This window comes from Lygodium microphyllum, chromosome 28 (genome assembly GCF_053477565.2).
Source record: "Lygodium microphyllum isolate KBCC chromosome 28, Lygodium_microphyllum_v1.1.10, whole genome shotgun sequence".
Classification (NCBI taxonomy): Eukaryota; Viridiplantae; Streptophyta; class Polypodiopsida; order Schizaeales; family Lygodiaceae; genus Lygodium; species Lygodium microphyllum.
Genome location: NC_141162.1, coordinates 22,551,345 through 22,623,433, shown reverse-complemented (window position 1 = coordinate 22,623,433; position 72,089 = coordinate 22,551,345). Strand labels below are relative to the sequence as shown.

Below are 72,089 nucleotides of genomic sequence, written 5' to 3'. Positions count from 1 at the left end.
CTATGGTCTCTATAATCGATCACTACAAGAACACTTGATTATACAACTATGATCATCAAAATCTATTGAAAATGATGGATATTGATTATTATAAAATATATAGTGTCATATAAATTTTGGCAACACATAAGAGGAAAATTTTACCTATAAGTTGTTTTGACATAGAAAAGAGATTCTTTGCTTTACCCTTCATTGATTACTATAATTACAATCAATTACAAATTTAGAACCAATATCAAATCTTTTTGTACAAATAGAAGAAAAGAGAAAACATAGAGTCACACACACACACACATACAAAATGAGCACCTATGAAAACTTTACCGAATTGATCTCTACAAGAAGCTAATACCTAGACTTAGAATTGACATAAATATCTACTGAAAAATAGTGATTGATAAAAAATACAATGGCATAGGGAGAGAGAGATAGTGTACTTATGGAATGCTGGCCAAAATTATCTTTCTAACAAGACAACAACATGAGTTAAAACTAACTTGAAGCTCTACAAAAAAAAGCAAGAAGAAAAATATAAGAGAGAGAGAGAGAGAGAGAGAGAGAGAGAGAGAGAGAGATGTGCACCTATGTCTCTTCTAAAAATGATCCCTATAAGAAGACAACAACAAGAGTTAGAACCAACATCAAGCAAACCCTAAAACACACAGACAGAATTATCTATGCAACCTCGTTTCCAAAATGATCTGTATAAGAAGAAAACATTTAGAGTCAAAATCCACTAGAAAACAACACAAAAGAGAAAATGTAGAGAGAGGCTACCACTTGTGTTTTGCCCAAAATATATAGTTGTATGGAGAAGAAATTGAAGATGTAATCAGAGAGATTAAAACTGTGATTATTCTCTCCATTAAGCTTCAATGGCAATGAAAATTTGAGGAAAGAGAAAAAGTGATCGCCTACTCAAATTTTTGGGTCAAATGATTTCATGAGAGTAAAAAAAGAAAAAAAAAACACCAAAATAGGGGGAATGTATGAGGCTAGAGAAACTCAAGATTTACGCACTATTCATTCTCTCATTTTTTAAATCCCCCACTACCACTTTTTTCAATTAAAACCCCAAGATTTGGGGAGAGAGGATTCGTGCTCCATTGATGTCAACATCTAGCCTTCCTATTGCACAATCCGAAAGACACATCTCTTAAAGTATATTATTTTTAAGGGCTCATTTTTAATCTAGTTTTTCCCTAATGCATTATAATAGCTTTTTGCAAGATTGACATAGTTTAAAAGCTAAACATATCATATTCTAAAATATTAAAATACTATGACTAATTAACATGAACAATTGATCAAACATCCACAAGGCATATGATATATACCTCAGCATTCTCCATACCTAGGAAAGTCATACATGGTCCATATTAGGATCCCTCAAATCAACATATTTCTCTTATCGATTAGTATGGATTCTTTTATTATTTACTAGAACACCTATCCATAGTAGTTGAGGCTCCTCAATGAGATGCTGGAGATAGATGTCCATATTGTTTACCTTATATCAATCGAAAATCAATAGGCTAAGAGTGAGATGGCTCTTATTGATTGTGAGCCATGGAGGGTTATTATAGTTGACAAAGATCACCTTTCAAACATTATATATGGTCACACATTGGCTAAAAGGGTTCATCCCATCCATCACAAGGCCCAGTATCACATGTGGTGGCTCCTTCTCAAAGCCAAGCCATTGCTCCTCAATGTGTCTCCAAGATTTGCAATCTGTAGGGAAACACAACACACCATTTGAGGACTAATTTTTTAGTACAAGTCATCAAGGTTATCAAATTCTTTAACCTAAATACATGCTAGATCCAATATGGCAAAAGAAGATAATGATGCACTTTGATAGGCACTATCTCATTCTATAAGTTAATGCGATATCACCATGTTTTAGGCATGTAATCAACTCTACATATTAATTTCTAAAGAGGATGTATTTATTAGGATGGGCATGGATGCTATTGTAATCAACACCCAATTATTGTATAATCTTTTTGCCTCATCATGAGTGTCAAGCATTTCATTTCTTGTTATAATCAACGCCCTAACATTATGAGATCTCTTTTTCCGTCATGATGATTGTCAAGCATTACATTTGTTGCTATGGTAAAATATGAATTTTGTATTAGCGTGCAGCAAAATAAATGAACAAACTTTCAATGAAATATTTGAACAAGGTGGTCATACTCACATTGTTCCATCCATAAGACTCTACAACTTTAACAATGACAAAGATGCCTTTAGCTTGGATATTCTTGATCCCTTATATGGTGATGTATTTTCTCCTTTTTTAAGGTATGCATGGAAGAGTCATCATCATCAAGAAGATCATCTATCATTTCATCCATCTCTGCTATGACTAGGGTTGTGGTGTATTTTCTCCTTTTTTAAGGTAGATTGGATATTCTTGATCCCTTATATTGTGGTGTATTTTCTCCTTTTTTAAGGTATGCATGGAAGAGTCATCATCATCAAGAAGATCATCTATCATTTCATCCATCTCTGCTATGACTAGGGTTGTGGTTGTCTTTGCCTCAAGAGCCTTTTTCTCAGGCTCTCCACTAGATGTCTCCTCTAGTGGATGTTCTCCTCAGTCATTTTTAAAAGACACATTACCTCCACTTGTAGCATCTACTCGCTACCTTCAAATGCATCTTGCTACTTGATAGACATTGTCTCTTCCTGACAACTCTTCATCCTATGGCTCATGACCATTTCAGTTACAATCCTTAGTATCCATGAATGCTTGTCCATGCGATGGATAGAATTGTGAGTTACACCAAAGATGAGTTTACTTCTCACATGAGAATTCATAAAACATTCCATAAAGCTCTATGGGTTGGAGGATACTGCAATGTTGTCTAATAGCTATCTTGAACTTGGTGTGCAGGCAATATATTCTCCTATTCATCCATCTCTCCTTCATAAAATTGTGTCAAGACTCATCTAAAATCAATAAAGACATTGATATTGTTGGGGGTAAAGGCACGTGTGCCTAGCCACTCGTGTATTACTACATTGATAGTACCCGCACCTGCACACTACAGGCGATGGGCACCCATCATTGTCACTTCATTATTTATTCTTTTAGTGACATCTTGAGTCTCCCTCTCTTGCTCTCTTACTCCATCCATCATAGCTCACACCTCTCTTGCTTCCACTTGGGATTGTCCCTTCAATTGGTATCAGAGTCACATTCTCCATGAGCTTGAGCTCAATTTCGCATTGCTTAAACTCTCATTCGTGTTACCTACAGCTAGGTTTCACCATTGGTAGCCATAGCTCCACCTCTTGAGGTTCATATTGAGCTCTCATTGCTTTAGGACGTCTCAAGACCTATCGAGGCTATCTCAAGGCAATCTTGAGCCTACATTGAGCTTATTTCAAGGAGTATTTAGCTCAATATTTAGTGTTGGAAATACAAACACGTTTTTTCAAATGTGGCCACTTTCAAGCACTTGTGCTTGCTCAATCACTCCTCGGCATTGGACAAAGGCTTTGGCATTCTTTACCACTCCTCCCAGCATTAATCATTAACATTGAGCATTGGTTTTAAGTCATTGAGCTTCAGCTATTAATTATGTAAAGAAGGCAGCATGTGGTCATAAAATAGGGACAATCATATCTTCAATGTTTGGAGCTCATATATGCTTCTTCGAATACCCGTATATCTATTTTTTGTTTCCAAAAACTTGGGGGATCATATATCATTGGATTGAGATGCTATTGGACTGATTTGAGCACTCTTTTAGCTCAGCTTTCTCATAAATATCATTGATGTCATAACATGACTGAATGTTATTTATCTAGAAAGTGTCATGCTCTTGGTATGTGATGCTCACTACAAGATATAGACCTTATAGCGACGTTTAAAGCGACGAAAATACAAACAACAAAATTTTCCCCCGTCGTCGCAAAAAGCATCGTTATTGACGACGCCATAGAATCATCGCTATATGCGTCGCTATTTGCGTCGCTATCTGCATCGCAATCTGTATCGCATTTGCGACGTATATAGCGACACATATAGCGACGGTTACAGAGAATTTGCGACGCCAATAGCGACGCGAGCAGTAAATTTGCGACGCAAATAGCGACGGTAACAGAGAAAAAAAAAATTGTGGCAGGACAGCAAGCTGCCCTGCCACATATAGCACTGTGTGCTGTATGAGAGCCATACAAAATAGTTTTTGCACTGCTGCATACAAAGCGCTTGCAAACAAAAAGAATGTACTGAAATCATAAAACTGATACATGAAATAAATACATGATCGCATAAAATGCGATTGGTACAATCATGAAACGATATCACTAATACATAGAAAATGTCTACATAGATCAGGCGACTAAAAACTAAAGGTGTGTGAGCTCTAAGGATCCAAGGGCGAGCTACAAATCCTCGTCCCCCAAAAGCTCGTCCCACCACAAAGGAGCATCAAACGGATTCTGCAGAAAAAGAAACAACATATCAATCCACCATACAATAATGCATTCAAATATCTCATGGTAACTACGGACAAGAAAGATGAGTGACTTACAGGGCCGCCGCGTCTATACAATCAGTCGATCAATGCCCTGAGACCGTGCCTCTCTGCATATCGAGTCTCAAGGCCTTGCGGATCGCGATTTGTAATGGAGTGCTGCAAAGAAAACAAAATGCTAACTGTTAGAAACATGATTGTCAGTACAAAGAATATCTCAAAAAAACAAATAAGCAAAACAAAAGAGAAACTTACAAAGTCCTCCAAATATGTCCTGTGGCCGCCACTCCCAAGATGATGCACCGATCCGGCCTCGATTCACGCTGCTGACTCCAACGTCCTGGCGAATCTGTAGCCTCCTCCCTCAGTCGGCGCCAGTCGTCTGCATCTAACCACTCGGGCTTTGGAGCCCCACTCTTGATTGCCTTGCGTGCGTCGGATCGTCTATGTGACATGTATACATGCGTGCAGTCCATCATCCAGCCCGTAGAGAATCTATCTACTGCGGCTGGCACCGAGAACTCCTTGTGCAAGGATGCTACTATGTAGTCCTTGCTCCCCTCCAATATGTTCCTCCAATGATCCAGGACGTTGTGCCGAAAAACTTGTTGGCACAACTCCCTCATGCGAGCCATCACCCTCCTCCCCTCATCATTCATGATGATGGCTCCTGACCTACTATCCACTAGGTATCCATAACCCCTAGAAGTCTGCCTAAGATGGGCCCTCTCCCATCTCCGTCCATGATCTTGGGCATATCCAGGAGACCCCTGTACATCCGTTGTACCGATGGGGGTACCCTCTCCCGGAGTGCCACTCAAAGGGGTGCCACCAAAGGGGGTGCCACCAAAACGAGTGCCACCAAAAGGCGTGCCATCTACTGACGGCTGCGCAAAAGCCGGAGTAACTGGAGTGGACGTCCCCACAGGTGTCACAAATCCTGGAGGTGACGCAGCTCCAGCTGAATGACGAGACGGAGACACCACGTCCGTGTCTCCACAGCAACACCCCTGTGATCCTCCTGCAGTCGCAGTCCCTCCCTCTGCCCCAAGTTGTGAGCGTCGAGATCGTCTGCTCGAAGCTGAAGCATCTGATCGCGCTGAAGCAGATCTAGCAGAGCGCCCTGATGAAGAACGAGACAGCTCCTGGTCTGCCATCTCTGAATCTCGCGAGCTGATCTGGAGACATGCGTGCCATCATGTCCTGAAACTCCTCATCGCTCATCCCTCGACTCATCCTGAAAATGTTGATACCTGCACATATAAAAAATGATGTTAGAATAATCAATTTAAACTATACAAAGCACATTAATATAAATCATTTTTGAAAAATCCCTCTTAAAATGCATATCTTATCTACCTTTATGGAAGATCTAAACAACGAATTGAGTAATACAATTCTCCAAGAATGAAGTATTCCATGGTCCCATGTTAATCTCCTGACACAACTCTGCATACACTGGAAGGTCAATAGACATGTCACCACAAAAGAACGAGTCTTCCTTGTTCTCAAAAAATTCTGCGACTTCTGTATTTCCATCATTGTTAGCCAATGCGGGCTCCAAGCTTGCGGTGGCCTCCACCCCTTGTAATATCGACCCCTCTATTTGCATATTTTCTTCATCTATGCCTGGAACATCGCTTTGATCATATACTCTCGCACCTCGAGGAGTTGAAGGTATAACATACCACCATCGAGGTTGTCGGGGGTTTGGATAGAAGATTACCTGTTCACAAACACTTACAAAGCGAGTTCAAACCATTGTGACATAAACCATGTCATATTACAATTAGCAAGCAAATTACTATTTGCACCTATTCACAATGGGCCGGCAACACAAAGGTGTCACACAAATCCATCCATTTTTTTTCGGAATCTATTTCGAGAAATCCAGATGGACCTCGTCAAACTGTTGCTCCAGCTCCTCCAAGTACCACTTTGAACCACTGCACATCGAATAGTATCATGGAGAAGCTAGGGTAATCCACCGTAATAATACTTTGCAAGTTCCCAAAATACTCCATCTCATCCACAACTGTGTTCGGATCCGTTGCTCGTCGCCGGCTCTCTTGCTCAAACCTTGCCATGACACCATAGTCTATTGTGGAGCGCATTTTTTCAATACGCTCCACCCGAAAATGCCGTCCGCGTGACCACGCTGCACTATATATTTTGTACTGCACATTGAAACACTCAAATTAGATGTAGCAAGCAAATTTAGATAAGACACATTCTAAACCCCTCATTACCTTTGGACTACATCCCCTCGAGAACTCCCACTGCTCCATTGAGACCTCTGTCCCTTCGCTAGATGCTGCGGTCAAGGCTCCATGCAACCATCGTGTTGACATAAACCGCAGCATCTCCTCCATGCCTTCGGGATATCGAATCGGTCGGTGACGCATACTGCGTCGGAATTCAGCTCGCGCTTCCTCTCGATCTTGCCTTGCAATCTGGTACTTGGCGAGCCACGTCTCCATGGAGGCATGGTGCAACATATAAAAGCGATTCACCTTCTCTTCCATTGAGGCATCCATTCTTTTTTCTACCCCATTTCCAACCACCACATCTCCAGTTAGCCTATCATTGTCCTTCAGCGTCCATAGCATTCCATTGTCTGGTTCCACAGTTGGTAGCCATTGTGAGATATGCACTAACGCCTCTGACACCAACCAACCTTCCGCCATGCTACCTTCTGGACGAGCTCGTTGTCACACAAAGCCTTTCAAGGTTTTCATGAAGCGCTCCAGGAAGAACATCCATTGCGTACGGACAGGTCCAGCAATCTCCACTTCGTCCACAAGATGCACAAGAAGGTGAACTTGTATCATGAGCATGCTAGTGGGCAGGTATTTCTCAAAGAGACAGACCGTCTCAATTGCTCCCCGCCTTGCAGATTCAATAGAGGACGTCTTAATCTCTTTCTGTGAGATCCATTGCACCAAAGTCGACAACTTGTAAATGGCCCCGCGAATTTCTGGAGTAAGGCATCCCGCGATCGCGATCGGTAGGACAAACTGCCACAAATGAGAAAGCATTATGAATAATGGTCACTTTTCAAATTTCAAAATGTCCACGCTAATTAAAATCCATTCTGTTCACAAACTTGACATATCTTATGCCAATCATGGGATTTTAGCCCAGACATTTGGTCATCTTTAGAAAATGCGCACCTGAGAGAACGCATCATACCCGTCGGAGTGTGGATAGACTTGATTACTTACTTCACAATGCACTCTTCTTTGGTAGACAAAACCCAGGGAGCGTGAGGAAGCTTCACTCCCCCTTCAGCACTCGACTGCGGCCAAAGCGCCTCCATCTTACCTACCTCCTTTAAATCCATTCGTGACCCTATAGTGTCTCTCTTTCCTGTGATGTGGTCCCGTAGCAAGCTGCCCACATTCTTGAAAATATGCATGGGATCCAACGAGTGGTTGACCTGTAAGTGGTCCAATATGGCAACTCGTAGAAAATTGAGAGCCGTCGCATTCCATTTGGATGTGATTCCGGGTTTACCATTTTCAGCTCATACCAGCTTGCAGCGTTCATACGTGCTGGAGGTCGTCCAAGAAAACCTTCCCTGAGTTCATGATCCTCCGGCAAGAAAGCAGGTGTCCTTGATATACCATCTTCTTCATGGTTCGTGACCTTCGGGAGTCTAACTCTGACCCACACAATGGACATGCATGATAACCTGAGGTAACCAGACCTGTAAGGCGAGCCATGACCTAGTGAATACTTGATTGAATGAAATAAGGCTCATATCTTGTATTGTGACCCCCTCCTCCTACAAAATCTTAAGCTCATCGACTAATGGACGAAGATACACGTCCATATTTTTTACTTTGTACCGGCCCGGGACGAGCAAGCTAAGGATGAGATGTCCTTTCTTCGTAGAAAGCCATGGAGGGATGTTGTAGTTGACAAGGACTATAGGCCACACACTGTAAGAAGTCGAGCGCAGACCGAATGGGTTCACACCATCCATGGCGAGACCGAGCCGAAGATTCCTTGGCTCTCGCGCAAAGCCTGGGAAGGTAGAGTCAATGTGGCTCCATGCACGCGAATCCGCTGATATTCGTTGAACTCCATCCGTGGACCTATTCTGCACATGCCACGTTATCAAGCTTGCCATGGGAGACGTGCGAAAAATGTGGTTTATGCGGGGGATGAGCGGAAAGTGTCTGAGAACTTTTTGAGGGATGGTTTGCCCTTGCAAGTCCTGTCGATACCTGTGAGCACCACACTTTAGACATGTCTCCATAGTCTCGTATTCATCTCGAAACAATATGCAGTCGTTGATACATGCATGGATATTATTGTAGTCCGTGCAAAGCTTCCCTAAAACATGTCGTGCATCATCACAAGACTCGAGCATGGTATTTGCAGGTGGCAATATATGATATTTCAATAACCTGAAAAAAATCATAAAACACCTTGAAAAAAAAAAATGTTTGCAATAATACTGTTTGAAAAAAAATCAATGAAGCCTGTGTGCAAGGTACCTGAATAACTCAGTCACATTCGTATCGCTCCAACCGTATTTTGCTTGCACACTTAAGAGTGTAAGCAATGTCTTCAACCGAGATACTCGGCATCTATCATATAATGGTATGGATGCTTCCTCTCTAAGCGGGTCAGATGTCTCAACATCCATGGGAATCAATGCATCGATCATTGCCTCCATCTCAGGCTCCAAGATTGTAGGCAGGTCGGGAAGGTTGTCTGTCTCCTCTGGCATTGACGGTATAGATGGGCCTTGCGAGTGGTTGATTGGCTCCTGCAATCCATCCATCACACGTCCACGAACTCTTCTAATTGGCCGCAAAGGGTGCACTCCCCCTTGGGTCGAGACATCACCCCCCTGGATAGAAAATTTACCAACAAGACCCAATCTTATTGTGTATGGTTTTCAATTAGCTTGAGAGTACAATGCATGATTAATATTAACTTCAAATTACCGTTTGCTGAAAATCCGCAATCGCCTGATCAATGATCTCAGATTGGAACTCGCCAAATCGTCGTACGTATTCTATAGACAATCGGCGTTTTCGTCTAATTGCCAACTTGCATTGAGAGCAAGGACATGGGACACGCTGATTAAGATACGTCTCGCGGTCTTGAACAATAAGACCTTCTTCGTTTTCTATCTTATCTACATTACAGCAAACGAGGCTTAAATGGATAGCTTTATGGAGATGTACGTCAAGTTGCAAGTTGACCATAAATCTTGCATTGTATATAGTAGTTGAGAGATTTTCCGATGTTATATCTCGGCCTTGTATCATGCTCAAGGATTTGTTTGTCCGGTAGATAATTATTTGTTATATCTCGGCTTTGAGTATAAGTAATCCATTTTAAAATTAATGCGCGCCATCTATGAAATTTAATAACTATAGTAATAAAATTTATTTCAATCAATTCTACTCATAGTCATAAGACTTGAGAGAAATTATCCTATACTCAATTTAAGGGTTTGTTCTTCTATATCAATACTTTTGGGTTCATTTTGATGAAGTACCGTAATGACCATTAGCTAGGGTATCATTTTCTTTTAGTCCTTCCGTTGACTAGTTGGCATGATTTCTAATTTGGCATGCCTATAAAGTTAATATAAAAACAATGAATTATGCATATCACAATTAGATCCCCTACTTGGACATTAGGAATTGACCATTTTTAAGCCATCTTAAAGAGTCACCAATGTACGTGGCCCATGGCAAAGCACATTGCATACCATTATCAATAAGTCTATTATCTTAAATTTCCTTCCCCTCCCTCTCCCTCTCTTTCTCTCCCTCTCTCTTCCTCTCTCTCCCTCTCCCTCTCTTTCTCTCTCATTTCCTCTCCTAAACAAGCAAAAAAGAAAGTGATTCAAACAACAAACAACCAAACCCGTCATGAGAGAGAGAATGCACTCTCTCTCTCTCACCCTCTCCCTCTCCCTCTCGTTCTCTTTCTCTCCCTCTCTCATTTCCTTCCCCTCCCTCTCCCTCTCCCTCTCTTTCTCTTTTTCTCCCTCTCCCTCTCTATCTCTCTTTCTCTCTCATTTCCTAAACAAGCAAAAAATAAAGTGATTTAAACATCCTCCAAGCAAAAGGGAGAGGGAGAGAGACAATGCACTCTCCCTCTCTTTCTCTTTCTATCCTTCTCTCATTTCCTTCCCCTCCCTCTCCCTCCCGAACTCTTTCTCTCTCATTTCCTCTCCTAAACAAGCAAAAAATAAAGTGATTTAAACATTAAACAAGCAAAAGGGAGAGGGAGAGAGAGAATGCACTCTCCCTCCTTCTCCCTCTTTCTCTTTCTCTCCCTCTCTCATTTCCTCCCCCTCCCTCTCCCTCTCCCTCTCTTTCTCTTTCTCTTTCTCTTTCTTTTTCTCTTTCTCTCCCTCTCCCTCTCTTTCTCTCTAAATCTCTCGTTTCCTCTCCTAAACAAGCAAAAAAGAAAGTGATTTAAAATTAAACAAGCAAAAGGGAGAGGGAGAGAGAGAATGCACTCTCCCTCTCTTTCTCTCCCTCTCCCTCTCCCTCTCCCTCTCTTTCTCTCTTACTCTCTCGTTTCCTCTCCTAAACAAGCAAAAAATAAAGTGATTTAAACATTAAACAAGCAAAAGGGAGAGAGAGAGATAGAATGCACTCTCCCTCTCTTTCTCTCCCTCTCCCTCTCCCTCTCCCTCTCCCTCTCCTTCTCTTTCATTTCCTCTCCTAAACAAGCAAAAGAGAATGGTTTAAACCTTGAACAAGTAAAAGAAAGAGAGAGGGAGACTCACCAATGAGATATGGCGAGCGTGGGGCGGCTTCTCTTTGCAATGAGGGCTCCTCCTCTCCTTCGCGAACAACGGCGGTGGTGGCGGCGACGGCGGCGGTGGCAGCAAGTCTTCTTCCTCTTCTTCTCTCACAAAGCCTTCGCTCTCTCCCTCACTCTCGCTCTCAAAAGTCGAAGCAAAAGAAATGAAAACCGCGCTCGGGTTTCGGCCACGTTTTTTTCCCTGCGGCGTCACTATTGGCGTCGACGCAAATAGCGACGCCAATAGCGACGCCGATATCCGCCGTCGCTAATCGGCGTCGCTAATTGCCCAATTCCTTGTAGTGGCTCCTGAGATGCTCATTTGATGTTGGACACTCGGGTAAGTTACTCATGAATATATGTATGCACCACGTGGGTTCAAAATAAGGTATTTTTAAAATATCATTTCTATATGTTTTTTACATACAAAAGGGTGTAATATAAAGGTATTATTTACAGATTGAATAGAAAAGGGTTATATTTTATTCAAGAAAAATTCACAGGCAAGGATATTTCTAAATAGGCCTTGAATGCATGTGATGTAGAGGATATACATATAGTAACTTTCCCGAGGCTGGGAACACTTAGGGAATATTTGGTAAATGTATTGGAAAGCTTTTGGATTGATTTGAGCCCATATTTGGCTCAAGTTTATTGTTATTTTTATTGCTATAATAAGTAGGGCTGCAGGTAGTTTTATTAGTGAAAGCATATGTCTATTGCTTATTGATGCTTCCCAACTACTTAGGATGATACATTGATGTCTATGGTTGATGCCACATGTTTGGCCATGCTCCCGAATGCTTTTGGTCTTGGATTGAGCTCACTTTTTCTTAGTCATTTTACTATTGTACAAACAGTGGAGAGCAAGCTTTTAACATGGATAGTCTATGCCTAATGCTCTTTCATGATATTTCGACATTCTCTCTTATGCTCTCGGCTATGTATTTGATGTATCTTGGATGCTTGGATGCCACTCACATGAGGATTTAAGCTTTGTTTGCTTATTTGGCATCTGACTTTCGTTGTAGTGGAAGTCACCTACTTGACACTTGGATGTTACATTGAGCTTTGCATTTTATTTGTAGTGAGCTTAAGTATAATGTAACTCATTTTTAAGCATGCTATAATTGCAGACTCTTGTATTATTTGTGAGATAAGTCTCCTTCATTTGATGCTATTTTGGTCATAGTTTGTGGATAGCTCATTATTAGATCCATACCTCTTGTTTTCAGCTTGTTTTGGTAGTGGTTTTGGGGTTGTTTATAGGTATTACAATAGCCTATTTGGTCTATATTTTGCCTCTTTTTTATTACAATATGGTTGGTCATTCAAATGATAGTGCCATCTTCAACATTGAACGGTTGGATGCCAACAATCATGGCTATTGGAAGACCCAAATTTGGCAAGTTTTGGTGCAAAAATCTCAGATTAGACCGATAAAAGCATGACGTTTGAAGGTCATGATCAGGATGTATGGGATGACTTCGATGAGCTTTGCAGGTCCACAATTATCATGTCCCTCAACAAGCAAGTTTATTATAATGTTGTCAGAGATCAGCAGTCTACATGGGATCTTTGGAAGTAAATCCATAAAGTCTATGATAAACAGAGCCTTGCTTCTCAGACGCATTGGCTAAAGCATCTTATGGATCTTCATATGAAGCAAGATATCAATTGTTCTCAGCATTTGAGCAAGTTTCATGCTATTATTGGCTAACTGTCATTGTAGAGTTTTGATTTTAAGGACAATCTTCCACCTTTGTTCCTATTGATCACACTGCTTGAGTCTTGGGACACATTCCAATTGCTATGTGTGCAAATATGCCCAAGAATGGACTGAAATTATCTAATGTAGAGGGCACTCCTGACAAAGAAGATTAATAGGAAAAATGTGGATGCTTCTTGTACTTCTCATGCTCTTTGACTATTCATGGTCACCATGATGGCAATAGGGGAAATGACCACTCTGATAGAGACTCGCAGAAGTCCCATGGACAATCTCGCAGTAAGTCATGTGGACGTAAGTTTGATTTGACATGCCATTATTGTGGGAAAGTAGAACATATCAGGCCGTTGTGCCATAAAATGTGCAATGACAAGCATAAGGAAAAGGGCAAAGGAAAAGCGTAGGACAAGTCTCATGATCGTAGCATTGTCCTTGCTAAGTCTAGTGTTAAGATCGAAGAGATCGATGTAGTGCAGCAACATGACTCTGATGATGATTAGGTACTTACTCAGTGTTGATTGATGGATTTGGGGGCTTCCTTTCATGTGACCCCTCATAGTGAGTGGTTCCACTCCTATCACAGTATGATTGGATCTCTCCGTTTGGGGAATGGCTTCGCATTGCAAATAGTTGGTATTGGTGATATTCGGTCGGAGTTTGGTTTAGGTAGCATGTTTACTTTGCATAATGTTCAACATGTGTTGACTCTCACAAAGAGTCTTATCTCTACTGGCACACTAGATAATTAGGGTTACTTTGTTTCCTTTGGGGATTCTTGTTGGAAGATCATGTGTAGGAACCTTGTTCTGGTACATGGTGCCAAGTATAGCACTTTATATCCCTTGGTTGTATCTGGATCCATAGATCATGCTTTATCTATGGTTGCAGTTCCACATATATCTCTTTAGCATCATCGCCTTGGACTCATTTGCCGCTATCTTCCACCCCTTGACTATAAGTGTTTTGAGTCATGTGATCACTGTTTGTATGGTAGGCAGATACATAGTACACATAAGAAGTATGGCACTCTATGCATGGATGAGCCTTTGGCTCTTGTTCATATTCGGATGTCTATGGACCTATGTCCTATCAATCATTAAGGAGGTGTGAAGTATTTTGTCACATTCATTGATGATTACTCACATAAGATCTATGCATATTCCATAAAGTTGAAATCTGATGTTTTGACTACCTTTCGGTGTTGGCTTGCATTGGTTGAGAACTAGTTTGGGTATAGGCTGATAATGGGGGTGAGTATGTCTCTAAAGCCTTTGAGAAGTTTTGCAATGAGAGGGGTATTAAGCATCAATTGACCACCCCAACCCAAAATGGTACATCTAAGCACATGAATAGGACAATATAGGAAAGGGTCCATAGTATGCTTAGTGAGGCAAGCTTACCACATCAATTTTGGGCTGATTACTGCCATACACTTGATCAACCAATCTCCTTGCAGTTCTATTAACTTTCAGGTTGCAAAGGAGGTGTGGTCTGGAAAAACTCTCTCGTATGATCATTTGTGAGTCTTTGGTTATGAGGCTTTCTGCCATATACTACCCAAGGACAAGTGCACAAAGCTCGATCCTAAGTCCGTGAAATACATCTTTCTTGGTTATGGGGATACATGTGAGATGGCCTATCGGCTATGGGATCTACAAGCTTGGAAAGTCATCCATAGCCATGATGTAGTTTTCCATGAGGAAAATATGTATAAGCAACATGAGCAAATAGACAAGATACGTAGGGTTATCTTTCAGGAGGAGCGTATTGCTCCCATACAACCAGCTACACAACCTACAATAGTAGCTAATGCTCCAGTAGTCCATGACCATGATGTCAAATACAATGTGTAGGCTCCTCAACTTGCCTTGAGATGCTCTCTTATAGCCAAACGTCCTCTTGAGCGGTTTGAGCCCTCCGTTGATTATGTGATGGTGATAGATGCAGGTGAGTCTCTCACTTATGATGAGGCCATGCGCCATGGTGATAGTTACTCTTGGAAGAGGGCCATGAAATCAAAGTTTGACTCTTTATAGAAAAATCATACGTGGGAGTTGGTTCCTTTGCCTAGTGGAAAGCATGCATTGCCATGCAAGTGGATGTATAATTTGAAGAGCACACCTAGATGCCCCAATCCTACCTATAAGGCCAGATTGGTTGCTTAGGGTTTTCAATAGGATCATGGTGTTGACTTCAAGAAAGTCTTTTCTCCTATAGTCAAGATGACTACCCTATGTCTAGTACTCGCATTAGTTGCTCAATTAGATCTAGAACTTTATCAAATGGATGTTAAGATAGCTTCCTTACATGGGGACTTGCATGAGGAGATATATATGTAGCAGCCTAAGGGCTTTGAGGAAAAAGATAGGGAACACCTAGTGTGTAGATTGAGAAAGAGCCTTTATGACCTTAAGCAAGCACCTAGGGAATGGTACCACAAGTTTGATGATTTTATGCATCCACAGGGCTATACATGCAATGGTATGGATCCATGTTTATACATGATGAATGCTCATGATGGTAGCCTTTTGATTTTGGCACTCTATGTGGATGACATGTTGATTGCAGGGAGAGCTCCTGATGATCTAGGCACTTTGAAAAGTCAGCTCAAGAAGAGTTTTGAGATGAAAGACATGGGACAAGCCTACATGTTCTTGGGATGCGCATTATGCATGATTGCTCTTAAGGGCTTCTTTACTTCTCACAAAAGGAGTATATTCAAAAGGTCCTTGAGCACTTTCATATACAGGATGTTAAGCCTATTGGATGTCCTTTGCCTTCTCATGTGAAGGTGAGCCAAACTAATTGTCCATGTAGGTCTGATGAGCAGAAGGATGAGATGGCCAAGATCCCTTATGATTCTGCAATGGGCAGTTTGATGTATGCCATGATAGCCACTCACCCTGACATAGCTTTTGCAATGGGAGTTGTGGCATGCTATATGACTACATCTAGTAGGCAGCATTGTGATGTCATCAAGGGTATATCATGAGGTACTTGAAGGGCATAGCAGATATGTGCATGTGTTATGGTGGCCACGATAGAGGAGTCATGGATTATACTAACTCTGATTATGCAGGACATGCAAACACTAGAAAATCCACCTTTGGCTACGTGTTTACTTTCGCTAGGGGTGTTGTTTCTTGGATGTCCAAGGTGCAGAAATGCATGGCAATCTCTACTACATAGAGGCCGATTATGTTGCATCCACTAAGGCTTGCAAGGAGGCTCTCTAGTTAGGCCGTCTGGTGGTAGACCTTGGTATGATTGATGCTATTTTTACACTGCATTCGAATTCTATGAGTGCTATCCAATTAGCCAAGAATCCAGTCTTCCATGCAAAGGCGAAGCACATTGAGGTGCGATACCACTTTATTAGAGAGGTCACTGAAGACAAGTCTGTTGATCTTGTCAAGATCTCAACTAACCAAAATCTTGCAAAATTTTTCACGAAAAGTCTCTCAACAGAGTGTTTTTCCTTCCTTCGGAAGTTGATGAGCATTGAATGAGATGACCTCTTTTTCTCATCCTATTGTACTCTATGTACACATTGTACTTTGTCTTTTTTTTTTTCTTATTCCCTCACTTGAGGCACATTTTCCTTTAGATGGGAGGTTATTGGGGTAAAGGCGCCTGTGCCTAGCCACCTGTGTATTACTACACTGACAATGCCCACATCTACACACTACAAGCGATGGGCACCCATCACTATCACTTTATTCTTTATTCTTTCAGTGACATTTGTATAAAGGGAAGACCGGTCATACATTGTGACTGTTACAGTTTCCACATCTTGAGTCTCTCTCTTGCTCTCTTACTCCATCCGTCATAGCTCACACCTCTCTTGCTTTCGCTTGCTCATGCTTCCACTTGGGCTTCTCTCTTCAGGTATATCTAAGTTGGAGTATGAAATCTTAGTGTAAAATAAGCCTATTACCCCTAGCCTTTAAGTTTATGACATCGTTAAATTTAAGATCCTTACAACTCTAAGTTATGTTGCCCCCAAAACTTATGGTTGCATATGTGTAGCTTGAAGAATCCATCACATTTATTTGGCATGGCTTTAGTACGAATCTACTATAAGCATAAACAATGATTATACTTTTATGTGTCTATTCTAGCCTAACTTGCATATACATAGCCTAGCTACATATCCTCCCTAACCTTGGCCTCATTATACTACTCCCAATCATTATTTCCATTTCAATCATAATACTAGTTAAGAACTTTTTAAATGGTTTCTATATCTTTATTCAACTAAAACTTCTAAAAGAGTTTTTAATCATATTCCTGATCTTAATCATGTGTAGGAGTCTCTCTCAAAAATATAAAATAAATCACAATTCTTATAATACCATTAATCTTTATCTTTTCTCTATTACCAAAAACTTTTAAACCCATTATCATTCAAATTGATAGTAATTACTCATATTATTAAACTACTAAATAATACTATCTTTTAATTTTATTTTATAAATACATTCATATATTTTTATTGTAATTTTACTTAATAACTAATCACGTGTATCTAAAAGAAGTAGTCATGTGGCATACCTCACATTGTACGCTCGATGAAGATGTTGACATTAAAGATGTCTCCTTTTGATCTATTCACACCCCAGGTCTCTCTTCACTAGAATATGACCTACAAGTAAGTTTATAGTTAAACCTAAATTGCACATCCTTTCAACTTGATCTCTCATTTCTCCCCCTCAATCGCTCACTCAATTTCACTCTATCTCACCATCATTCACTCATTCTCTCATACACTTAATTTTCTCTTCTCCAAATATTTCCCCCCCTCAATCTCTCACTCAAGTTCACTCTATCTCACTCTCATTCTCTCATACACTTTATTTTCTCTTCTCCAAATATTTCTCATATCCCCTTCTAACCTCTGATGTGGTGCATCAAACTTTTTCAAAATTGGACTTTTAAAAGACATTTTCAATGCAGTGCATCAAGTTCAAGCAAACTCAGTACAAAATTTTTCATTTCCTTAGAGGATATATAAGAAGTCTACAAGTTTTTTCTACATGTTGATGCAATGCATGGAGTCCATGTGATTCTGTTTGAAAATTACATATTTGATTTCTTTCTATGTTGGTTTTGCAAGAATAATAAAAAAAATTGTATCTTTAGCTTTTATCTTATGTGCAACCTAAACAAGGCATTAGGATTCAACATTCTTTACCACCACTAGTATATATATGTTTTGCATTTCTATTAGTACTTAATGAAAATGTGCACAACTAGCCTTATGCTATCACTTTGTCCAATAGAGATCTAACACACACACACACACACACACACACACGCGCGCGCGCGCATGCACGCACGCACACGTGCACGCACACGCACATGCACATGCACACACAGCTATGCATTGAAATACATTTCCTATTGAGAAGAGCAATCTACTTGTATTTTTCTGGACTTATGAATCTAAAGACCTTAAATGTAATTATTGTACTAACAATAACAGATTTCTCTAAAGGAGGTGCATATAAGAAGTTCTATCTTGAATTTGAATTGCACTACATCCTATTTTTATTGTTGAAGAGCATGGATAATGTGACCTACAATTACACATAAACACGCACACAATGCATGTGTCTGTGTGTGCATGCATGTATGTGTGTATATATATACATACATATATGCATTGCTCTTTATACTCAATGATAGTTCATATGCCCATTCAAAAAAATGGCATGGCTAAGATGGACTGTATTGAAGTTTCTTGTGATTTACAAAAGAATATGACCCATGTTTTGTGATGACTTCTCAATAATTTACCATTTATAAGAACTTTCAAGACCCAACACATTCAAGATAAAAATGTAGAAAGTTATCAATTTTTCATTTCAAGTAAATATACAAATGATGAAAATGGACTTGGCAATTGATGAAAATGTCAAATACCTTGGATTAGCTACAAAGTGACTATTTTTGCTATATCTTTTGTAGAAGAGTTCTAATAATTTACAAGATGTGTGTATGAAGGTTCTTCAAAAAAATCCTCAAGGTAACTTATAACCAAAAAAATCCTCAAACTTAATTATATTTTATGAAAAAATAATTTTATTTATTATTTGACATACTTGAATTTATAAACACACAATTCACACTTTTTAGAAAAAAGATTGAATTTGTAAAAAAATTCAGGGGAATCCCAAAGAACCTTCTTAGGAGAAACATGCAAGTTACTCAAATAGTTTGCAACATTATTTGTCGTAGTATATCTACTTGGTTAATATATTGAGCTCAAACCATACAACTTAAATAATTAATGTTTCACACAAATATAAAAATTAGTAAGCATTCATTAAATGATTTTCCACTAATGGACACCATGCCACCATGTTTGCTCGTATTGTCATATTTTGGAGTGCCACCATGACTTGCTTGTGTTGCCTTGTTCTAGCACACTGACATCCACTGACATGCATTGACATGTGTGATTGAGATGTGTGAGGTAATTTAAGTAGTCATGTGATAGCCACGGTAATAGGGTAGACTATTAGGAGGTAGCTTAGGTGCCCCTAAGACCTAGACACGGGTTCCATGTACTACCTTTTTTCAATGGCAATACCCTAGGCCACCATTATGTTTAGTGCTATAAACCATTATGCATAGATATAATTAATTTTTTCTTATATGATTAGATAGTATCATCAATCATTGTATACTACACACACACACACAAAGCACATGCATACATACTTTGGTATAAATATAGAGTGTTATCTATTATAATCATAATTTAGTAATCCTCATATATTTCAAAGTTAATATCAGATAATATTTGAGGATGTGTTTGTTGCTCGAGAATAACATTGATGCCTAGTAAGGTGTAGTGTATGTAGACTAAAGTCAATGCCTATAATTAAACTATAAACTATACTTAACTAATAAATGTATAGCTAAGATGGTAGCTATTTAACTTCTACTTAAATTAGTTGATTGACTAAATAGTTAAGCGAAATATAGTTTCATTATAATTATCAATGTAGGATTTAATTAAGTTATGAGACATTAGTTAACTCAATTTAACTAACATATTGTTAAGTTATATTTTAATGCTTATTAGTATATTGTTAATTTAAAATATAACATAGTTTTTGGATAAATTTGTCTTACATTAATTAATTAAATTTATGTAAGTTAAATATATTTTAGTTGTAGATATTAGGGTAGTGTTGTTCAATGAACATGGAACATACTACTTAAATTAGTTAAGTTATAGTAGTTATTAAGTTATAGTGATACTTTGAGGCATATGAATATAATAACTTGAGATGCTTTTGTAATGAGTTTGATATGTAGTTGCCTCATCCTATTCATTCATAATTGCAAACTTGAATACATCAAAAGGAACTGCAATCTTCACTTTTGTCAAGGTTAGAATCTACTTTTAAAAGTATGTTTACATTGAACCCTTCTTTGCAAGATTGAATAGTATAGAAAAGTAACAAAAACTAATGGGGGAATGACATCTTTCCCCATATGCTTTTGGAAGGATGCCAGCTCACACTTCAAAGTGGTGAAAACACCAATGAGATAAATTACTAGCTTACTGCCTTCAAGATAAGTGGTATAAGCTAGAAGCTACTCTTCAAATGGAGTATCTTTCTTTGCATCCATAAACATTTGCTGATAATTGTAAGGTATTCATATGATATCCTTCCTCATGCTTATCAAGGGCACACTTAGAGACTTGGGCTATTGAGAGTCTACATTATTATTGGTGACTGAGAGCATCATGCATCTCATTGAGTGAACTCCTCAAACTTGGTTAGCAATATCAAGCATCCCTTTCCCAAGTATCTCGAATGCGCTTTGGTTTATGATATATATTACTAACAAGTCCAAGTACTGTGTAAAACTTATAGCATGATAGTGATGACCTGAGCAAGTATTTTGAAGAAACTTGCAACTACTTCAAAGAAAGCACATGACAAATTTAGGTATAGAATGAATGTCATTAACTAAACCTAATTGCACTTGTCTCACTAGTGTTTGTTATGGGAAAGGCCCCTAATCTTGAAGCAAATTGATGCCTTAAGGCTTGGATGGTTGAACAAAGTAACCTATAAAAGAGACAATAACTCTCTCTCTCTCTCTCTCTCTCTCTCTCTCTCTCTCTCTCTCTCTCTCTCTTTGTGGAGGGTAGCTTACATTCCCCTTGATTTGAATGCTTGGGACTATTGGTGCATCAATGATGCAATGATTTAGATTTCCTACTAATTGACTCTCCTATATATTATTTGCACATGAGCCATGACAACCACCTTAAGGGAAGGAGATTAGGGTATACCAATGCTCCCGATATATGCAGCAAGATCCCAAAAATGTGCACATTGTAGCTCAAGAAATAAAGGGGACTTTAAGGTTGGGATGCCTAGATAAAGTAAAAGATGTTTTCTATGACTAAGCTCCACGTAGCCATTAGATATAAAGAAGAGCTTCTATTTTTGAGGGTGAACATGATCATCAATTATGTTGATCCAATTAACTTAGTGGGCATGGTGATCTCGAGCAAAATGAAAATACAACCATGGGTGCAAGAAATCAAGATTTTTCTCCTCCTACCATATTTCCTCTTGCTCAAAACCAATACATGTTTAGAGAATTTAATCATACCTATCACAGGAACTTACTAGCAACTAAAACTTCGACCTATATGTGAATTTTTATTGTGATATATAGTTTTCTCAAGTAAATAACAATTTTCACATTATATATTATATTATGTGCACTCCACAAGCTTCATAATGAGATATGAGGAACATATGACACACACACACATACATAGAGAATTACTATTCACACACAGGTCTAAGTATATATGTTAACCATGATCTAAGGCAATCCCTTCACATTTTGCCATTGAAGGAAAGAGTACTTGCCATTTTACACATTAGGTAGCGGCTCGCAAATTGTGGGTGCGAAGCATAAAAGTTTTGCCTTTGTGAGCCTTGTGAGCAAAGGGAAGGGTCCGTGTGATACTTTTGTGAGCAAAGGGAACAGCCGCGCTTAAGCGCAAAGTGAATGAAGCGAAGCCTCATGAGCTTGAAAAAGTTTCGAAACTGTGCAACCCACAGTTAGCGGATCTGGGCCAGAGACCAGCTAGTTAAAGGTTATTATACAATTTGTAAGGTCTCGAAAAATACATATACATGAGCTCTAAAGCCGGTGACATACTGCAGCAGCCTTTGGGAAGGTGGCAGCTCGTGCTTCACCAGTGACGAAAGCTACTCTGGCAGGGAACGTATGGGCTTTATTGGATTGGGGCGGCATGGCGGTCTTCTGCTTCTTCTTCGTATCTGCAGACGCGCGCTTCCTTGTAGACGAGGCCAGGCCGGCAGAAGAAGCCCTTGGCAGGAAGGCAGTGGAAGTCGTCCCTGCACACGCACAGCCCGTCGAGGGCGCAGCCATCGCGCAGGATCTGCACAGGTCGACGAGACGACGACGACGAAGAAGATGCTGATGAAGTAGTCGAGATGCCCAGCACGGCATCGGACCACTCGTTAGAGAACAGGCCTAGAGGATCCAACCTCTCCCGCGCCGCCACGAAGCGGTCCATGTCCCGCGTCTTGCTCGCCATGCCCTCGAATGCCAGGTGCCTATTCTTGCCCCAGTGCGGTTTCCCCCCATATCTCCCCACCAGCATCTGCTCCACCTCCTGCATTGCCCCTGTGTACGGCAGCGGCTCCCTGCACCTCCCGAGCATCATCTCCCACGTCACCGCGTCCTCGCGCTCCCCCAGATACGCCTCCGACGCCCCCATGAAGCGCATCCAGATGCCCCCAAACTGTGCCAGCCCACACAGTCCCTGCGGGTCCACTTCCCGGAGCTTCTTCACCTCGGCAATCGCCTCGCCGATCCTCGATGCAGGTACTGCGATGGATATGTAGTGGAAAGTCAGGCCCTTTATCAGAGGATTCCACACACACGTGGAGAGGTTCCTGCTCCTATCTGCCATGCTGTACACGTTATAGTGCAAACCATACATAGCATGAGCCCCTGCAACAACGTCGTCACTGATTAATTCCACCATGTCCGACGACATTGCGATCCAGACTTTTGGGCCGGCCTCCCGACCACAGCCGCCACTGGTCTGCATCAGGTTATTGTAGCCAATGACTGGGTAACCTGTGAAGATGTTATCCCTGGAGTTGACATAGCCATCCCCTGTCTGAAAGCGGTGATTCAATGTCGCATCCTCCCGCATGCAGACATCGCCAATCTTGTCCCTTGTGTTCGATGCTTTCCCTGGCAGAAAGGTATGGAACAAGACAATATGGTCAGTAGTGGTGATGCACATCGAATTTATCAATTTGGGAGGAACCTAGTTACACATGTAGAGTACATGCCCGCCTTAATTAGAGCACAAACAAAATGAATATGAGTGGTACATTGGTTCTGCAGGATCAGTTCAAAACCTGTCAATGTATATTCAGTCTCAAAGCATGCAGAGAATCAGCAGGTGCAGTAGCAGCTGCCTACACCATATGATCACATACTCTACACACACTCCACTCTGCTGCAGTTGTAGACGGTTTAAAATTAAACTATTAAATCCTAAAAGAAAACAATAAAACTAAAATTAAGTCGAACAGACAGAAAACCACCTTGTAAATACGCATTCTGATCAATATGATTGTAACAGTGTATTCAGAAATCTCTCTCTCTCTCTCTCTCTCTCTCTCTCTCTCTCTCTCTGTGTACAGCATTACGTTTCTGATGAATAAAACTAGAAAAAACGCGCATGGTATTAGTAGAGGCGTTGTAAGAAACTACTCTCAGCATTTTTTTGACAGTCTGATTCTCTGAAGCACCTGCTGCAGCCATATCCTCCTGATTGATCCGGACCTTCTTTAGGAGCCACGGCAGCCGCAGCATCAGCAAGTTCATCTCTGCCAAAATTTTACCATATTGAAAAACTCAGTGGACCCAACTATCTGCCCTGGAGCTTGCGCCTCAAGATGGTACTTGAAAAAGCCAGGAATTGGGGTGGTGTTGATGGAACCAAACCAGATCCAGCTCAACGTGCAGCAGGACAAGCTGCTCCTACAGCTGATGAATTAGCTGCATGGAAGAAAAAAGATTTGGAGGCATGAACTGAGATTGTCCTTCACCTTGGTGATCGTCAGCTACAGTTGGTTCGCCAACTCACTACGGCCAAATCAATGTGGGAGTTTCTGCAACAGATCCAGCCACTGTTCAACATGCAGCAGGACAAGCTGCTCCTACAGCCAATGAATTAGCTGCATGGAAGGAAAAAGATTTGGAGGCATGAACTGAGATTGTCCTTCACCTTGGTGATCGTCAGCTGCAGTTGGTTCTCGAAATCACTACGGCCAAATCAATGTGGGAATTTCTGCAACAGCAGTACCAATGGGCAAATGTTGTCTCTCGTGTTCTTCTGCATAAACAACTCAATGAAGTTATTATGAAAAACTATCCAACAACAAAGGCATTCCTGGAAGCCTGGCAGCAAGCTAATGACAATGTTTCCTTAGCAGGGTTAATCTTACCATCAGAAATTCAAGTGACTACCCTTCTTGCTGCATTGCCTGAAACCTGGCAATCTTTTATTAGTACTTATTCTACCAATCCCTCATTGACAAATCAACAAGCTTTTTGCCTTGATTTGCCAAGAAGATCAATTGAGCGGTAAGGCCAACTCTTTGAATCCAGGACATGCCATGCTTGCAAGTGGACCCCGATTTCCTCCTCGGGGTAAGCGGCCATCTTCTTTCCGCCCACCCATCCACAAACTCAAGGCCTTCAAATAATTCAGTAAATCAGTGGCATAAATTGTTAAGATAGAGAGCGCAAGGATCAAGACATGCAATGCTTTCTCATAGCAGAGAGATAAAGAGAGAGTGTGCAGAGTAAAGAGGAGAGTGAACACGGTGTTCTTGGGTACACGAGTGTATCTCTTAAGGTTTTTAGATAGATATATATATATATATATATATATATATATATATATGTGAAAGTACAAATGTGCTAAGTGTGTATTCACACCCATGCACATATAAAAGGCACTATGGCCCTTTATTCCCAACAACCTCCCACCTATAGGCAATGTGCCTTAAGAGGAGAAAAGAATCAGCTAAGTCTAGGTATGTACAAAGCTGAAATACATATATCTATCCAACTCCCATCATCTGTCAGCGATGAGCAAACCGCTCTGTTGGAAGACCCGTCATGAGAAGTTTTGCATGATTATCATATGTATGCACTTTGACAAGCTCAATGCTCTTGCTGTCAAGTATATCTCTAATGACGTGATACTTCACTTGTATGTGCTTCATCTTTGCATGAAAGACGGGATTCTGTGCTAGCAGGATAGCACTCTGACTATCACAATGGAGAATATGTAACTCTGTAATACCAAGCTCTCCCACCAAACGTGAAAGCCGTAGAGCATCCTTGCATGCCTCAGTGGTAGCCACATACTCTGTCTCTGTAGTAGACAATGCAACACACTTTTGTATCCTGGAGATCCAAGAGACTACTCCTCTTATGAAGGTAAACGCATACCCAGAAGTAGACTTTTTGCAATCCGCATGACCAGCATAGTCTTGCACCCATAAAGCCAATAACATATGCCTTCTGCTTTCCAAAGCAGATGCACAAATCCTTTGTGCCTTTGAGGTATCTCACAATACCTTTCATTGCTTCCCAATGTTTTTTACCAGGGTTTACCATGTATCTGCTAACTACTCCCAATGCAAAGGGAGTAGTTAGCAACCATAGCATATATTAAGCTGCCAGCAGCTAAAGCATATGGTATCTTGGTCATTTCAGACTTCTCATCATCCGATGTAGGGTTATTCTCTACACTGAGATTCACATATGGAGGCAATGGAACCTCAATTTTTTTCCCTCCCTCCATATTGAAACACTGCAAAACTTTGAATATATACTCCTGCTGAGATAGATAGAGTAATCCTTTTGACTTATCTCTGAGTATTCTCACGCCAAGAATGTGATTTGCATCACCAAGATCCTTTATGTGAAAGTTGCCATGAAGACTTTTCTTTAGTGAGTCCAAGACATGAGTATCCCTGCCAGCAATTAGCATGTCATCAACATACAAAACCAAGATAATCAGGCTGGCATATGCGATCTTCTTAGTGTACAAGCAGTGATCCACTTGACTTCTATGAAACTGCATAAATGTAAAACTTATGATACCATTCTCTTGGTGCTTGTTTCAGCCCATACAAACTCCTTTTGAGTATACATACCATCTTCTCTTTCCCTTTTGCCACAAAACCTTCACACTATTGCATATATATGTCTTCATGCATATCACAATGTAAGAATACAATATTTACATCCATCTGTATGAGCTCCATATCATCAGCTGCAACCAAGCCCAAAATGGTTCTCAATGTAGTCATCTTGACTATAGGAGAGAACATCTCATCAAAGTCAACTCCATGTTCTTGCTTATGCCCCTTTGCAACCAATCTTGCTTTATACTTTGGCGAGGAACCAGAAGTGGCCTTCATCTTGTAAACCCATTTGCATGGAAGGGTTTTTTGCCCTTTACGCAATTGCACTAAGTCCCAAGTGTCATTTTTCTCAAGAGAGTCCATCTCTATGACAACCTGGCTTTATACCATTTCTTGTTGTCCTGTCTGTCCATTGCTTTAATGAAGCAAGACGGTTCACCCCAGTCTATCAACATGACATAATCAACCACATTGTTTACACCAGGAACGAATCTATCAGCCCTAGGTGATCTCCTAACCCAATGATCATTGTTTACTAGCTATTGAGCTTGCAAATTTCCATTTTCAGCTTACGATCCTGGCATTTTAGCCTACGAATTAGCATTAATAGCTTGTTGTCTTGGCTATTGCTGTACATCCAGTGGCTCATCATTATGGGCAATAGCTGGCTGATCATTTCTAGCATTATTTTTTGCATTTGCAGGCTCATTTACAGCAAGTATTTGTTGATGTCCAAAAGGTATTTCTTCTCGAAATAGAACCCTATGGACCTCCTCAGCCTTTTTGGGTTGTTTATTCATGCGATCTTCCCAAAAGATAACATCATTGTTGCATATTAATTTCCTTTTCTCGTGATCCCATAATCTTCTATACCCCATTTCACTTTCATCACCATATCCTAGGAAAATACATTTACAAGACTTTGGCTCAAGTTTGCTACATTTTTCTTTACATATGTTTACAAATGCTTCGTAATCAAATACTTTCAAGTGTGCATACGAAGGTAGCTTGCCCGACCATGCTTTTTGAGAAACTCTGATCCTCCCAAAGACCTGTTTGGTGACTGATTAATCAAGTGTATGGTTGTCATAATAGCCTCTGCCCAAAAACCATGAGGCAAAGCAACATGAGACAGCATTGTACAGACCTTATTATATATGGTCCGATTCATACGCTCTGCAACTCCATTTTGGGGTGGATTATGAGGGGCAATGAGCTCTCTCTTTATCCCTTTGCTGTCACAAAATGCTTGAAAGGCCTTGGACACATATTCCCCATCATTGTTAGAGCGAAGACACTTAAGTGTCTTATCAGTCTAATTCTCAACCAATGCCAAGAATTTTTTAAACTTGTCAAGTATTTCATCCTTGCTACGAATAGGGTAAACCTATACCTTCCATGTAGCATCATCGACAAAGGTGAGAAAGTATTTATTTTCCCCTAAAGATAACCCTGGCATCTGACATACATCGGAATGCACTAACTCTAGAGGAGAAGATTTCAATGAAAGAGACTTCTTATGGGACGTTTGTGCATGTTTACCATAAATACAATGATCACAATGCTCAAAATCAGCATAACCAAAACAAGGCAAATAACCCAAATGAGAAAGCACTTTAATTCTAGTTTGACTCATGTGTCCCAACCAATTATGCTACAAAGAAATACTTGGCTACTCGGTCACGACAGCAACATGATCACTCACACTAGATACATGAAGAGAATACAAGATATCACTTTTACAACCTCTCACAATCACTCTAGATCCCTTACAGATCTTTCATTTCCTATCACCAAAGGTGATATGAAATCCATTGTCATGTAGTTGCCCTGTGCTAATCAAGCTTTTCTTGAGCTGAGGTACATGCCGTACATGCTGAAGTGTGAAGACAGAACCATCCTAAAACTGCAACTGCACATTGCCAATACTTGGAATGTCATATGCATAGTTGTCCCCAAGATGTACAACACCATGTTGGACCCCTCTATAGTCAAAAAACCACTCACGATGAGGGGTGACATGAAAGGAAGCACCTGAATCTAGAATCCAAGTATGCATGTCATCATCTGTATCTGCCATGTGTACTAAAGTGTTCCTTGCTATAATCTATCTTCTTGCCCTTTCTTTTCTCTTTCTTTCATTTGTAGGAGTCACATTTAAAGTGACCCTTCTTGCCACAATGATGGCATTCAACATCCTTACCACGTGATTTACTACGTCCCTTGCCATCAAATTTTCCTTTCTATTGTCATCTGCCCCTAATATGTAAAGCACTAGAAGACTTACTAGATGCATTATTCTGCCGATTCATTTCTTCCATGAGTGGAGCACTCTCTACATCAACATACAAAAGAATCGCATTAAAATTACTTATAGCAGTTCTGAATGTATCCCAACTCTATGGCAGAGTGCAAAGCAAGAACATAGTCTTAAATTCTTCATCAATCATGAACTTCAAGGCAACTAGCTAGGTGAAAATGGAGTTAAACTCACTCAAGTGAATAGACATTGTTGTACCCTCTTTTATATCCAAATCCATAAGATTTTTCAATCAATAAACTTTGCTTCCGGCACTCTTCTATGCATACAGTTCTTCCAGTCGAGTCTAAATAGCATAGACAGAATCCAAACCTTCAATGTTAAACAGCAAGGCATAAGAAATAGATAGCTTGATGGTTGAGCGAGCAAGCTCATTTAACTCATTCCAGTCTTCCTATTCCATATCTGCAGGCTTTGCCCCTTTGGTCTTAATCGGCTTTGCTTGCTTCTTCTACAACAGGATATTGTAGCATTGTTTTTACCAAACTTCAAAGTTATGTTGATGCCAAGAGGTATATCACACGGTGGATTCCGTGCCACGGTGGATTCCATGAGGTTTTACGGTGGATTTCGTAATCTTTGATTACCGGGGCTCATACACAAAGTGGATTCTTTGTGCAAGAAGTTGATGGGGACGCCTATCCTTTTCGGACGTTTCATTAATTTAGTGTGTACGTGGGTGATTCCATAGCGGGTGATTGCGCAAAATACATATTAAATTAATAAACGTTTATGAGTTTAGAGTGCGCACTCATGATAAATTAGGGTTAGGATTAATTTCTAACCAATTCATTTATTTATGTAGCTGAAGACTGCTAGATATTCACTTTTGTCGATTTAATTGTATTATTTTACTAACGATTGTGAATGCTTCAGTTGATGTGTAGAGATAGCAGCAGTGGCGGTGGAAAGCATTGAAGGATAGCGTGTATTCGAGTTATCATCTATATTTTGATGGACGTATACCTTAGGCATGGCGCCTATATTTTGTCATGCATATTTATCAAGGCGTTAGATATTTATTTATTATTTTATATGCGCATGGGCGCACGCTTATGATATTTGTATTTGGACATTGTATTAGGTATGCCCGACTCCTTGGACGCCTGTCCATTAGCTTTATTTCTATTTGACTCTAAGGCAAACTCAAAAGCCAAAAGCATGCTATTTTGTAATTTGGGCTATTATTTGAGCTTGAAGATGATTAATACATAAAATACATGCTTTGTGGAGCCCTCACAAAAGGCATGGGGGGAGATTGCACCCAATTGGTCTCTTGTTCATGTCGTGCATGCTTTCTATATTGAGTTTTGTGCAAAAAGTAGAGCTCTTTTGTTCTTGGGGACCTTCTGACGCTCACTACGCACGCTTACGACATCCGATCTGTGCACCATATATACTCCTTTAAGCTTCTTAATGTGCATGAAATGACTGTTGTCATTACTGTCAACCATGATTTTCAACCCAAATGTGATAAAAAATTTCAGAAAATGCAAGCCTAAACTACACACAAGTGACCAAGATACAAACAAGTATCAACCAGCAATAAATAACCACATAGAAGCAGAAATTTCAGATTTGTAGATAAATTTTTAGAAGCACTAAACCTTGTGCTACAACACTCCACAACTGATTACAGCTATTTCAAGGGCAAATATATCACATTACATGAGAAGTCCCAAATTTAGCTGCAATTTCTATAGTACATGCACCCATGGACACAAAATTTAGCACGCATGGTTAAAAGCCCCAAAATTTTGTGATCAAAGCATCAATCATACATTTGACACTGTCTCTGACATGCATAGAATAGGACAGCTTTGCCAAAATAGAGTAATTTCAGCAAAACCCCCAAATTTCCAAGTACTAGATGTCCGAATTGCATGGAATTAAACCCACATGTACATAAAATGACCAAATGGCGCACAAATTTTGCCCAAACTGCACGGGGTCCAATGTGCATCAATGTCGAGAAATTGGGTAAATTTCAGTCCAATTCTTGCATGTACATGAAAAGCCCCAAATGTCAAAGGTAAAATGCCACAAATTCCTGTAATTTTTGAGACAAATATCACTGTTGTGTCTTGCTCGCATCAAATTGGACAAATCCCCAAATTTCTCGGGTTCGGTGTGCACAAATTTCAATGAAATTGAAAAATTTTCATTAAAATGTGAAAATGCTCAAAATTCTCGGGCAAATGTGCACTAATTTTGCAATTGCTGAGTCAGATTGTCCAATTCTACATTAAGATCCCCAAATCCAAGAAAAGCCCCAATTTTTCCAAGTCAAAATTGCACATTGTGCTTGTGCATATAGACGCCCGATAAAAGGGGAGAATGAAAAATTTCAAGAATCTGACAAAAAAATGACGAAAAAGTAGTCTTTCTATCGAGTCTCGGACTTGATGCGTTGACCTATCAACGTGTGTCTTCAACTCGCTTCGTTCGGTCGCAGCGCCGCCCATCCCGTTTGGTGCCTGCAACCTCTCGACTGGTCATCACGTAGTCAATAGCTGCCTGTCGACTGTCCACACCTGCGATTGGTTGCTGCCTAGTCAGCTACCCTGTCGCACCCCCATCACGCAGCTACAAGGCACCTATCGCCTGCCTTGTCTCCCTGTGCCACAACTGTTGCCATGTCGACCTGCAGCAACTGTCGCCTACTCTCCAACAGCCCAACTTCTGCAGCCCATGACCTCACGACCTACCTACTAACCTTTGACTGTTTCTTGCAGCGTGTGGCTTGAGCCTGTTGGTCTCCTCAACCACGTCTCCTACTGTAGCATGCGACCTGTTTCGTCTCGAGAAGCGTGCACTCCTTGCTTGCTTTGATACCAGTTTGTTAAGACAGAGAGCGCAAGGATCTAGACACACAATGCTTTCTCACAGTAGAGAGAGAGAGAGAGAGTGTGTGTGTGTGTAGAGTAGAGAGGAGAGTGAGCACGAGGTTCTTGAATACAATGAATGTACATGCACACAATGCTTTCTCACAGTAGAGAGAGAGAGAGAGAGAGTGTGTGTGTAGAGTAGAGAGGAGAGTGAGCACGAGGTTCTTGAATACAATGATGAGTGTACATCTTTAGGTTTTTAGATAGATATATACATGAAAGTCAAATGTGCTAAGGGTGTGTTCACACCCGTGAACATATAAAAGGTACGATGGCCTTTTATTCCCAACATAAATCACCTATGAATGGTGCTCCATCCTGGCCTTACCAGTCTTCTTCGCGTTTTGGGAATGGAAGTCATAATTCCCAACCACCGTCCTTTTGTACTTACTACAAACGATGTGGACATATAATAAGGAACTATCGTACTCATCGCTGAGCACAAGGAGGCTCCTTTCAGCCTCACAATCAAGTAAATATTGTAGCCACTGAAATATCTCAGCATGAATTCGGAGAAGGGAGGAACAAACACTTCAACTTTTAACTACTTCGGCTTATTCCACTGAAGACTTTGTCATATGGTACCTTGACATTGGCGCTACTCATAACATGATAGGAACCCTTGACTGGTTCATGAATTACAGGACTCTACCATTGCGGATGAATGTACGCCTCGGAGATAATGGGCTCTATCATGCTGAAGGAGTTGGGGAGGTGCACTTGAAGCTTGCCACGGGTGAAATAATACCCATTCAGCATGCCTATTACATCCCCGGCCTTGCAAAGAATTTATCTCACACAAAATGGCTAATCTATTGAGTTCTTCTCCAATCACTCTGTCATTAAGGCACTTACACAAGGAACTTTAGACACTAAACTAGATAGTAAAAAGACTCGCATCTAGTAAATGTGTAAATTTTTTTAGTTAGCAAGTAGGAAATTTTAGATCTCAACTAGGTTTTTAGTTTTACTGTATAAAAATGAAGTTAGAACTAGTAAATAGGCTAGTATCTAGCAGTCATTATCATAATAAGCTAAGTAACACTTCTTAAAACCATCTTATGCTAATGTGTTTGACCCGAACCTATGTTACTAAGTCTTGGACAACTATTAATGTAACTTACATCTCAATCTCCTCTTGCATGCTTTGCATTTCAAAGACACTTTTCATGTGTAGGCAATGATAGAAAAACCATCTCATATAGCTATTTTTTACACCCAACATAGTTTTATGTACTAATTGCATGATGTGTAGAACTTTTAATGTGATGTAGTATTGCAAAGATTCTATTATGGGAACATAGGAAACTTGCAAATTTATCAAGGTGTAAACTTGCGAATGTAATTTTTTCATATCCCAAATATTTTTTCATATTCTCATGCATGGTTTATATATCTAATGTCTAGATAATCGTGCATTTGCATATATACTTATTTATTAAAATCACACATACACAAGATATATATTGTGTCGCAAGGATAGTTGGGACCACCTTAAACCTTCTGTTCAACCCTAGTGCAGCACAAGAAGGTGGAAGATGTGTTTACTTGGCACAATAGACACCACGGAACCACATGGTGCACTACCCGCTTGTATAGGTGATATGCTAATATGCATGCATGGTGGATCTCCAATGGTCTTCGGGTCCTTTCCATCCTCTCAAAGATGGTGTCCAACCATATCCCCTTGTTGGTCTCCCTTAGGGTGATCCTCTTAGGTAAGACATCTAATGGTCCCTCCCCATTTAAAATAGAGGGCTCATTACATTAGTGCCCAAGTCCTTTGAGAGAAGCAAGCCAACTCACGAGAGGCCTGTTAATAATGCTCCCCTTTGCATACAAGGTTCTAGCCAAAACTTTGGCTTTGAGAATTAGGTTATTGTTGTCCAAAGTGGTCTACCAGAGAAAATATGGTTGCATCCATGGGTGCTCTATATAGAATGTGGTTATGAACCTCGTGCTTGCTATAGATGAGGCTCTGATTTACCAAATCAACTTTGTCTTGGTCAATATGGACCTCGATAAAGCTTATGATAGAGTCAACTGGAGATTTATCACTGCTACGCTTGATGCCTTTGGATTTAGAATAATTTTCATTAAGATAGTCTCAGCACCTTGGGATATCCCTTAGGTGTTTGGTGTAGGACATTAGTAGTGGCTGGAAGCATATGGTTTTAGGCTAATAGGTACTAGGTAGATTGTTAGGTACTTAGGATATCCCTTAGGTGTTGGGGTCAACATCAAACAACAATTCTAGTGTCATAAAGATAAAGTGGAGGTGAAGGTAGCTAAGTGGAGAGAGAACCAACTGATTCTCACAGGTAGGTTGATGGTGGTCAAGTCAATCCTTACATCGAACACTATATATATGGGCTCTCCTTCCAATCAGCACAACATTATGGAGTAGGTAGAAACAATGTTCAAATAATTTATATGGAAGAGACATGATGGAAGTGGTCTGGCCCAAATCTCCTGGGATACCGTGACAATTGATAAGGAGGATGGGGGCTTTGGATTAGAGTCCCTCCCAAACAAGGCCAATAGATTGCTCTTTGGTCTACTTAAGAAGGTTCTTTCTAATCAATTGTGGGTACACCTTTTAAGGGATTGGATTGAGTCCTCTCTGACTGCGAGGGGAAATTGGCCGGAATCCAAGTGGTTTGATATTATTGGCTAGAATCTCCCAATTAAAATCACACAATTCACAACAACCCAAGAATGTGATCCTGCAAGAGGGGAGCTTCCCCCCAATCGCAAAAAACCTGAGGCTATCCATATCAAGGGCTTGAAGACTTAGATGGATCTTAGGGATGGAGGAACCTAGAAAGAACTACATCTGATCAATTTCTCATCAATTGGCCTTACAGAGAGAGAAAGTCATTGGCTCTATAAGGTCACATCCGGACACAAAACCCAGTGGTCAACTTCACCAACCCCCAAATTGGTGCACCTAACTAAGCTTATAACATCCCCCCATAGGCAACCCACTTTAGGTGTGCAAGAAAGAAAGGTATATTAAATGCCCGTCCACCCAATTGGCTATGAAGACCTAGGTAGAAGGGAGGAAGGAATTCCCACATAGTAGACCATCAACATGGATAAAGAGAGCTCAAAAGGTGCGGTGGGCTATGAAGTCAAAAAAATCAAATGCACCGATACAGTGGCACATAACAATCAGCAAGCTACCTATTAGAGCTAGGATCTCCAAGATTGTTAAGGTACCCTCATGGTGTGTATCATGTAGGAATAACAAGGAATGTACCAAGCACTTGTTAAGGGATTGCCCCTAGTCCCAAGTAGTTTGGAATGAACATAGAGTGCCAATGACATGGTAAGAGTGCACATGGAAGTTTGTCTTATAAAGAAATAAAAATGGGACTCGTAGATTGAAAAATGGTTATATAAAATGCATTGCTGTCTATACCCATAGCCCATCTAGTTGTCCTTCATATTCTATAGCACACACAATTTACTTGAGATATTTTGCAAGTAGCAACCAATCATGTGACAATAGCTATATGTTTCAAGGATAGAATCCATCATGATCCTAAAAAGGTCAAAGTTTGAACTTGTTAGTGCAAAAAAAGTGGATTTAAGCAAGTTAGAACTCATTCTATTAGACAGTGTGGAAGGAAAATGGAACTAATATAGGTAATGCTTCTTCTAAGGGAAATATTTTTTGTGAGATTTCTTAGATGGCTTTCACTCCTCTTCTTGGCTCTTCATCATTTGTTTGTGGTGCTCTAACTTAGGTTCTTGACATGAAACATGTCAGAGTGCAGCGGTGCGGAAGTGTAGGACTGAGAGAGAGAGAATGCAGAGAGAGAAAAGAGAGAGAAAGAGACAGTGGAAGATGAAGATATGCTCTATAAAGTGTGTTGTATACAAAGATATGCAGATATGTACACGGGCGCAATGCGCTGGACTGCGTGTCTCCACCTCGACGATGCAACCTGCTATTCACCTCGAAGTCCGCTGCAGTCTGCACTGTCTCCTGTCAGAAATCTGCGAACAGAGACGGAATCTGCGCGTGCCACCAGTCTGTAATCTGCGAGCAGAAAAGTGTGTGTAGATTGCAAAAATCTCGGCTATAAATAGCCAAAAAGCAGGCGCCAGAAATAGGCCTGTCGGTTGCATTAAATCCAGCCGACTGTACTGCAGTCAGTCGGACTGCCACGTGGCAGTCCGACTGGACTGTGCAGTCCGACCAGGGCGATGATCTCTAACACCCCCTCTCAGAGCCTGGGCGGGGCAGAAGCCTGAGGGATCTAGAATGTCTCCGAAGTAGAGCCTGGGGAAGTGCCTTCATAAACAAATCTGCAACATTGTCCTCCGTCTTGCAGTACTCTACGGTAATGGTCTCATCCAGAAGCTTCTCTCTGATGAAGTGGTACTGGATCTCTATGTGCTTCGTCCGAGCATGAAAAACAAGATTCCGTGCTAAGGCAATGCAACTCTCATTGTTACATTGCAGCAAAGTAGGACGAGTCTAGGGGCAGCCAAGCTCCTCCAACAATCTCCGAAGCCACACAGCCTCACATGTGGTGGAAGACGCGGCCCGATACTCCGCCTCAGTAGATGAAAGGGCTACCGTGGGCTACTTCTTGCTACTCCAGGAGATAACACCTGCACCCAAGGTAAAACAGTAACTTGTAGTAGACCGCCTGTGGTCCACATCCTAAATCAGACGTCCCCCTCAAATATCGAAGTATCCTTTGAGCAACCTGCCAATGCACCGTTTAAGGTTCACTCATAAACCCTGCCAAGAGCCCAACAGCAAAACAAAGATCAACACGAGTGTTGAGGAGCCAAATCAATGATCCAATCAACTAACGATAGCGGGAAGCATCCGCCATGGGAGAAGCTGAATGGGAAGTGGCCTTCCAGTTCGGATCCATAGGAGTAGAAAGGGTCTGACAATCCTCCATCGCAAAAGAAACCAAGAGCTCCTGTACATATCTCTGCTAAGAGATGAAGATCCCCCTCTGAGACTGATAAATCTCATGGCCCAAAAAGAAATAAAGTAGACCCAAGTCCGTCATCTCGAACGTCTGATGTAAAGCTGCCTTCGTCTCTTGGACCTTCTATGCATGATGACCTGTGACAATCAAATCATCAACATACAACACAAAAAGCACACAACCATCCTCGGAAGTGTGTACATAAAGCTACGGATCGGCCTTAGAACGTTGATATCCCAATTGTGACTGAAGAAACGAATCAATCTTTTCGTTCCATGCACGCGGAGCCTGCTTGAGGCCATACAAGGCCTTCTTTAACCTGTAGACTTTCCCATCTGAAGATCCAAAGCCAGGAGGCTGCTCGACATAGATCTCCTCCTTCAAATCACCATTGAGGAAGGCCGACTTCACATCCAACTGGTAGACAGGCCATCTCCTATGGCCAAAGCCAGGAGGCTGCTTGACATAGATCTCCTCCTTCAAATCACCATTGAGGAAGGCCGACTTCACATCCAACTGGTAGACAGGCCATCTCCTATGGCCAGCCAAGGCAAGAACAGCTCGAATAGTCGCCATACGAGCAGTGGGGGCAAAAGTATCATGACAATCAAGCAAAACCTTTAGCAACAAGGCGAGCTTTGTGCTTGTCCAAAGAACCATCGCTAAGGTACTTGGTCTTGAAGACCCATTTGATGCCAATCACCTTCTTATTCGTGGGGCGTGGCACGAGTGACCAAGTGCCATTCCTCTCAATAGCCTCCAACTTGGCTTCCGTAGCTTTCTTCCATGGTGCGGACTGTAAAGCCTCCTTCATGGAGGTGGGCTCTCGATCCTGCATAACACGGGTCATCAAACAATAGTTAGAGCAAACAAGCTCTGTAGAATGTGCCTGGTGCCTCCGTGACCACCGCGGACCATCCTGCGGTCCCCACTCCTCAAGAACCCCCTCGATCCCTGAATCACAGAGTGTGTCATGGGCCCACCGAGGAGGAGGCTGGACCTCTCCTCGTCTCTCTCCATCAGCTGAAGACTCTGGGATATCCACCAGTGGTAACTCCTCGGGGAAGACCGGTGGAACAGTAGACTCTGTGTCAGAAACAGAATCGGAATCAAAAGGTACGGGCTCCAAAGGAACTGTAGCAGGAGCCCAACTCTCCCCTGGATCTCCAAGAACGGGATGCTCCTCACCCGCTGATATGGCCGGTACCTCCACAAACCGCACATCTCGACTAGTGTACACATCCCGATTAACGGGATCATACAAACAATAGCCTTGGGACGAGGAGCTGTAGCCAACAAATACCTGTCTTCGGGAAGTTGCTTCAAATTTATCACGATGAGCCTTGGGAATGTGAACATAGGCATCACACCCAAAGACCCTAAAATAAGAAACATCGGGCTTAGTTCCAAAGTAAGCCTCAAACGGTGTCATCCCATCAACGGCCGAAGTGGGGGATCGATTAAGGATGTGGACAGCAGTAGCCACAGCCTCGGCCCACAGAAACTGAGGTGTCTGTCGGTGCTCCATCATGGTGCGCGCCATCTCGATCACACTGCGGTTTTTCCATTCAAGAATGCTATTTTCTTGAGGAGTGTTGGTATTAGCAAACTCCTGGTGAATACCTTTATCTGCACAAAAACGAGCAAACTCATTAGAAACAAATTCACCACCCTTGTCGGATCGTAAGGTCTTCAATCTCCGGCCTGATCGGTTCTCCTCAAAGAGAAGCCAATCCTTGAAGTGGGAGAAAGCTTCTGACTTCAATGCCAAGAAATAGGCCCATGTCATCCTGTTGTAGTCATCTACGATCAACATGAAGTACGAGCTCCCTCGCAAGGACTCGTTCCTCATAGGGCCACAAAGATCCGTAGATACAAGCTCCATCGATGAAGTAGACCGCCGCGAAGCTTTGTGGGGAATGGCATCCCTATGCTGCTTCCCACGAATGCAGAAGACGCATGGCTGTTGGCTCACCACTATATCCGGCAACCCTCGAACAAGCTGTCCACGTGACGCCCTCCGAAGATATCCATAGTTGAGGTGACCAAACCGAGCATGTCATAGCTCTGACTGTGTCTGAGAGGTAAGAAGAAGAGTAGAGAGGGCGGTGGAAGACTTCAATTTATAGATGCCGTTCTCCTCATATCTGGATGAGAGAACCTTCCTGGACCCACGATCAAGGACTCGCACCGAATCACTGTCAAACTCCACCAAAAGTCCAAGGGAGCAAATTTTATGAACTGACAGTAGATGATACCCTAAACCTGGTACATGCAAGACCTCTGAGGTATGGGTACCACCACGTCCATTTGGAATAAGCTGCATCTCACCCCGTCCTGCAATAGACACTGAAGAGCTATCTCCAATGAGAATCTGCCTACGCGAGGGTCGCAACTGGGCAACACCATCTGATGAAGGAGTTGTGTGCCGGGATGATAAGAAACTAAATGAGACCGCCACTAAGCCTAGGGCAATGCAAGATTAGTGCAATGCTATGGAGGATCAAAATACACAAGGAAATCCATAATGGAGAGACAACGATGTAGGCAACACTCAACAATATATTCCAATGCTTAATGATCATACAATGGCAGGTCTCTTATATAGAGAACCTCAAGACAATAGCCTGCTATGTGGCATCCTCTGATCCACATTCAACTTGTGGTGACCCTTGTCCCACATCTATCCATGAAGTCCACATCCTCCTATGTGGCTACCATAAATCACACAATGATACCCCTCTAGGGTACCAATAACAATATTCCAATAATTGGACATTGCACATTTCAACACCCCTCCTCAATGTACAATCAGTGTGACCATCTCACCTCTCACCCCCAATGATTTGGCATTGCCAAACTCACTCTCTCAACACTCCCCCTCAATGACAAATTGGAGTGTTCAACAAATGTGTGTGCATGTGTCTAGCAACCTAGACACCTCAAGTCCATTTCGAGCACCATGCTGCTCGGGAGGAACCACCCAAGTGCTTTTTAGACACCCCATGTGTCAGGGAGAAGGAACCAACCCATGTAGTGCATCATCAACGTACACTACTCCTGCACACCACAATCAAATATCCTTTTTGAGCACCCGTGGGCTCGGGCAGAGGACCCTCATAAACATGGGTGAGAGAATTACATCCATTTTATGTCCATGCAAGGGCAAGGCACCCGCAAATAAAGGTGTAATAAAAAATACATCCATAGGTATAGATTGTGAATGAGCACATCATTGTTCACAATCTTTCATTACATGTGTCACTAGATTTGACACAAAAATATCTATGCCATATATGCCATTGACTAAATATGTGACTCTTGCCACAACCAAGATTGACATATATTTTGATTCCCAAAGATATTCCATATGGAGATTCATCTTAGGGAGTGGTATGGAAAGGATAAGAGGCTAAGGGGCTAAGGCTTGTTTCAAACCACACAAGATAAGATCATTTATGTAGCCATACGTTCCCAACAGTCTCTGCACCTCGAAATCATCTGGGCTGCAGATTTCGATGCTGTTGATGACGGTCGGGTGGCGAGAAGGAAGTGACTGAGTCTTCTGAGTGGCCTTGAAAGAGCTCCATTTGAAGTCACAACAAATCGGAAGCCTGGTGGAGTTACAGGTCCTGTGAGAATGACAGCAGAGCCACCTTCTTTCACAACCTTCACTGCTCTTTCGCATTGTCCCACTGCATCAAACACCACATCGTACTTCTCAGGATAATCCTCGTACTGCTCCTCAGTATAATCAATGACTTTATCAACCCCAAGATTTTTAATAAACTGCAACTTGAAGGTGCTTGTTGTAGCTGCGACTAATGAAGCTCCAAACACATGCTTTGCCAGCTGGATAGCTAAGCTCCCCACTCCTCCAGCTCCACCAAGCACCAGCACACTTTGGCCTTGTTTGAGCCCGGCCTTCTCTAGTCCTTCCAAGGCTGTCTCAATTGCAAGAGGCAAGCTTGCCGCTTCAGCAAATGACAAGTTCTCAGAGTTTCTTAGCCAGGAGCTTCTCTTCAACTGCAGTATGTTGGGCAAGAGAGCCCCACTGTTTCGGATTGTTGAGGGCCTGTTCATTTATGTTGCCATAGACCTCATCTCCTTCCTTGAAAGCTGTAACGTTGCTTCCCACTTTCACTACGACACCTGCGACGTCATAGCCAGGGACAGTCGGCAGGGGCGAGTCGGTGGCTTGGAACTTGCCGAGGCGGCGCTTGAAATCAACAGGGTTGAGAGCGGCGGCAGCTACCTTGACAAGAACCTGGTCGGGGGTGATCTCTGGGAGTGGCATACCGCCGAACTTAAGGACAGAGTGCGCCTGGCCGTACTCCTCGTAGAACCATGCGCGACGCATGGGCCGGCCAGGGGCCCAGGTCTGCTGCTGCTGCTGCTGCTGCACATCCAAGCCCCCAGTTGCACGCGGCAGAACGACCGACGACGAAGAAGAATGAGAAGCCATCTGCCTCTTCTGGTTCTTCCCTGAAGGAAATTGCAGGCTGCTGCCTCCTGTGAGGAACCGGCTGGTGCTAGCTGAAGGGGGGGCGGCAGGCCTTACATTCTCAGCAGTGCTGCTGCAAGCTACACACACCAGACCCTTCTGGGGGACGCACCAGGCTGCGGCGGCTATCCTTTCCATCAGACTGTAATCCCTCTCTGTCTGTGGCTACACTAATCTACCTAAGCTTAGCGGATGACCAGCTCTGATACCATGATAAGAAACTAAATGAGACCGCCACTAAGCCTAGGGCAATGCAAGATTAGTGCAATGCTATGGAGGATCAAAATACACAAGGAAATCCATAATGGAGAGACAACGATGTAGGCAACACTCAACAATATATTCCAATGCTTAATGATCATACAATGGCAGGTCTCTTATATAGAGAACCTCAAGACAATAGCCTGCTATGTGGCATCCTCTGATCCACATTCAACTTGTGGTGACCCTTGTCCCACATCTATCCATGAAGTCCACATCCTCCTATGTGGCTACCATAAATCACACAATGATACCCCTCTAGGGTACCAATAACAATATTCCAATAATTGGACATTGCACATTTCAACACGGGAGGCACCACTGTCAACGATCCACTCTCGAGCCTGAGGAGCTGTCATCGCAGCATCAGAAGCATTCAGTGTGAAGTCCTCAATGACAGCTAGATGAAGAAATGTAGCTGATGAGGGTGCAGCCACCGCTCCAGAATCCTTCGTGTCCTTGTTGGTGTCCTTCTTGTCTTTGTCAGGGCAATCCTTCTTCCAATGGCCAGTCTTTCCACAAATATGGCATGTGGATTCTTTGTCCTTGTCCTTGTCCTTCTTTGACTTGTTATCCCCCTTCTTCTTCTTTTGGTCCTTCCCCTTCTTCTGAGAGGCTTGACCTGTCAGTGCCTCCGACTTAGAAGCATTCTGTCCCTTTAGTTGTTCCTCCTGGTCCAAGACCATAGGAACCAACTCCTCCCACCGAAGACTGGACTCCCGCCCCGAAGCAATAAGGGCGGAGTAGAAAGCACCGAATCGTAGCAGCAACTGGGACAAGAGTGTGATCGCCATGTCTTCAGAGGAAATCGGCTTCCCCGCATTCTGAACCTGCATCTGAAGCTGTCTAAGCTTGTTGATGTGCTCCCGCAACGAAGAAGACTTGTTCACGGACAAGGTCCGCATTTGAACCTCCAAAGAAACTCGCTTCATAAGGATCATCCGGTTATACATCTGATCAAGCTCCAGCCATATCTCCCGAGCCACCGTCAAGTGCTCGATGTGAGCTATCACGGCTGTAGTACAAGACAGAAAAAGAAAGGAACGAATCCTGGCATTCAGTTTGTCCCAGTGAGACTGTGCCTTGGCCAACTCCGCACGAGTATCGGAAGAGAGTTTGGACTCATCTCTCACCGAGGGCCGGTCGATCTCCTCCTGTACAAGCTCCGCCAAATCATAGGACTCAAGGATGGCCAACATCATTACGCGCCAGATGCGATAGTTGTCGCCATCGAGCTTCTGATCTGCGGAAAGAGCCAGTAAGACAGGCACCTTCCGGTCCATAATTGTCTGGAACTCCAAGTCAATCTCTGTAGACATCTTCACCTGTAATGCCTTTACAAATGCAAAAGCAGCCCCCTTTGACTGTTAAAACTCAACCTGCTAGGGCTCTTCCGCATCCCAAAACTTCTTCACCCGCTGGAGGCGATGAAAAAGCAAAACCTGCACTTTGAAAGCTGAAAACTCAAACTTCCTCCTCGTCAAACAGCAGTAAACAGCAACAAATCCACCACCTGGACTCCTTTCTCGTGCGCCCACGCTTGCTTCAGCCTTGTTCCGAGGCGCAGCCCTCCTGCCTGCCCTCAAACGCTGAAAACGCAACCTTGTGTGGCGATAGAAACTCCTCTTCAGGTTGGTTCTACACTCAGTCAGCCCTTTAACACTGCTCTGATACCATGTCAGAGTGCAGCGGTGCGGAAGCATAGGACTGAGAGAGAGAGAATACAGAGAGAGAAAAGAGAGAGAAAGAGACAGTGGAAGATGAAGATCTGCTGTATAAAGTGTGTTGTATACAAAGATATGCAGATATGTACACGGGCGCAGTGCGCTGGACTGCGTGTCTCCACCTCAACGATGCAACCTGCTGTTCACCTCGAAGTCCGCTGCAGTCTACACTGTCTCCTGTCAGAAATCTGCGAACAGAGACCGAATCTGCGCGTGCCACCAGTCTGTACTCTGCGAGCAGAAAAGTGTGTGTAGACTGCAGAAATCTCAGCTATAAATAGCCAGAAAACAGGCGCCAGAAATAGGCCTGTCGGCTGCATTAAATGCAGCCGACTGTACTGCAGTCAGTCGGACTGCCACGTGGCCATCCAACTGTACAGTCTGACTGGACTGTGCAGTCCGACCAGGGCGATGATCTCTAACAAAACAATGCTTCCACAATTTATTAAACAGAATCCATGACTTTTAGTACGGCCAAACATATATTTTGGATTTTGATACAAAGGAGTTACGATGGACATGCAATAACCAATCACTTAAAAGAAAGTCAGCATTCAACCTCACAAAATAATGGCCCCAAAACTCATAAGAAAGGAAAACTCAAAACTCAATGCAATGCATGAACAATCTCAAATCACTAACATTTAATTTTCACTATGCATTTAATCTAATATAACAAATCTTAGACTTCAATAAATATATTATTAAATACTTACTACCCAAGTCCTCCAAATACAATTTATCCAACCACTTTGAGAGGATGCCACCTAAGTGCTTGTACCCCAATAAGATCCAATGAGCCATCATGTATATGCAAACACCTAAGTGCTTGTACCCTGATAAGAGATTGGGAACCTACATGTAGAACTAGAGGAGCTTATTGACTAACGAATTGTAATGTTCAATGCCTTGTGAAATGACTTGATGAGATCCTTGCAAGACTATGAGACTCCTCCAAACTTCCTTAAAAAGCATCTATTTATGTAGCCAACTTTGAGGGAGGAGGTCTAGATAAAGTTTCTTGAGAAATTTGATTGGTTTTGTCTTTGTTATACCATAATTGGTTTGTCTCTACCCTTAAAAAGGCTTCGACTTTGGCAAGAACAAGTTATCTTATCATTAACTTTAGATGGCTCCAATATATTGAAGAAATTGTGTGAGTGTCCAAAAACCATGGTAGAGTTGGGTTCTCAAGACAACTGTTTCTTGCAAGTTTTGGATTCTCTTCTCTCTTGCATTCTCATACTTGTTCCAAGTGAAGAAAGTATCATTCCTAACTCCAAATGTAGCTATCCACCCTTTCAAAACACTCACGACGATAACAATTGTATTGAGGAGGAGGAGGAACAAGAGAGCCGCCTAGGGTACCGCCGTGGTTCTAGCCATGATACCGGTACCATACATGACAGATATACTTTTTTTTATAAATCCATCTTCTTCCTTGTATTTGTATGACCTGTTAAATTATTTCAAGAGAATGTTGGGGCTATCAAAGAGATAGAAGTAGTTAGATTGTTGTTTTGAAAAGGGTCTCCATCTTGTACTTACCCAACTATTGAGAAGTAGAAGTTGCAGATGTGAAAGGAAAATGTATTCAAAGTGTAGAGATGGGCTAGAATGATTGAGAGAGGGGATACGTTTAGATATTTCATCCTGTCTCATGGAGAAGATGTATTGGTATATGACTGACAAAAGCTTTAAATTGGTCCTAGCTTTCAGTAATTACAAGTGAGAGTTGGAGATGACATGTTTGCCATGATTGGGATATTTCATTTCATCTCAGAGCTTGAGTATCTCAATCTATAGTTGCAAGGATAAATATATGTGCTTATAGTTTGTCTACTAGGTTGAGCTCTCTTGATCCATGGCATGGAGTTGCTATGATTTACAGTGATAAAACTGAGGATTACTAGTGTTGTTGCTACTAATTTAAAAAATGGTTATTGGTTATAGAGGTGACATTGGTTATCAAGGATGTTCTCATCTAACGTTCACTATGTGTACTGATATTTCAAGGACTAGGATGGTGTGAGGTTTTCTCATCTAACATTCACTATGTGTACTGATATTTGCTGCATGAAGGGGGAACTCCCAATGCCATTTCATTTATAAGTATTCTCAAAGCTTGCTCAAAAAGTACAGCTTTGTATGAGGCTAAACTGATTCATGGGGACATTGTGGAGTCTGGGTTGGACACTGATGTGTGTGTTACCAACACTCTAATTGACTTGTACGCAAAATGTCACAATCTTGAAGATGCAGCATCTCTGTTTCATAAGCTACAAAAGTGTGATATTGTAGCTTGGAATGCCTTTATTGCTGGCCATGCTCAATAGGAGAATGGCCATAAAGTTGTGGTACTACTTCAATGCTAGAAGAAAATGTGGAACCAAACAGGATCACATTTATAAGTACTTTGAAAGCTATCTGCACTGTTAAGTCCCTTTTCTAGGGCAGGGTGTGCAGAGCATGGTCTTGGCCAGAGGGCTGTTGAACTTTTGCAGGAGATGCAACATGGAGGAGTTGAACCTGATGAAATCACGTACAACTGCCTTTTGACAGCCAACACAGAATCCTTGCTACAAGGTCAGATAATTCATGGTCACATAGTTGAACGTGGGTTTGAATCTAGTGTAATGATTTGCAATAGCCTTATAAGCAGTACAACTCCTGCACTCAAGTTCAGTGTGTCTCGGTTTCCACATTGGGCACAGGCGAAGGTTGCAGAGACCATTCTCGAAAATGATGAGGGTGAATCAGAAGATTTAAGTTTTTGTTCTTTTAAATCAAGACGGGTGAAGATTTAAGTTTTCCTTCTTTTGAATCAAGATGGGTGCAACTATTCATCCCAGGAAGTTTTGAGCAAGGAGCGAAGATTCACAATTGAGACTGGTGGGACATCAGTCAAGGATCATCATACACCGCAGAGCTCTCTAAACTCCCAGCCTAGTGGAACTTCTTGTTCAAGTCCAAAAGCTTCGGAGAGGTATGCTATTTCATTGGGCCTTTTTGTTTTCCTTTCCATTTAAGTTTAAATACTATTTAAAAACAAGTTAAGATGTTTGGTTATTGTCACCCTATTCATTGCCATGAGAACCTGCTACTATTTGAGCTATTGCTGGTCATGACACTTCTGTTGAAGGTTGTTGAGTACTGCTTCTTACAGCCAAGGACCTGTTGCTATCAGCAATTGATGTGCTGCTGTTGCTGCCCCTTTGAAGGCTTTCCATACCTGTACTTTATAGCCAAATGAATCCAAGATTTATTGGTGTCAAAATTTGGAGATGAGAGCTAGGGAACAATTGGTTGCACAAGCAATAATGGAAAGGAAAACTGGTTTGCCCAAAATCAATTCTTCTCAAAGGTTATAATGCTTTCCTTTTTGTGTCAAGATAGTGGTTTAAATGCCACGCTGTGCTGCTCCATAGCTGCATGGGTCCTAAGTATGGACTAACAGCATGGCAGGTTGCATGAGTTCACATTCCTGATATTTAGCAAGCTTTTGTCTAGTTATGCTAATTAAGGGGTTGAGATTCCCATGACTCTAGCTCTTTTTTAAGTCTAGTAAAAGTTGTACAAATTAATGTTGCTTTTCTAGCCAGCCATCTGGATGTAGTCCACATGAATTACAATCAGTAAAAAGGGCATAACTTTTTGTAGGGAACTTCGATTGATGAGATTTTTGGCTTAGGTCGGAGGGGACAAAGTCCTCTTCAAGATGAGCTATTAACCTTTGTGACAAGAAATTATCAGAATTTTCTGCAATGGAATTACTGTGTCTGTCCTAGAGTAGTCTGCACCCTGTCCACAGTGACCCTAGTTCACAAAAATGGGCATAACTTTCAAACCGTAGATCCGATTGGGGAGGTTTTTTATTCAAATCGGAGGGGACAAAGCCCTCTTCAAGGTGAGCTATAGGGTTCACTCCCATATTCAAAATTGAAATTTTTGCAATAGGATATTCTTGACTGTCATGCAGGACCGTGACCAAAAACACTACCTGGCTCTTATTGCAAAAGCCTTATATGGATGGAGCATAGTTAGAGAGGCTTGATTAGCAACATAAATAGAATTTTGAGCACATTGAGCCTTTTCATGAGATGAAAGGAATGGAGAAGGGTTGGGAAAGGGATTACCTTGGCAGTCTAGTGACTCACTGACTACTACTTACCCAATTTACAATGGCTATTATTCACTTTGAGGCTTATCACGGGTACAAGACAAAATGGGGGGTTAATGTCAATCAATACAATGAATTTTCAGGATTAGATATGATGCATGCATACAGAGACAATTGACCTAATGAGCCTGTGCAATCTTGCATCTCTCCAATAAGAAATGAAGCTCAGCAAGTGGCTAAATTTGAGAGATTAAGATCAGATTGACATACCTCTTCAATGCTTGGGGAGACCGTTCAATCATACCTCATCATGATGCTCATTTGCTCCATTAATCAAGCCCGATTGGTTGAGGCATTCCCATGGGAGAAGACTTCAGCATTTGGAATACTCCTAATGATGATGATGGCTCCCATGCTTATTCTCGGGCTTGAGCTTTAGAGAGGGAAAGCTTCAAGTGAAGCTTTCATGGCTGCCCACAAGGCTTCCATGCAAGCTAAGCTCCATGTCTTCAATCCAGGTAGCGAAGGGCAAAAGGGGTTGAGAGATCTCCTAATGGTTGAGCTCCAAAGGTTGTGGGCTGGATCAAGAGCTTGGATTGAGCAGTAATGGTTGCCCACAAAGAGTGTTCAGTAGGAGATTCAATTAGGGTTTCAATGTCGGAGGGGAAGGGGTCAAATCTTGTTGAAGAGGGTTCAGCCCTTGTCCTAGGAGGCCAAGAGTGCCAGGGGGAAGGCCAGCAGGGGGCAGAAAGAAGCCAGGGGCAATAGCACAATTTGCACCGCAAATTGCGGGCTGTTGCCTACTGCCTTTGGCAGGGATTACCTGGCCACCAAGGTGTTCAAACTGTAGCTCGAGATGGTGGGGATAAGCTTCTGAGGTTGGTTGATGGTTTGGAGCTGGCTGGAGCAAGGTTGGAGGGTTTGTGTTGGTTTTTGGCAATGCCAACAAGGTGCTTGGAGGAGGGGAAGCATATCAAACCTTGGAAAGCCATCACAAGGTATATGTCCTTATGAAGGAAATCTATAGAAGGTACAAATCTTGCTACTTTAGTACTCTTACATTAGATGCACCTCTTTCTACTTTGGTTATAGCAAGCCCAATAAAAGGTTATATTGGTTGAAGTTTGAGCTTGATGGATTTGTATGTTTCATCCACCTATCTAAACAGCTTGCTAAAATATTGAAAATGAAGAATGTAAGTTGAGGGTTTTGATATCCTATTTGGATGTAGTGGTAAGCTAAATCAATTTAACTTGGTATGATACTTCAATCTATTGGATTCCTATCTTGTGGGCAAACTCAATACTAGCATATGTGTTTGGTAAATCTTAGTGTTTGAGAGTCTAGATAGCATTGCATATTCCCACAAGAGTATGTATGCATTGATTTGGATGGGCATTACATTTATCCCCATTAGTAAGAATGATACAATATGGTTCCATGAGCAAATCATTTAAATATCATTTCATTATTGAAAATATTGAAAATAAAGAATGTAAGTTGAGGGTTTTGATATTTTATTTGGATGTAGTGGTAAGCTAAATCAATTTAACTTGGTATGATACTTCAATCTATTGGATTCCTATCTTGTGGGCAAACTCAATACTAGCATATGTGTTTGGTAAATCTTTGTGTTTGAGAGTCTAGATAGCATTGCATATTCCCACAAGAGTATGTATGCATTGATTTGGATGGGCATTACATTTATCCCCATTAGTAAGAATGATACAATATGGTTCCATGAGCAAATCATTTAAATATCATTTCATTATTTGTCTTGTTGTGGATAGGACTATATGGTTTGAAGCATACAACCAGTAGAGTAGATCTATGTTTTGGAGCTATGGGAGATTGTAGTGCTTTAAGGATCAAAGGGAAGGCAGTTTGCTAAAAATGATAGGTCTTCTCTTGTTTCTTTGAGCTTTTTTTGCAATGCACAGGTTTGAGCGGCCTTTTGATATCCTTGTTGATTGTAAGCACAAAATGGATCTAGGGACAACATTGTTGGTGAAGCAGCAAGGATTTACATTTCAGAAAAAAGGAAGGGAGGCTTAGGAAGAGCCAACAAGACTTAATTTTTTAAATAGTGGAGCAAATCCGAAGAGGATGACAACTCTAGACCTACCTTAGGTGCTGTAGAACATGGTGAAGCAGAGAGAATGTAGTGTTCAAGACAACTTTTTTAGTGGATTCAATCACAATTCTATTGCTAACAATACAACATTGTGAACAAATCGTGATTAGTTTGCTTAACATGATATATTAGTGTGGTAATGGTTGGTATTAATGGTTCCAACTAGTTTTCTTGTATAGGAAAATTTTACTATATCTATGGTTTCAACTAGTTTTCTTATCTAGGAATATTTTACTAGATCATCAACTAGGAATTTGAAATTTTTCTATATAGAAATATTTTACTAGATCACTAACTTGTAAAATGTTCCACTTTTACTAGTTGAGACTTTTTCTAGATACTTTGATAAGTATCTAGAAAATCCTTCTTTTTTTACTATATGGAAAGGTGTTCAAAGTTCCTTGTGTTACCAAATAGCGTCAACTAATTTCAGTCATTTTCCCATAGCAAGGCCGATTGTACCCTCTTGGTGTTGGTGCTCTGAGACCAGCATCAACGAAATATTAACGTGCATGAAGTTCGCACGATCAAAGAGCAGAACTACAAAATTACTACAATTAGTGCATTCAGACCTGTGTGGTCCCATGTCTATGCAATCCCTTACCAATCATCTCTATTTTCTCACCTTTATCGATGATTATTCAAAGTATTCAGTTCTTTATTTCCTCAAGCATAAATCGGAGGTGCTTAGCTATTTCAAACATTTCTTAACTCTGATGGAATGGCAAACTTCAAAGAAAATCAAGTCTATACGGATGGATAATGGAGGGGAGTATGTTTCCCATGAATTTACAAATTATTGCCTTAATTTAGGCATCATCCATGAGTTTACAACTCCTTACACTCCCCAACAAAATGGCATAGCTGAAATGAAGAATCGCACCCTGCTCAATGCTGCTCGTGCAATGCTTCGAGTCGCATGTGTTTCTTTGGCATACTGGGAGGAAGCCGTTGCCACTGCCAACTATATGCAAAATTGCCTTTCCAGCCGTACCCTCTCGAATATTACTCCATATGAGCGCTGGTACCAAATGAAACCCGACATGTCTGAACTCCGAATCTTCGGCTCACCATGCTACGCCGTGATTCCTGAAGAGAAGAGGAACAAGTTGGACCATCATATTACCAACACAACCTCTTGGGCCCTTAGCCTGTTGCACCAGTTCCAATGGTCCCAAATCCTCTTCCTCCAACACCTCCTCAAGGCGGACAGCATGCCGTTGTAACTCCTCAGCCAACGCCAAGCGTTCCTTCCACTAGAAGAGTGGCAACACGTATTCCGCGCTCCCTTCGGACTTGTTGTCCTTGCAGTGCTACTTTTACCCGTCTCCAATGCACTACATCTGGCCGAAACAGTAAGTGCTCACCTCCAAACTGCCTGAAACAATTCCCTTAGTTCCACGTGGTGTTAGCTCCTCAACCACTTGTTTGGAAGCAAGATTATTCCCTCTTGTTCTGTTTCAACTTCCTCTTCAACGGGGCTTGAAGCAGACCCATTGCCTCTAGTTGATGATACCTCTCCCTCTACACGCCCTGTTCGATTCCCCAGCATGACTGATATTCTCGCCAAAGGCAATTACACTCATGCCAATCATGCTTCTTCCCCTATGTCCCAGTTTTACTCCCCGGATGGTTCAATTCCTGTACAAGAGCCATTGGCATCTTCTGAGTCCGCCTCATGGTGGGCAGCAGACCCATCACCTCTAGTTGATGTGTAGGAATCACAACACAGGCTCTCTCGCTCAAGATTACTCACGTAGAGGCAACGAATCAATCAATTGCATTACTGAAAGCATATTTGTACATGGTGGGTCAGCGCCCTTTGAGTTGTCAGTTGACGTTTCATCAAACCATTTTCCAATTTATATTTTACAAAATAATAATTAACTAATGTAAATTACTTGTGTTAGTGTTATTCCGTCACGGCCCTTTAACACAAGCACCATTAACAATTCGAACTAGACCAAGATGTTTACAGCATTCTTCAAATTTTTCCGCATTCAGCGGCTTTGTTAGGAAGTCAGCCCACATAGTTGATGTTGGAGTATATTCCAGCACTAGCTTCTTGTCTTCAATCATTTCTCGAATGAAATGATACTTAAGGTCGACATGCTTTGTCTTCTCTGAATGCTTTGGGTTGCTTGCCAAATATATGCACGACTGATTGTCACATATGATCTTGAGTTGCGGTTTGGGAATTAGCTTTAATTCCTCAAGTAGCATTTGAATCCACAATCCTTCTTTGGCTGCGAGGGCAACCGCTACATATTCTGCTTCTGCCGACGATAGGGTAACAGCTGTTTGCTTCCGTGATTGCCATGTTACGGCACCTCCTACCAAAACAAAAGTAAACCCAGCAGTAGACCGTCGAGTATCAAGTCCCCCCCCCCCCAATCAGAATCCGACCACCCAAGAAGAGCGGTAAGTGGATTCGCCGATTGAGAGCGAGAATACATTAAACCATAATTACGGGTGTGTTGAAGATAATGAACATTACGTTTGAGTGCTTTCCAATGAGACATGCCTGGATTATGCATAAAACGAGATAGGTAATTAATGCTGTGACACAGATCAATGCGTGTACCAGACACTAAGTAGCGAAATTTTCCTATAAGAGAGCGATAAGGAAATTGTGACATGAAGCCCTTATCTCGTGAAGAAGATGGACAGTCATTGGCGGAAAGTTTGCAAGAAGTGGGCAAAGGTGTTGTGTAATGAACGGGGATCATGGGAATATGGCATGGGAACATACCAGTCACACTGACGGTATATAAGGTGTAAAAGGGTATTTTGAGGCATCACAGAAATTATCAAGAAACTCTCTTTTCACCTTCTCAAGCTTCCATGGCTTCCTCTTCTTCTTCCTCTCTCCCTCTTTCTCTCTCTTCTTCTTGCCTTTCTCTCTCCTCTCCCTCTTCTTCTGCAGTCCTTCTCTCTCTCTTTCCCCTTAGTTAGGATAGTTAGGTCTCCTTCATTACAAGTGGTATCAGAGCTTTGTCCTTGATCCCTCTCTTTCCCCTTAGTTAGGACAGTTAGGTCTTCTTCATTACAAGTGGTATCAGAGCTTTGTCCTTGATTCTTCTCTTTCCCCATAGATTTAGGACTCTCACAGTTTCCCACAATTAGAAAGCTCCAGTTACATCTCTTTCACAGGTACACAGGAGTACTCAGGCAGGCTGTCAGCCCTCTTGAAGACTGTGGCACCCTTTCTTGGAGCTCTCCCAAGAACCATGGACAAATCTGGAGGCGGGTAGACAAATTTGACAGGTCGTCACTAATTTTCATGCAAGTTTTTTTAGGGTTTTGGGCAAAAAGGAGGTCAACACAGTTAGAGAAGGCCAAAAACCCAGTTACTTTTCAAGAAGACCTTCTCTCTCCTCTTTTCCCAAGCTGCCATGGAAGCTCCAGCTCAAGAAATTCAGAAATTCTGCTCCCCCTCCTCTTCCTCAGCAAGATTGGCTGATCCTAAGGTGTCCCCCTCAATAGGAGGAGCACATTGAGCAGCAGCACCCCTGGTCTAACCCTGCCTGTGGTCCCCCAGGAGCAGCCCGAAATTTGCGGCGCAAAAAACGGGCTGCTTCCTGGCCTGCAGGGCAGCCCCCCCAGCCCTCCCCTCCTTCCTGGCTTCAGTCCTGGCCCTTGGCAACCTTCTTGGGCAGCATCAGAGGTATCTTCCTCAGCCCTTGGACTTCCCTTTTGCACTCAGGAAACCCTGATCTGGTGCAGTCCATGGCAGCCATGGAACCTTGGCATCAAGCTCAGAAATCTTGAAGATTTTGGTCTCTCATTGGTCCCCAGGAGTCCCTCTTCAACATTGCTCAAGATTTCAGCCATCAAGAAGAACAGGAAGAAGATTACAAGCAAGATTTGAAGGCATGCACTTGTGGGCAGCCATGGCTATGGAGTAGGACCTCAGTTTCAGCAAGAACTCTTCATGGGGAGGTCCTGAACCATCCTACCCCAAGCTTGATTTCACCCTTTCTTGATGAAGCATACCCATTTTGGAGCCATGGAGCATTCAGGATCAAATGGAGCTCTCATGGAGGACTGAGGTGGCATCAGTAGCTGCCTTCTTCTCCAAAAGACTCAAGGTAACTGATTCTTGGCTCTCATTCTCTCCGTTTAAGCCCCTTGTTGAATCCCATCCATTTGTTTGAGAGAATGTATGAGTCCAAGTAGATAATAGGAGACCCAGACCTTGAATGCATGCTGATTAATTGTCCCAGTCATTTTTCTTTGATCTTATAGTGCTAAAATGGATTTTACTCATGCTGAAGCCTCATTGTGATTATATTTTGCTTATCCATAACCCGTTTGGCTTCTTGTGAATTGGCTGAGCCAAGAAGTAATAAAAAAAAATCCATTGTATAAGGGTGAGTAGGCAGTGAGTCACTGCCGGTAAGCTGCCTATCCCTATTCCCCATTCCAATTCCATGCACTTCATGAAAAGCCCAAAATTTTGAATTCTGAAATGCATCTCATGCTGGTTGTTTAATTAATAAATGTCTGCCATGTATATTCCGGGTAAGGAAAAGCCCGATGCCAGGCGAGGTGGCAAGACAAAAGAGAGGTGACCCCCCCTTGCCATCAAAGACTCTGAAGGGGTGCACAACCCAGCCCGGGGGGAACTTTGCCCACCTCCCGGTGATCCGGAGCCCAAAGAATTATTGCAGGTGCAGGTACATTTGATGGAATAGCCCGAACCCTGATCACTTGAGCCTACAAACCCCTATATGCATTGGTAATGTCATAAATCGCTTGATAATGTATGGTGAATGCAATGCAAGAAGGGCAGGGAATGCAGTGTGGAACTAGTCTCAGCAATGATCTATGGATGCAAAGAATGTATGGCTTTATGGGGCATTGAGAGCCACCATTGAGGCCCTGGATGTCTGGGATAAGGCCCTCACCATGGGGATAAAGTATGCTTCTTGAAGGAGCCTTTGCAGGATATTGCAGATAGCCAGTCCTACACAGTCAGCCCGCAAGAATTGATTACAGCAAAGCCTCTTTGTGTGATTGAGTGCGAGCTCTATAGCTTGATTCCAAGAGGGCATTTTCCCCTTCAATGTGAGCTACAAAACCTCCCCATTCCACCCTACGGTTTGGGAGATACACTCAATTTTGTGCTCAAAGGTACTGTGGGACAGGCAGCAGTCCTACACAATCAGCGCGCAAAAATTGATTACAGCAAAGCCTCTTTGTGTGACTGAGCGTGAGCTCTATATCTTGATTCGAAGAGGGCATTTTCCCCTTCGATCTGAGCTAAAAACCTCCCCATTCTGCCCTACGGTTTGGGAGATACACTCATTTTTGTGCCCAGAGGTACTGTGGGACAGGCAGCAGTCCTACACAGTCAACCCACAAAAAGTGATTACAGCAAAGCCCTGATCATTTACTGTCGGAGATATTTTTTACATAAGCTCGTAGAGGGGATCGAGCGCTTTCATTTGAATCAGAAATTTTGGCAATCGGAGTTCCCTAGCTCAAGTTATCATCATTTCTGTAACAGGGGGTCTGGTAGACTGCACTTCGGATGGGCAGACCGAAAGAGTCAATAAGTGGCTTGAAACTTATTTGCGACATTTTTGTCATGATGTGCAGAATTCTTGGGATGTATAGCTGCACTTGGCTGAATTTTCTTACAACAACTCCACTCATTCAAGCATTGGAGTCTCTCCCTTCGAAGCATTGTATGGTTATCACGTGCCCCTTCCTACCGTGATCTTCAATAAAAAGCTCAACCCTTTGGGAAAAGAAGAGCTGGACCGCATGCAAGCTCTACTTCAACAATGCAAGGTAAACCTCAAAAGGGCTCAAGAGCACATGAAGCTCCATGCTGATGCAAAAAGAAGACCCCTTGACTTTCAAGAGGGTGAAATGGTACTCCTCAAGGTCCCCAAATCCCGTTATGCCACACTAAAGGACGGCTCTTGCAACAAGTTGGCACACCGTTACTATGGGCCCTATAAGATCATTAAGAAGGTCGGGGACTTGGCTTACCGCCTCCAACTCCCTTCCACCACTAAGATCCATGATGTCTTCCACGTGAGCCAATTGAAACCTTTCATTGGCACTCCCAAAGATCATGTAGAGGAGCTCCCACCCATAGATGAGGAGGGCCTTATTTAGTACATTCCAGAAGCGGTCATTGGGCAACGTGAAAAGCAACTCCGCACCCGTTCCATACATGAATACTTGATCAAATGGCAAGGCCTACCAATAGAGGAAGCCTCTTGGTGCCCAGCCTCTATATTGGATGAATTCCCACACCTCAAGGAGGCTGTGTTGGCTGGCACCTCACCATGACCCTTGTTTTGGGCTGCAGTCTACATCTGGACAGCCACCTATTTTGTACCAGATTTGGTCCTAGTCCACTCTCAGCCCCATCCTCCATACATGGCCAGAAAGTATACCTCGAGGGCTCCGTTTCGACACCTTACTTGCCCCGATCGGAGTTCCCTAGTGGAAGTTATGGCTGTTTTTCTCCAGCCATACCATCCGGGACTGCACACTAGAAATTCTTGGACAGCCCTTTATTTTGTACCAGTTTTGGTCCTAACCTGATTGCAGCCCCGTCCCAGCCACATGGGCTGAAAGTACATCTCATGGACTCCGTAAGGACACCTCAATTGTCCCATTCGGAGTTGCCCACACAAAGTTATGGCTGATTTCCTACAACACACTCTCACAGTCCATGACTACATCCCTTGTTTTTTAGGACAAAAACTTTATGAGACGGGATGGTTTGTAATGAACGGGGATCACGGGAATATGGCATGGGAACATACCAGTCACACTGACGGTATTTAAGGTGTAAGAGGGTATTTTGAGGCATCACAGAAATTATCAAGAAACTCTCTTTTCACCTTCTCAAGCTTCCATGGCTTCCTCTTCTTCTTCCTCTTTCCCTCTTTCTCTCTCTTCTTCTTGCCTTTCTCTCTTCTCTCCCTCTTCTTCTGCAGTCCTTGTCTCTCTCTTTCCCCTTAGTTAGGACAGTTAGGTCTCCTTCATTACATGTTGTCATTGGTTTAATGTCCTGAAAGCCAAAATCTTTCAATAGGGCAGCAACATATTTAGATTGATGGAGATACAGTGTGCCAGCTGTGCGATCACGAAGGACGTGAAGACCCAAAAAATATGTGAGGGGTCCAAGATCAGTAATTGCAAAGGCGGAGGCAAGCTCTTGTTTGGCAGAATTAATGACTGACAAACTAGAACCTATAACAGGAATGTCATCCACATATAATGCAACAAGTAAAAAAGAATTATCACGATGACGTGTATAAATATTAGGTTCTGAAAGGAGACAAGTGTACCCGTGTTGAAGCATGAAGGCGTTGAAGCGCTGGAACCAAAGCTTGGGAGATTGCTTGAGGCCGTATAATGATCGTTGGAGCTTGCAGACATGATTTGGTTGCGTCGCTGAAGCGTAATAAGGAGGCTGCTCCATATAGATGTCTTCGGGAAGGTCACCATGGAGGAATGCAGTTTGTACATCGAGATGATGCATCTCGAGATCTAGCGCAGCAACCCCAGGGTAAAAAGAATGCGAATAGATGCCATGTGCAAGACGGGTGAGAATGTGTCCGTGTAATCAAGGCCAGGGATTTGGCTAAAACCCCGTGCAACCAAGCGTGCTTTGTAGCGCGCAACGGATCCATCGGGATTGAGTTTACGGCAAAGAATCCATTTGCACGATATGGGTTTTCGGTCAACAGGACACGGAACCAACGTCCAGGTCCCGTTCTGATGAAGAGACTGGATTTCTGAATCCATGGCAGATTGCCAGTGGTTGGCCTCAGGACCATGGAGAGCAATGTCAACATCAATAGGGTCAGCCTCTAGTGGGATGTCAGAAGTGGCGTCGCCAAGAAGAGAATCAGGTGGGTCGTCAGACATGAAGCAGGAATCTTCTTGGTCAGGATCGAAGGAGGCACAAAGAGCGCTTAGATGGCGGACATCAGAGTAAAGATCTGCGAGAGAGCGAGTGCGCAGGGTTGGGGAGGCTTGTGGAGGTGGTTCTGACGCGGAAGAAGGGAAAGAAGTTGTTGGAGACGATGGTACTTTTGAAGGTGAAGAATCAACGACGTCAGACACGTGGTTGGTAGGTAGAGAACGCGTGGGCTTAGTTGAGCCGGAAGGAGGCTGACACGCGTGATCCATGGGAGAGGATGGATCGGACAGATCATGTTGATAAGTGGAGGGTAATGTTGACTTACATAGCAAGTGAGGAGTGGGTAAGCTGATTGTCGTGGCATGCGGGGTGCCACATCGTTGGCTTCGGCCAGTTAAACCCAAGAGTTTAAAGGGAGGTCCGAGAGGACGGGATGGACGTGCGTCGCCATAGTCAAGGCACGTCAGGCTTGTACACCGACGGCTGCGTGTGGAGCGCCTAGAGCTGGCAGCTCATTTGAGGGTCGTTGGGACTGGATTGGGTGTATTCGGAACCGCTGATTGGGGCGGTGGAAGGGGAAGAGCTTGCGGGACCAGAGGCGCTGCTACTGGGACGGCATTAGGTAAGGCCATTCTGGCAGCACCGGGAATGTGGACGGGCCACGTGATTGCTGATCGGGAAGGAGATGCCACGCGCGAGGTATGACCGGAGTCAGACGACTCAATGAGGTGAGGATGGTAGGTTGTGTCTATTATCGCATCTCGGCTTGAGACATCTGACGGATTTGCCTGTTTGTTTGCAGAGGTACTGAGAAGAGAGTCCTCATCGAAGACCGAAGTGCGTGCATAGAAGAACCTTCTTTTTTGAGTATCATACAGGCGATATCCTTTGATACCAAAGGGTTCTCCGTAACCAATGAAACAGGCACGTACAACATGATCTTGAAGCTTGTTCCGTTGTGTTTCAGGAACGAAGGCATACACAGGGGACCCAAAAATGCGTAAAGAAGCATAATTTGGGGGTTTGTGAAACTACAGGGTATAGGGTATGGCTTTGACACTGTGAGTGTATACCCGATTTTGAATGTAGCAGGCTGTAATAACCGCCTTCTCCCAAAAGGACGGGTGTAGGCCTGCCACTTGAAGCATGCTTCGCGCAGAATCCATGAGTGTTCGATTCTTACGCTCAGCAATTCCATTTTGTTGGGGATTTTCAGGCACAGTTAAGCGTTGTTGTATGCCTTTTTCTTTGTAGTAATTTTTAAACAGATTGGAGACATACTCGCCTCCATTATCAGATTGAAGAGACTCTATTTGTCTTCCTTGTTGTTTTTCAACATAGGCTTGGTAATTTTTAAATTGTTGTAGCACTGTCTGGCTGGATTTATTGTTAATAAATGTTACGATAGTGAACCTGGTGTAATCATCTATGAAAGTGAGGAAATACCTATTACGAGTGAGGGAACGAACAGGCATAGGACCACATAAGTCCAAATGTATAATTTGTAATGGATGAGTGGTGTGATTTCGAGATGAAGGAAATTTTTTGTTGGCCATCTTCACTAGGAGACAACCTTCACACAAGGTGATTTTACATTGACGGGGCAATGTGTAATTGCGAACTAACCTATGGTTATGTATATGTTTCATAGTAGCAAGATTTAAATGCCCAAGTCGGTAGTGCCACAAAAGGGTAGTATAATTAGTGGGATCAATGTCTGTGGCACTATAGGATTCATGGCAGGGGTGACTTCTACCTAAAAGATAAAGGCGTCCAAATTTAGGACAAGGAACAGTGTAAAGTGTTCCATTTGGAAGAATATGATTAATCAGACAATGTGTGTGATGGAACTCTAAGTAAGTGTCAGCATTGGTAATTTTACTAACTGAAATAAGGTTCTTTGCAAGGTTGGGCACGTAGTAAATGTCCCGAACAAGGACAATTTTACCATCGGTCAATTCTATGTTGGCATGACCAATGCCAACAACTTGAAGGGTATCATTATTGCCGAAACGAATGTTTATGGGTGTATTCAATTCCCTATATTCATTTAAATATTCTTTATTAGTCGTTAGATGATTTGTAACCCCGGTGTCAAGGATCCATGTGTGAGGTGTGATGATTTGAACATCATTATAGGCCATAAAGGCTAACAAAGCATCATCATCATCCGAGTAGTCAGACTGCGATGGGCTTGTTGAGTTTTGATCCTCCGATTCATGACTACAGGAGTCAGATGCTGAAGCACAATTGGCTTGTGCTTTAGGCCTATTTGTGCAGCCCTTAGAACGACGCCAACAGTCTTTAGACATATGTCCAGCCCTATTGCAAATGCGGCAGTAGGGTGTAGTAACACTGAAATTGGGTTTTGAGTGGTGAGATCGAAAATTTCTTCGCGGAGGATAACTATTTCTTTTTGAAATATGGCGAGTATTTCTATGGTATTTGCCTTTGGATTGAACGTACATAGCTAATGTAGAGGATGAGGAGTGAGAGTGTTGATTTGCTTGTCGCATAGAATGTTCTTGTAAAATTAATGGAATTAAAATGGGAACTGACAAATTAACTTGATTTGATTGGGTAGAGGTAAAAGATTGCCACGATGGTGGGAGAGCTGCAAGAAGAAGGATGGCTTGGAGGCACGGTGGAAGATCTAATCCCGAAAGGAGGACATCATCCATTTTTAATCTCCAAGATTGTAAAAAATTTTCGACTGGTTGATCTTCTTGCATAGAAATATTGATTAATGTTTTAAGATTGTGTACCTGACTGCCAACAGATTTTGGTTCGTAGGTTTCACCCAATTGTGTCCAAATGGAGTTTGCTGTAGTTTGCGTGCGTACAGACTGTTTTTGGGTGTCGTCCGTGTGGAGAAGAAGTTCGAGACGCGCAGTCAAGTCGCGCTCATCCCACAATTTAACATCATTGACTAATTGCGGATCTGTCCGATTTGGACAGGGGGCCTATCAAGGAGGTCCTGTTTTTGAAGAATCATCTCCATTGTCATGAGCCAAGGGTGGTAATTTTTGTCGCTGAGCTTGTCAATCTTGTAAGTTCGCATTGATGACGTTGCTTGCGCCATGGTGATCAGTCACGGGAGCAAACGACCACGCGATGCTTGTGTGTATTTCACAAACTGGTTATTGATACCATGTAGGAATCACAACACAGGCTCTCGCTCAAGATTACTCGCATAGAGGCAACGAATCAATCAATTGCATTACTGAAAGCATATTTGTACATGGTGGGTCAGCGCCCTTTGAGTTGTCGGTTGACGTTTCGTCAAACCGTTTTCCAATTTATATTTTACAAAATAATAATTAACTAATGTCAATTGCTTGTGTTAGTGTTATTTCGTCATGATGATACCTCCCCCTCTACACGCCCTGTTCGATTCCACAGCATGACTGATATTCTCGCCAAAGGCAATTACACTTATGCCAATCATGCTTCTTCCCCTATGTCCCAGTTTTACTCCCCGGATGGTTCAGTTCCTGTACAAGAGGCATTGGCATCTTCTGAGTCCGCCTCATGGTGGGCCGCCATGACGGAAGAAATGTGATCCCTTCGGGCAAACCGTACTTGGGTTCTTTAGCCTCTCCCTCCAGGTCGACGCCCAGTGACCTATAAATGGGTTCTACGAAAGAAATATAGCTCCGATGGTTCAGTGGCTCGCTTCAAGGCACATTTGGTGGCCCATGGTTTTTCTCAAGAGTACGATGTTGATTACACTGAGACCTTCTCTCCTACGCTGCGGCTAGCAACCTTTCGATCTCTACTCGCTTATGGTGCATCGGTCGACATGGAGATCCATCAAATGGACGTTCAGACCACCTTTCTCAACGGCTTCCTTGATGAGGATATATATATGCAGCAGCCTCCACATTTCGAGAAGAAGACCTCCGTACCTCAGGTATGTCTTCTTAAGCGCTCCATTTATGGTCTGAAGCAGTCCCCCCAGTTGTGGAATGCACAATTTAATGCCTTTATGAAGACTTTTGCGTTTATGCGGCTTGAAACTGATGTGTCCGTCTATCATCATCCCACCAATGGCGAGATGGTTATCCTACCCTTGTATGTCGATGATATTCTTATCATGTCCACCTCCCTTCATCCTCTTATTGCTCTCAAGAAAGAGTTGTCTGCCGCTTTTCACATGATCGATGGGGGGGAATTGAGTTATATTCCCAGCATGCAAATTCGGTGTCATTGACCTTCAAGGACACTGCACATTTCACAGCAGAAGTATACTAATTTTGTCTTAACAAAATACAATGTCAGACACTTAGTGCATCAAGCACGCCCTTACCACTGTCCCATAAACATCTTCAAAAGAAAGGATCTTCATATCACAACAGTGGGTTAGAAGTGAAGAAGCTACACAATATCGGAGGATACTTGGTAATATACGCTATTTGATTTCATGTACAAGACCAGATTTAGCCTTCTCCTCTGGTTTACTTTCCCCATATATGCATGACCCTACTGATCATCACGTCGGGGCTGTAAAGAAGTTACTCAACTATCTATCTAGTACCAAGAATGTTGGCATCACCTATGGAGGGAGATCAAGTGCTGAACTGATCATACAAGGCTATTGTGATGCCGATTGGGCATCAGATTTTGAAACTAGGCTCTCGACAGGAGGATATGGTTTTCTTTTTGCAAGAGGAGCTGTCTCATGGAGAAGCAAGCGCCAAACAACAGTTTCATTATCCAGTTGTGAAGCTGAATACAAACCAGCTTGTGATGCATCAAAATAAGTTATTTGGATTGGAAATTTATTCAAGGAATTGGGAATTTTAGTTCAAAGACCATACACAATTTGGTTTGACAGTATGGCAGCGATAGCGCATCAAAGAAACTAAAGCAATAGAGAAATTGAAGCATCTTGGCATTCAAGACCATTTCATTCGGCAACAAGTGAAAAACCAGATCATAAAGCTGGAATATGTTCCAACAACAGAGAATGCAGCAGATTTTCTTACAAAATCTCTCTTAAGAGACAAGCTAAATGCTTGCAGTGTTCTGGCGGGACTAGAACAGATCTGAACTCTGTTTTATTTTATGGGGGGGTGTGGAGAGTTTAAAATAAAACTATTAAATCCTAAAAGAAAACAATAAAACTAAAATTAAATCGAACAGACAGAAAAAGAGGGTTGCACCTTTTCAGTGCGACCCACCTCGTAAACATGCATTCTGATCAATATGATTGTAAAGTGTAATCAGAAATCTCTCTCTCTCTCTCTCTCTCTCTCTCTCTCTCTCTCTCTCTCTCTCTCTCTATATATATATATATATACAGCATTATGTTTCTGATGAATAAAACTAGAAAAAGCCCCACAGCAGTGAAGTGAGAGGTTCCACAGTTCCCCCATTAGTGAGTATATACTTACAGTTTAAAGCCAAGCTCTCGATTACTTGCACCTCGGTTTGGTCCAGAAAGGGGTCTTTCATAATTCCATCTCCCTCTTCCTCCACACTCACTCTGTCATCTAGTTTGAACAGAGTTTTCCCAGAGGAAGGGTACCAGTAAGCTGTTGCGAATTCATGCTGCTTTGCAAAGTCCAGTATCTCAGACTCCAAGTTCTTGTCACCTCGAATATCGAATGCCACAGACCTCTTGAACATGGAATCCAACTGAAACGTGACCTGGGAAATGACGCCCAACACTCCCAGAGAGAGCTTAGCGGCATTCAAATCTTCATCTTTGCTTGTCAAATCTTTTATTTTCACGTAACCTTCGTCTTGAGATGCAGCTGTAATCAATCGGATCCCAATGACTCGGTCATGAGGACAACTGCCATTCCCCCAGAAGCTACTGCCATGGGATCCTGTACTTATCATACCAGCCACAGAGACTGCATCCCAGATAGGAGTGTGTGGTAGAGTTAGGCCAAATTTGGCGACGGTATCTACGAGATCTCTCAACATCACCCCAGCATCAGCTGTGACAGTCTTCTGTGTGACATTGACGATGATGCGAGAGTTGTAATCCCGTGTGCTTATGATCAAGCCATCATCACCACCTGGGCAGACCAACTTGACGAAGCTATGTGCCGCCTTGCTTACTACTTTGATCTTGGTTTGGGTCTTTGCTGCATATGCAACTGCCCGAAGGAGCTCCTCGTCCGAGGTGGGATAAAGGGCCATGGCAGCTCTGCAAGGAGTGCTGTCAGCCCACTGGTGCTGAAAGCTGGATACCGTGCACTCGGTGGCACCGCAATGCACGGGTGGAGGCACAGGCAAGACGGTTGCAGAAGCAACGACAACAGAGGTGAGCAGGATCAGGAGCAGCTGAGTTTGGAGGGAAGCCTTGGAAGGTTCCATGATGATAGGTTTATAACCAGATGGAAAGAGAAAGTGGTCTAGTCTCAGAGGCTAATTAGAAGCAAAGGAGAGACACTCAGATCATATGATTCTTCACTCACAGCTATGTAGACTGCGTATATAAGTCACCCAGAGGCTAATTAGAAGCAAGTGAGAGAGTCTCAAGTCTTACGAATTCTTCACTCACAACTATGTAGACTCGACACGCTAGTACATATATATAACGCATGCTAGTCTTGTTTCCAAAAAGGCCTGTGAGCAAGTGATCAGAGCGAACGGATTAGATGTTTACACAGGGGGGGGCCGGCCCGGGGGGCATTACTTTGGATCGAGGTGACTGCAAGTGATGATGTTAGTTGGGTGTATCTCTTAGCAGCACTCCTTTTTGAAAAGGCCTGTTAGCAAGTGAGCACTGAGAAATTTGAGCGGCCGCTTTGAATTGCCGTGTCTCTGCATTACTTTACACTGATTCAGCTGAAATCAACATCCTGAACCCACCATTTCTCTGCGTCTGCGACAAGTCACGCCGTCGTTGAAGGAGTCACTGCGCATCGCCTGCATTCCCCTGCGCACGAGATATTCCATACTCACAAGATATTCCAATTCTTGAAGCCAATATTGAAAATAATGAGCCTGGTTTTACCCACTGGAGAAGACATGATTTCTTCTTTACTTGCCAGAGAGGTGAGCTCCCCTCCACTTTTGGACGGGAAGTCTCCCTGCTCCCTTTGTAAAGTGGCAGACAAAGGTGCACTTTTTGCATTTGTAACTAATTTAAAAAAAATTAAATTTATTATTATTATTTTTAAACAAATTATGTCCATTTAGTGTGTAAAGATATGATGCCCATGTTCGCGCCTAGTTTCAAAAATTGTATGCCCACACTTTGGGTAGGGGTTGGCCGTCCATCACTTGGTGCGTAACCAGCCTAAGTATCCTTAGACTATTCGTGTACTGCTAAATCATTCATGTAGGCTATTAATGTAGTAAAGAGTCGACAAAGTCTACATGTGATAACAAAAGGGAATCATCCTTACAAAAATGTGAATGTATGCCCATTCCACTCACGCCACAAAACTCAAGAGGATGATAGCTTGTGCTTCAACTTTTCTTACTTATTTACTTACTTCATGTGTCTTTGAGCTATTTGTTGCTTGTGTGTAGCCACATCCTGACCAAAAAGTTTGGTAGCCTAAGGCCCCTTATAGATTGGGGAGCACGAAAAGATGAATGGCCCTTACAACCAATCAGACACGATAAATATCATATAATGGGCACGATTTTTTATAGACAAAGGTTTATCAAAACTAAAAAGTAGGGGAAAAATCTCCACGTCGTGCCCTTCCCCAAAAGTTTTTTGGGCTGCTACGATCTTTCCCCATCCATCAACGGGCAGGGGGGAGAAGAATTAATCATTACAAGGCCCCCATTTCTACCTTCATCACTGTGATTACACACCGATGAAGGCAAAGATGGTGAGAAACCTCTCTACGGCCTCCATAAAGAGAGAGGGCAAGCACCATTGCCACTACATTGTCCTCGCACAATTCTTCTATGAGTTCTTCTCATCGCTCTCTTTCATTCATGCACATAATATTTTTAACGTGTACACTAAATTCAAGTTTCAATTTTGAGAATATAAAGTCTTTGCATAAGCATGCTTTTGAATTGAAATCTCTTCAACGATAAAATTCTATTTTATATGTAAGAGAGACTTTTTACTATGGACATTTCAAAACATCCATTTTATTTAGGATATCTTTAGCATAGATATATACTTAGAATCTTATTTATTAATGATGTGAGAGAGAGAGGCAGACCTAGGTGTTGCAATTGTCAAGCATAGTTGATTTAGTCTCTAGCCACTTTTAAGTTTCTTTAGCAAGGAACTTCAAACTAACATGTGGGATATTTATTTCCACATTATTTCAATCTTGAAAAATGATGCTACGATTGATTTATTTGACTTTTACGCTACAATGATGACTTTCAACTTTCTAGTGAACAAAGAAAAGAAATAGGATTGTATGGTTTAAACCTAGAGCATAAACATCTAACTTATGGTATGGATATCAACATCTCAATGAGGCTTCAAGTAGACTAGATTACATCCCAATCATACTTCTTGGATCTTGTTTGTCATTGCACACATGCCAAAGTTTCTTCATCTCGCCAAAGGATTGATCCCATTCAATATCACGTGCACAAAATTGCCATGCCATATGCATACTCTTTCCAAGACATGATCTCTTCAATTTTGCCATTAACTCTTCATGCTACAATTTACACATATTCACATTCACTACATAGTGGGCAACACATACTCAATGTTATAGAATTTTGGACACCCTCTTATTTATTCAAGAGGTTCGAACCACAAAATACTTTAGGCTAGCTCTCACCTAGCCACTCGCGCAAACAAAGAACACAATGATTTGCTTATAGAGCTTGCTAAGCATTCCATTAAGCATGATGGATATACATGGCAAAACTCCACAACACAAGTGAGTATCCTTCGTCTCTCAACCATGTATGGTCTCCTTATGTGTAAGAAATGAGCATGAATATGGTGAGAGAGAGTGCTTGGAGACAAGAATAGGAAGATCTTTACCCTCTTGATCCCTCACCCTCAGTCCCTCACTCTCTTTCTCTCAATCTCTCACTTTCTTTCTCACAATGTGTTGAGAGTGGAAAAAGACTGAATTTTTGACTAATTTTTGTTGTTTTTGAGGTCTGAATGATTGATTTTTGATGGATTTAGAGTGATGAATGGTTGTTAATGGAAGTATTTGATAATGTTTTGGATGACATTGATTATGTTTTGGAAGTTTATGATGATTCTCAGTGGAGATATGAGGTTCTGTGATGTTCTGATAGGTTCTGATTAGTTCTGTATACCTTCTGTATAGCTTCTGTTTTGTTCTGATGGTCTTCTGTATGAAGCATGGATTGATGATTGATGAAGATTGAGATCTTTTGAAAGTTTATTGAATAGTTTTTTATAGTTTTGAAAGTTTATTGAATAGTTTTTGATAGTTTGGAATGGTTTGAGTATGAGTTATGAGGTTCTGATGACCTTCTGTAGACCTTCTGTAGAGCCTCTGTCTCTGCTCTGTCTTTGCTTTGTCTCTGTACTGTAACTGTACTGTAGCTGTTCTGGTGCTGTACTGTAAATGTTCTGTAGACCTTCTGTAAGTGTTCTATAGAATGTATGTGTGACTTTGGAAAAGTTTTCTAACCTTTGGAAAGGATGAATCTAAGTTCAAAAGAGCTAAAACAAGTGGAAGAAGCAGCTGCTGAAGACTGAAGAGAAGACTAAGTGACAGTGACAGTAGTGAGCTGTGAAAAGACACTGTAGTGGCTCTGGTGACTCTTTATATCAGACATACCTCTTGGGAGGTGCATCCACGACCTAAGAAGGATTATTGAGGGTTATTATGAGAGCATTGTAGTGAGGAGATGATGTATTATTGATAGAGAGAGAGAGAGAGAGAGAGTCAGAGATAGTCAATTTTATCAAAACATTATAACTGTATATGAGAGATTGAGAGAAAGAACTATGAAGACATTGAAGATGAATAATATGTGATTTATTTCCATTCAAAGATGGTGTATTCTTTTGTGTTCTTTGTTATATTGAAGAATTCTATGAAGATGTTAAAGATTATGTTTGATTCTATCAAATCTGTCGGAGATATCTACTATGATGTTGCATAAAGAATTGTTGTTTTTTTTGTTTTGATGATCAAAAGAATGAAACCAAAGCTTGTTGATGTTACAAGATAGATTTTCTTGCAAGAGAATTCCCTTTTCCTTGGTGTTCCTTTTGGGGTTCCATGTTTTTGGTGCACAGCCGGGGAATCTTGCCATCAACAAGCACCAGAGAGGCTGAAAATGAAGGAAATGGCATTGCCAAGAAGAGAAGAATTCAATGGATGTTTGTAAAGTTCCTTCTTCCACCGAAGCGTTGGAATTTCTCATAATCAAAGCCACTTTCCACAAGAAGTTCATCCCACAATGGCGGAAACATATCACCATCATGATGTATGCTCTATGTGGTGGACTGTTTCCTCTGCTTGTTGAAGCAGCAGAAACTTGCATCTTGGTGGCAAACTGCTTGGGAACAAACTGAAGAGCAGAAACAAAGAGAATGACCATCCATGGAAGATTTCGCATTCATTGAGAAGTTTTCAGACATCATCAAGTGAAAATTTGTGAAGAAGCTTCAGGAGTCTTGGTCTGTAGAGGTTTTCGAAGACAAGAAGAAAAAGAGTTGGAATTTGTTCGTGGATGCTCAACAGCAAGATACATGGGATGCTTGGTGCACTAACAATCTTCTATTTGTCCAATTAGCAACCCACTGGAAGTTGGTAGACAGAGTGTTTTTCACAATATACACTGTTGAAACCCTCAGAAGCTTGCATTATTATAATGACGCAACAACAATCCTAAGAAGGATGAGTTTTGATACTTTCACGACAGAATATCTTCCCCTCTGTAGTGGTTTGAAAGCTGAATTGAGAGATGTTGAAAAGAAGAAAGTAGAGGAGATGTTGGCCAGAGAATCCATCAGAGACTGAAGCCCTCTCTGATACTATCCTGTTGAGTCCAGACCAACTGGTTGAAGTCAACCCCCTGATGAATGACGCAATAAAGAGGCAAGCATTAGAACGAGTCCAGAGGTACATGAGAAGAGAGAAGGCAAAAATCAAAGCTAAGAACAAGCTCGCAGCAGAAGCCTTCTTTGACACCCTAAAAGCACTCTTTACAGAAGTCCCCATGGTGACTCAAGGTCCCCTTCCTAGTCAGATTCGTCCTGGAAATATTGATGACAGGCCAGCAAATGTAGTCGCATTGCCAATTTTTAAGGGAGAGTACAATGAAGACCCTGATCTTTATGTAGCAGAATTCATGGTAGCATGTGTGGCTAACAATGCCAGAACCCCTAAGCATTGGTTAGCAATATTCCCTACCACTTTCAAGGGCGCGGCATTTCAGTGGTATGAGAGACAAGCAGCAGGAACTTTTGGCATATGGGACGACCTGAAGTTAGCCTTCCTCACTAAATTCAGGCATGAAGGTTTTGAAGAGCGGATGCTAGAGGAGTTTATAAACCTAAGTCAGTCCTCTAGAGAAAGAGTAGAAGCTTATGTCTCGCGAATGGAATCCATCCTGAAGAGATGGACTAACCATCATTTGAACGAAGGAATCCAAAAAGAAGTGTTTCTTAGGGGCCTACAACCAAAAGTTCGTAAGTTCGTGGAATTGAGAAGACCAGTCAATCTGCAAGCTGCAGTGGAAGGTGCAAGATTATATGACGAAGTTGAAGCAAGGCTGTCAATGACTCCAAGAAGAGAAGTCTTATCTCCTCCCATGCCTGGAATGGTATATCCATCAAATGCAGTCCCAGGGACAGTTCCCTACCCCTATCCCCAGATGCAAACAGTGTCACAGTATAATGCACCTAATCCAGTGTGGTCGCCGCAGACGTCAGTGCCTCAAATGATGGTTCAACCACAACAACAGTGGCCTCAAATAGTTCCTCCAATGGTGACTCAACAACAGTGGAACCCTACCAACTGGAATCAACAACCCCAAGTCTCAACATGAGCTCTGAATTAGAGCCAGAACAGAGGACCTTCTGGATCGACCCAACCAGTTTATGCAGTAATTACAGACGCTTCCCAAAATCCTACTACAAGTACTTCAGGAGGTGAAAATCTAAAGGACTACTTATCCAACTCAATTGCAAGTATCAAGAAAGAGCTTCTGGATGTGATTACAGAGCAGCTATAGACGCTGAAGGTGAATAACGCCAATATATCCACTCATGTGGGAGCTGGAAGAGATGTGATACGCTCTGATATATGGTGCGGAAAGTGTCATCAAGTGGGACATTTAGCCACTGAATATACCCGAAAACCAACCATTCCTGGAGCCTTCTATTCCTACTGTTTGCAAAAGAACCATACAGAGGATATCTGCTCTCTGAAAGAGATGCATGAACAAAGACAGAAGGATGAAAATGCAAGATTCAACTTGCTAGAATCCAAAATGACAACACAGGATATTGGACTAAAGCCTAGAGAATTTGGTCCTAATTTTGGTCCAAGGAGGTTTTTCTCTCAAAGTTACAGAGGACGACAGTTTAGCGGTGGTCAGAGATCAGACGTGGAATGTTATAGGTGTGGAGAAAAGGGACATATCTCCCCGAATTGTCCAAACCCTAGACGATCTGTGGATTACAAGCCCTTATGCAGTCGATGCAAAGGAGAAGGCCACACTGCAAAGAACTGTCCCAGTCCAGCCCCTGTAAAGGCCAATGCCACTGATAGCCAACAGAAGGTACAAGAGCCTGCCTCCAAATTGGTAGAGTTGGAAGTTGCCGCTGTTACGCGCACCAAGAAGAAAGAACCAGTGGTTCAGAATGAAGATAATTCTCTTGCCAAGACTGTGAAGTTCAACCTACCTACAGAGGGACAGAGCAGCACAGAACAGAACAGTACAGTACATAGCACTACAGTGCCACAAAGAGCTACAGAGACAGTCCCAGAGACAGGACTAGAGGCCCAGGAGATAGAAGATACAGAAGCACTCCCAGAAACAGAAGAAGTGCCGATGTTGCAATTACTAGAAGAGAAAGGAAAGATGAAAATGGATGTAGCCCCATTCCCTTCGGCAGTTGCTAATGCTGTCTCCTAGCTGTCGAAAGAGATTCAAAAGCATCTTGACAAGAAGGCATGGACTAAGGATCGCTCCTTCAATAGCGACCAAGACCAATAAGGCCCCAGAGCCTGTAAAGGAAGTAGATGTGGCTAATGCCTTCCTAGATCTTGGAACCCCAGAGATTAAGCAGATCTTTCCTAAGAAAACAGAGGCACAGTCCCTAACAGTGGGCACTGTAAGCCAACTACCAAGGGAAGCAAAATCCTTGTCCATGGGCGAATACCTCTTGCCTCAACTAGAATTAACTTCTGAAATAATCTCTGATAGTGAAATAAAAGCATGGATGTACTGTTCTCCCTGTTACATGACAGTCGCAGAGACAGAACAGAGACAGTACAAAGATAGTACAGTTACAGAGCAAAGACAGTACAGAGGTAGAGCAGATACATAGTGGCTACAAAACAGAGACAGAGTGGATATAGAGACAGTAACAGATACAGAGCCAGAGCCAGAGCCAGAGCCAGAGCTAGAGCTAGAAGCAGAGTCAGAAGCTGTGACAGAAGCAGAAGCAGATGCAGAGGCAAAAGATCTGTTCTTCTCCTACAGAGCCTCTACAAAAGTAGAGACAGAGCCTCCAGAGGACAAGGATGAAAATGATGAGAAAGAAAATGAAGCAGGTTATGCAAGTGTAGATGAAGAATTCCCTCTGATAGAGGATGATCTGGTTGATGTCCCTACAGAGACCTCAGAGACCGAATACCTCAGGGTACTGGATGGGATGACCATGGTTCCATTTGGGTTGATCAATGGACCACAAAGTATGCAGAATCTGTATAAGCAATGGATTAAAAACATAAAGATTAAGTTCATCAGTGGTTCCTGTCGCCTTGATTGTTCAGTCCAAAGAAAAGATGATGATGACGCCCCCTGCCAACAAAAGCCAAAGCCATCAAAGTCCCAGCCTCTAGCAGGTCCGTGCTATGTGACATTCCTGGACACATCTTCTGAAGATGAATCCTTGAGTCGTGAAGAAATCACTACTCACATAGAAGCAAACAAAGCTATAATACCCTTCCAGCAACCTAAACAGACGAATGAGTCATCTGTACAGAAGGAGGACACTAGTTCTAGTGGGACATCAGACGAGGATACTACTCTCTTAAAAGAGTCAGACCTCTATCCAGAAGCAATCCGTGGAACGTTTATCTGTGAAGTGGAAGGTGAAAGACAAGTAACGTTCCTGGATGCTGAGGGTACTGAGCGTCACTTAAAAGTGGGTCTCAATCTTCCAGAAGAAGAATTAGTGGTCCTACGAGACCTACTCAAAGAGAACTTACGTGTTTGCTTGGTTGTACAAAGATCTAAAAGGGATTGATCCTACAGTATGTCAACATCACATTGACCTAGAGCCTGATGCCAAACATGTGAGGCAAAGACAAAGACGTATGAATCCTAATTATTCTGCTCTGGTGAAGGCCGAATTATTGAAACTTCTTGAAGCAGAATTCATCTATCCCGTGGCTAACAGTGAATGGGTTTCGCCCATTGTGGTAGTGCCCAAGAAGAACAGGAAACTTCGAATATGGGTCGACTTTCGGAAGCTCAATTCGAAGACGAAGAAGGATCATTTTCCTATCCCTTTTACAGACCAGCTGTTGGACACAGTGGCAGGCCATGAGCTGTATTCCCTCCTGGATGGATTCAGCGGATATAACCAGGTCCAAATAGCAGAAGAGGACCAATCCAAAACAACCTTCACTACAGAATGGGGGACCTATGTCTACATAGTGATGCCATTTGGGCTCTGTAATGCTCTTGCTACCTTCCAATGAGTAATGATGGCTACCTTCGAGAATCATCTGCATGATTTCATTGAGGTGTATCTTGATGACTTCTGTGTCTATAGCTTGATCCGTGAGCACTAAGGACACCTAGAGCAATGTTTTGATAGATGCCGAGAGTATGGGATTTCTCTCAACCCCGACAAATGTGTATTTGGCGTCTCCTCAGGAGT

General features: G+C 42.3%; 1 protein-coding gene and 1 pseudogene across 1 annotated transcript; both read right to left on the bottom strand.

Moving 5' to 3' along the window:
• Nucleotides 1-21,856: 21,856 nt before the first annotated feature.
• On the bottom strand, nucleotides 21,857-63,657 carry LOC148011242 (L-gulonolactone oxidase 5-like). The gene is made up of 2 exons (XM_087670950.1): nucleotides 62,476-63,657; nucleotides 21,857-23,289 (listed from the first exon to the last, which is right to left on the bottom strand). Exons 1-2 carry the CDS (start codon nucleotides 63,407-63,409, stop codon nucleotides 22,295-22,297), a joined length of 1,929 nt encoding a protein of 642 aa, XP_087527076.1. The 5' UTR covers nucleotides 63,410-63,657; the 3' UTR covers nucleotides 21,857-22,294.
• LOC148011243 (2-methylene-furan-3-one reductase pseudogene) lies at nucleotides 38,984-41,306 on the bottom strand (annotated as a pseudogene).
• Nucleotides 63,658-72,089: the final 8,432 nt, after the last annotated feature.

Excerpts from the sequence above, each read along its gene's own strand:
- LOC148011242 (XM_087670950.1), bottom strand. The coding sequence starts at position 63,409 with ATGGAACCTTCCAAGGCTTCCCTCCAAACTCAGCTGCTCCTGATCCTG. Across the intron at positions 23,290-62,475 it reads CGAGAGCTTGGCTTTAAACT|GGAAAGCATCGAACACAAGG; the intron begins GTAAGTATATAC and ends CCTTTCTGCCAG.